Genomic DNA, 53227 nt, shown 5'->3' with positions numbered 1-53227 from the left:
TTTCCTAGATAGGGGTACTTTAATAACCTTTAAAACATATCCCGACTGCCATTTATAGTGGCTTACATGACGCTTACCATGTATTGAGTCAGAGACATCTGAAGAGGCTCCCTCCTTCTCTCCTCCTCATCCTTTTTCAGACTTTTGTCTAGACAAGCACTTGCCCACAACCCCAGGACAAAAGCAGATGTCTCTAGAGCCGGCTCAGGGCACAGCTCTTTCAGCAAGTCCCTATTATGCGCCATTTGCCCCATGCATTTTTACTCGCCTGTTTGCTAGATATACCTTCCTTCTTTAAGTGAAGCTAGTGACAGTCCTGTCTGTGTGAGACAGCCTTTTCATTTTACTTATTAATATAAATTAATGCCATTTAGATAGATAATGCATAGATAGACATCTGTAAATGAAAGCAAATTGAATCATTACATAAGTATGAAAAATAAAGGAACTCATATCAGCCTTTAAAATTAGCCTGAATGCAATGCAGGAAAAAGGTCAGAATCTGAGAGGGCACAATGTGTGGAGTAACTTAAATAAGAATGTCAACATAGAAACACCAAAAATAAACAAACATCGCCGGAGCACAAACTCCTTTAAAGGCAGTGAAATCGAGACTCATCCATAAAAGCTGGCGTGAATAGAGATACCTCATGTGATGTGTTTCTGTCCAGACAAAAACTTGAATTAGCCAGCCCTGTGATTAAAGAAAAAAATCAGTCCTTACAAGAGTAAACTTCAGCAGTGGGAGCAGAACAACCAACCACAATGTGGAGACAACACATCCAAGAATTTATCTGAGGACATGGCAACAAAAACCACTCGCCACAAAGCAAGCAGGAGCACATGAGGGATTTTCCCTGCACGCCTGTGCTCCTATCCCACATTAAATGCAGCATTGCCAGCTCACTTTCACTGAGAAGTTAGCTACCTCACTCCTACCTTAAACTCAGATCAGGAACCTGGGCCATGTCTACAGACTAGCAGACCTACTAGTAAATCCAAGGCTTAGGTAACCTCGCAGCAACTTTTTCAGTAGTTTTGCACTGAGATGGTCACACAAACCGATGGCCCATGGAAATTAAAGGTCCCTAGGGACAGGGGCTGGGGAAGTGGGAATGTGAACAGGGAGGGAGAAGAGGGATGGGGGGGGAAAAGGATGGGGTCACCTGTATTCAAGATCAAGCATCTCCTCTCCCTCACACCCCAGTATATCAGGAAATGTTGTGCACGGCTTATATCCAGGATCATCTTTTACTCTATAAAGACAGTACTTACAGACAGAGAACTAGCCCTGTGTGCTGGAAAAAAGGTGAAAATTAGCAAAACCTGAACTCCTGTGTGTCCATTTTCACTCAAAATGATTCAGCACTCCCTTGCTTCCTTCCTCTCACAGATCGGACAGCATGAAACCTTGTTAGGCTCATAAACTGCAGATATCCTTCATCAGAAGTGTAAAAGCAATTAAGCCCTTCTGAAAATAAAAGCAAAAACAGGAAAGAGACACAGTTCCTAAAGACAAGCAAAACTCAGGGCCAAGCTGTAAAACTGTAAAAAAAATCACTGGAGATGAAAGCGAATGCAGGGAGCATGTTTGAAGGAGCTGTAAGCTCATGGGAGAGACAAGCAGGCAGCAAGCCATGGAGGGAGCTGGATATAAGCAGTTCAGGGCAGTGCTAGTTATGAAAAAGCTTTACCTTAAAGGCAGACACTGTCCCCCGCTGTTTAATTCTTCCTGTGTTCAGAGGATTTTTAAACACATTTTGTAAATAAAACAGTCTGTACCTCATAAACTATTGATGCTAGCATAAATTCCTACTCCTAAAAAAGGGAGGAAAAAAACCAAACAGCAAAAGGAAACAAAACCTAAAACCTCTCCCAGCTCAACTCCCCCCTCCCAAGCTAACTGCTTGAGTTAAAGACAGTAATAGAAATATAACCTAGAGGCCATGTTCAGACTTAGCAGACACTATGAGAAGAGGCATTTCAGAAGTGTGCTGTGCTCATTCGGTAGAATTAAAGATAAGAAGAATTTCTTGCATCCTCTTACATTAGGACATAATTTGCCAACAGTATCATTTTAGAAAGCTTATCAAGCTCTTTATTTTTTTCCCCCCAGAAAAAAGTGTTAGTTTTAGTTAAGTGATGTTCTAAGTGGGCATCCCAGAGCATTTATGCTCATTGTTTCTGACATGCCTGAATACTACTGAGTAATCTTTCCATGATTATGAAATGTGTTACTTCATCAAACTCCATTAGACATACAGCTGCTCATGTAATAGTGAAAATTCTGCAGAAGCTACCCTTGGGTTAGGTCAGCACTGCAGTCTAAGGATAGCAATGACAGACCCAGGAAATCTAAATCAGGCTGCTTTTTTGAGAAATAAGTACTCACTTCAAAGTGTCAGTTCTACCGAGGCACACACTGAACTCTAGACAATACAAAAGTTGGCTCAGCAGGCTTTCAGCAATGATAAAGCACTTGTAGCTCATTAGCCTGGGGCTGAGCAATGCCTGAAAATCAAGACAATCCAAGAGGTTGAGAAAAATGCTTGTGGCAAACATTCAAACTGGAAAGTGTTGACCTCATTACTCAATAGGACTAGTCAATGTTAAAACAGCACTTTTGAAACATAAACCACCATATAATAGCATGGTTTCTTTGACTGCTTGAAATGGGAACCACAGGCCTGCTCCAGGCTTAGATGGACTATTCTACTACTGAGTACCCACCGGGCTGCAGCGACTCTCCCAGCATCCTCACCCCACAGCAAATGAGCGGTGGGGTAACCCTCCACCCTCCTCCACGCTCCCAAAGCTCACCCGAATAACCTGAATAACTCTGGACCCTGGGAACGGACATTATTAAGCTATAGTTGGGGCAGCTCAGGGCAGCCTGCCTCCTGAAGTACTAATGTCTCAGACAAATTTAGATACCTGACTGGTTTGAAACTATTCCCCTTTCCATTTGGGGAGAGCATTTTCTACAAACACATTGTGTTTTAAGAGCTGAAGAAAGAAGAGCATAGGAATTGGCAGCATGAAGTAATCACCCTGTGATTACTTTTCAAGTAAATGTACACCATATGTATACACATCTGTTTCTGTTCATGTTTTCATTTTCTATTAAAAAACCCACCCTTATTCCACAGAAGAACATATTAGTCAAATGCTCCAACATGTTCCAACTTTTGGATTGTCACTCTTCGTGTTCATGTTCTGAGTTCAAAAGATCCATATAAAACAACAGTTTTAATTAAATAGCGAGGTGGCATTGAAATTATTATTTACTCTTGGAAAAAAGGGCAAACAAAATAATCATAGGAAAGCCCAGGAAAAGAGCAGGCAAATCAATCCAAGTTCACTACGATAATTAAATTTTTGTCAAATACTGAAAAAAATATTTTCAACTAAGTAGGAAAACTGTGAAGAAAACTAAAAGGCATAAAGAATTAAAAGACAGTATTTTGCTTAGAGCCTCCCTCTTAAGTTATCAGACTGGGAAGCACAGCACATACACAAAAAGGGTATGGTTAGTATTTTGTAATAAATATGCCTAATAAACATTATGACTAAGAACAGTTTGTACTACAAAAAGGGTGCTTAATTTTTTCCTGTCGGTTCCATTTACAAATGTCATACTTTGTATACAGGGCAAAACAATTGCTTTAGCTATGCTCTGTTTTTTGAGCCAAGGGTAGCACATTTTCTGATAAATAGCCCTACTACAAACACACCGTAAGACCATATTTTACTGCTGTCTTGCCAGGAGGTGGAAGAGGTTGCTATTAACAATTACCTGAACTTGCAGTAAGTCCATAAACTCATGGGCTCAAGACTTGCCTATGCTGAGAATGCGCCTGCCTCCTGCTATCAGTATGGGGAACATTAACACAGAGCACCAAAACAAATCTTTCACTGTCTTTGCGGTAGATTTGAAACCAGAACAAAGCAACTCAGAACACTAGCTCAAATTAATACATGTTTCAGCTGTTCACAAGCAAGTTTTATACAGTCTCAAATCATTTATGGTATATAAGCTCTGTGTGTTATTTCCAAGTAACCTTTTGCAGAGTATCTTACCTGAATATTTCATAATAGCTGTTGGTAAAACATAAAGCTATTGAGCCAATATTCACAGATTACCTCTCATAATCCTGAAAGTGACATTTGTTATTAAAACCAGTTTTATGTGACCACTGAGATTTAGAATTGCATTGCTTGTTACATAAACAATTTGTCAAACGTGCTGTTGAATCTTCAATTTTTTGTATTTTGACATGTAGGTTAGCAAAGTGGGTTTCACCTTTCTCAAAGGGGGAAGAGGATCTTTGCCCAGGAGCTTGTGGGGCTCATTGACAGAGCTTTAAACTAGGCTCGAAGTGGGAGGGGGATAACATCAGGCGTGCCTGTGACAAGCTGTGGGATGGCATGCCAAGGAGGGACGGGGTGCTGGTGAGGGCCCTCAGCCTACTGCTCAGAGACGTGCCGGACAGACTGCAGCACGCTTAAAGTCTTACAGAGATGAGCCAGGGGCTCCCGAGGTAATAGGAGCCAACAGGGAAACACCAGTGAAGTACCTCAAAGGAATTCCAGCCACTCCAGCCACTAAGTCAGCTTCATCGGGGGCCCAGCTGAAATGCCTCTATGCAAACACACATAGCATGGGGAATAAACGAGGCGTTAGAAACATGCACATGCCTGCAGGGCTATGATCTCATTGGCATCCCGGAGACGTGGTGGGATGGCTCCTATGACTGGAGTGTTGGGATGGAAGGGTACAGGGTCTTTAGGAAGGACAGGCGGGGCAGACGAGGAGGGAGTGTTGCCCTCTATCACAATGACCAGCTGGAGTGCATGGAGCTCCACCTGGGGATGGATGAGAACTGACCAAGAGCCTATGGCTCAGGATTAAAGGGAGCACAGGGACAGGGGACATCATAGCAGAGATCTGCTACAGGCCACCTGACCAGGGAGACTGAGTGGATGAGGCCCTCTATAGGCAGATAGGAGCAGCCTCATGTTCACAAGCCCTGGTCCTCATGGGGAACTTCAACCACCCTGAAATCTGTTGGAGGGACAACACAGCAGGGCACAAGAAATCCAGGAGGTTCCTGGAATGTGTTGATGATAACTTCCTCCTCCAGGGGAGCCAGTGAGGAGAGGTGCCTTGCTGGACCTTGTTCTCACCAAGGAGGGGCTGGTAGGGGATGTCAAGCTCAAGGGCAGTCTTGGCTGCCATGACCATGAAATGGTGGAGTTCGAGATCCTCAGGACAGCAAGGAGGGTGCACAGCAAGCTCACTACCCTGGACTGCAGGAGAGCAGACTTTGGCCTCTTCAGGGACCTGCTTGGTAGAATGCCATGGGACAAAGCCCTGGAGGGAAGAGGGGCCCAAGACAGCTGGCTAGTATTCAAGGGTCACCTCCTCCAAGCTCAGGAGTGATGCATCCCAACAAAGAGGAAGTCAGGCAGAAACGCCAAGAGGCCTACATGGATGAACAAGGAGCTCCTGGGAAAACTCAAACACAAAAGGTAACCTACAGAGGGTGGAAGCAAGGGCAGGTAACCTGGGAAGAATACAGAGAAACTGTCTGAGCAGCCAGGGATCAGGTTAGGAAAGCCAAAGCCCTGATAGAAATCAGTCTGGCCAGGGATGTCAAGGACAACAAGAAAAGTTTCTATAGGTATGTCAGCAATAAAAGGAAGATGAGGGAAAATGTGGGCCCCCTCCAGAATGAAACAGGAGACCTGGTTATGCAGAATATGGAAAAGGCTGAGGTACTCAATGACTTCTTTGCCTTCGTCTTCACCAGCAAGGGCTCGAGCCACACCGCCCAGGTCATAGAAGGTAAAGGCAGGGACTGGGAGAATGCAGAACCACCCACTGTAGGAGAAGATCAGGTTCGAGAATATCTAAGGAACCTGAAGGTGCACAAGTCCATGGGACCTGATGAGATGCATCCACGGGTCTTGAGGGAACTGGTGGATGAAGTGGCCAGGCCACTCTCCATCATATTTGAGAAGTCCTGGCAGTCCAGGGAAGTTCTCACTGACTGGAAAAGGGGAAACATAACCCCCATTTTTAAGAAGGGAAAAAAGGAACACCCAGGGAACTACAGGCCGGTCAGTCTCACCTCTGTGCCTGGTAAGATCATGGAGCAGACCCTCCTGGGGACTATGCTCAGGCACATGGAAAATAAGGAGGTGATTGGTGACAGCCAACATGGCTTCACTAAGGGCAAATCATGCCTGACAAATTTGGTGGCCTTCTATGATGGGGTTACAGCATCAGTGGATAAGGGAAGGGCAACTGACATCATCTGCCTGGACTTGTGCAAAGCATTTGACACTGTCCTGCACGACATCCTTGTCTCTAAATTGGAGAGACATGGATTTGACAGATGGACCACTCGATGGAGAAGGAATTGACTGGACAGGCACACTCGACTAGTTGTGGTCAATGACTCAATGTGCAAGTGGAGATCAGTGACAAGTGGCGTTCCTCAGGGAACCGTACTGGGACCGGCACTGTTTAACATCTTTGTCGGTGACATGGACAATGGGATCGAGTGCACCCTCAGCAAGTTTGCTGATGATACCAAGCTGTGTGGTGTGGTCGACACACTGGAGGGATGCCATCCAGAGGGATCTTGAAGGGGTTGAGATTAGCATGAATTTCAACAAGGCCAAGTGCATGGTCCTGCACATCAGCCAGGCAATCCCAAGCACGACTACAGGCTGGGCGGAGAATGGATTGAGAACAGCCCTAAGGAGAAGGACTTGGGGGTGTTGGTGGATGAGAAGCTCAACATGAGCTGGCAGTGCGCACTTGCAGCCCAGAAAGCCAACCGTGTCCTGGGCTGCATCAAAAGAGGTGTGACCAGTAGGTCGAGGGAGGTGATCCTGCCCCTCTACTCTGCCCTCATTAGACCCCACCTGGAGTACTGCGTCCAGCTCTGGGTGCCCCGGTGCAAGACAGACATGGACCTGTTGGAGCGAGTCCAGAGGAGGGCCACGAAGCTGATGGGAGAGATGGAGCACCTCTCCTGTGAGGACAGGCTGAGAGAGTTGGGGTTGTTCAGCCTGGAGAAGAGAAGGCTCCAGGGAGACCTTACAGCAGCCCTCCAGTACCTGAAGAGCCCTACAGGAAATCTGGAGAGGGACTGTTTACAAGGACATGGAGTGACAGGACAAGGGGGAATGGCTTTAAGTTGAAAGAGTGTAGATTTAGATTAGATATTAGGAAGAAATTCTTTATTGGGAGGGTGGTGAGGCACTGGAACAGGTTGCCCAGAGAAGTTGTGGATGCCCCCTCCCTGGAAGTGTCCAAGGCCAGGTTGGATGGGCCTTTGGGCAAGGCGGGTTGGAACCAGATGATCTTTGAGGGTTCTTCCAACCCAAACCATTCCATGATTCTATCATTTCTAATAAATCAGTCTTTCGGGACTGGGACAATACAACACTATTTTTGTATTGAAATACATGTTGTGGCAAGATATACACTAAATAGCACCAGCTGGGTCAGATCCCTTGCCAGTCCATCTATATCAGCTGTTCAGCAGCAATCAAATCATCTCTGGAGGAGCATGCACTGACCAAGTGAGTGCTAACTGGAGGAAGAAAGGTTCCGTCTTTTCACTGTATTAACCACTTTTTCCCCCTATTCAGGCAATTGTAAAGGAGATGAGGAAAACATATCATAGGTTATGTAGTATGGAAAATTTGTTACAATAGGTTACTCTGTTATATCAACATTTGTGGGATTCCTGTTCAAAGAATTCAAAATTCTGGGGACTTAAAGGTAAACTCAGGTGACAAAAGACTGAACATTTAATTAAGCTAAAAATCTGGTAAGTGAAAAACATGACCTATTAATAACTTGCAGGGCATAAGCCTTGAAGTCAGAAATGAACTGTTTCTCTAAGATGATGGAACAACTTATTCTGGGGGTTATCAATAAGCATGTGGAGGAGAAGGTTAGTAGGAGTGGTCAACATGGATTCCCCAAGGGCAAATCATGCCTGACCAATCTGATAGCCTTCGATGATGGCATGACCAGCTGGGTGGATAAGGGAGAGCAGCAGATGTCACATACCTTGACTTCAGCAAGGCTTCTGACACCATCTGTCATCACATCCTCGTAGGCAAGCTTAGGAAGTGCGGGTTGGATGAGTGGACAGCGAGGTGGGTAGAGAACTGGCTGAAAGGCAGAGCCCAGAGGGTTGTGACAAGCAGCGCAGAGTCTGGTTGGAGGCCTGCAGCCAGCGGTGTGCCCCAAGGGTCAGTGCTTGGTCACATCCTATTCAATATATTCATCAATGACCTGGATGAAGGGACAGAATGTACCCTCAGCAAGTTTGCTGATGATAAAAAACTGGGAGGAGTGGCCGACACACCAGAAGGCTGCGCTGCCATTCAGCAACATCTGGACAGACTGGAGAGTTGGGCAGAGAGGAACCACGTGAAATTCAACAAGGGCAAGTGTAGGGTCCTGCACCTAGGGAAGAACAATCTCAGGCACCAGTACAGGTTAGGGGTTGACCTGCTGGGAAGCAGCTCTGTGGCGAAGGACCTGGGAGTCCTGCCGGACAAGCAGCTCTCCATGAGCCAGCAGTGTGCCCCTGTGGCCAAGAAGGCCAACGGTATCTTGGGGTGCATTCAGAAGAGCGTGGCCAGCAGGTCAAAGGAGGTTATCCTCCCCCTCTACTCTGCCCTAGTGAGGCCACATCTGGAATATTGTGTCCGGTTCTGGGCTCCCCAGTTCAAGAAAGACAGGGAACTACTGGAGAGAGTCCAGCGAAGGGCTACAGAGATGATGAGGGGACTGGAGCCTCTCTCATATGAGGCAAGGCTGAGAGAGCTGGGTCTGCTTAGCCTGGAGAAGAGAAGACTGTGAAGGAAAGACTGAGAAGGGATCTCATCAATGCTTATGAATATCTAAAGAGTGGCTGTCTAGAGGATGGGGCCAGACTCTTCTCAGTGGTGCCCGCTGACAGGACAAGTGGTGACAGGCACAAACTGGAACACAGGAAGTTCCATCTGAACATGAGGAAAAACTTCTTTACCCTGAGGGTGACCGAGCACTGGGACAGGCTGCCCAGAGAGATTGTGTGGAGTCTCCTTCTCTGGAGATATTCAAAACCCACCTGGACACGATCCTGTGCCACCTGCTCCAGGTGATCCTGCTTTAGCCAGGGGAGTTTGGACTATATGATCTCCAGAGGTGCCTTCCAACCCCTACCGTGCTCTGTGATTCTGTACGATACACCGAAAAATGACAATTATGAAGACGTATCAATATCTTCTTGAAATTATGCCACAAGCTGATTATTATCTTTGCAGAGACCCATACAGCTGAGAGATTAATTTTTTGCATTTTAAGAAAGGGCAGAAATAGGCATTTTACAGATCAATGATGGTGATATGAAATGAAATTTAGGAAAGCGCTCTCTAGGAATAACACCAGTTGTTCTATAAAAAAGTGTACCAAAAATGTTAAAGTATTGTAATGTCCAACCTGTCATTGTCACTCGACATTATGAAAGTGGAATAACTGCTCAAATACCCAATCTATTCGTGTATCCCTCTCAAAACAGGATCACATTTCTAAATGAATATGAAAATCTAAAATGTCTAAAGGTTGTATTTAGTATAAATTGATAAAAACTTTTCCAGGTGCTCTCAGTTTTATTTTTTTTTTGTGGTTCACAGCATTAGTTTGAAAGACAAATTGTAAAAGGTCAGAAAGAGTACAACTCAATGCAAAACAAATCAAGTCGAAGAAGCTGGTGTTCCAAAGCACATCAAAAGGCAGCCCTAATTTCTGAGATGTACTGAGCCCACTTCATGCATTACTCTTATTCAGATAAAATAATGGGCAAGGAAATCAGAAGTGAGGAGAGAAAAGCAGAATATCAATAGAGAAGGCAATATAATCGGATGGAAAAGCAGGTTATTACTTACCCTGCAGAAGCTAAGAGATGTTACAGGGAGACCCTACCCAAACCACCCAGCAAGAACCTCACCTTTCTAATGATCCCTTAAAGGCTGTTATTTTTATTTTTTTTTTACCTGTCACTCCCATGCAACTCAGAGTATGCAGCTTTCTTATGGCTGCTAAACAATTCCTAGACAGGCCTCAAAATATCTCTGTATCTGTTTATTTTTACATCTTGTGATACTAAAACAAATACTGAGATTTAAGGGAAAAAACCCCTGCTGTAATGAGTCAGTGACTTCTGAGCCCTAGGAAATGGCAATGTAGCTATAAGTGAGAAGTCCAGAAGCGAGTGAAGCAGCAGGAGCACTGACTCAACCAAAGCTGCGTCCCATGCTCATTTCAGAGCATGACTTATCTAAATAAGCAAGGGCTTTTAAGATTAAATCAGTATTGCTGTACAATACTGATATACAATACAAAACAATTGCAGAAATTGTTTTCTCATCCTTTCTTGGAAACTAAAAAAACATTGCTATAAGCAAAAGCAGCTTCCAAACTATAGATGAAAAGCCTAAATGCAAACTTTACCCTGTCTTCCCCAGCACAACGCAAGTAATAGCCAATCCATCCAGGGTAAGGCTCAGCCTCCTCATTCATGGTAGGCAATAGGTATTCCATTCTCTCACTCTTCTTGTGCAGGAAGGAAAGCAAGCCTTTCTATTCCTATTGACATTTGTCTCTCCTTTTTCTATCCCCATGACTCCTATATCTTTTTCACCCCTAAAGTCTGTAGTTATGCGCAAACAAGACTGATGATATCAAGCCTTTAAATACTGTGAAAATAAAGTCTTAAAATTACTACATGCCATGCGTGTCATACTGAACAATCCCCTTTTAACACATTTTACTTAGAGTTGACTCTCCATCTCACTTATTTAACCTGTCATTTAACAGAGTGAATATTTTGGTAAGAATTTTACAGTAACAGCTTCTTTCCTGGTAAAAAAAAATAAGTGTGATGGAGTTTCCTGCTTAACTGCTGCTGTATGAAATGGAAAATACAAGTAGTTTTATGACTTATCAAAATGATAAAACACATGACAAAAGTTATAGCGTTCATGTGGAAACTTCTAATCCTAAATCAGTTATCTGGGGATATTTTGTAGACCTAGTGTTTTTTCAGTAACTCCCTCAAAAATAATTTCCTAAATATAAACTCAGTGCTTATTCAAACACAAGATGCTGTATTTAGTTGAATTTTTTTCAAAACTTCAACTGGGAAACAGTTTTAAACTGGGAGGAATTAGAGGCAAAGGAACAAGAAGATAAGAAGATACCCTGCAGTAAATAGAGTTTTAAAAAGCAGCAAACAAACAGGAGAGACAAAAGCAGTACAAATTGCAGAGAATGATTAAAAACACAAGAGAAAGGGAAGGAAGCAAGAAAGCCAGCATAACCCTACCTTTTTCAAAATGCAGATAAGTCAATAGCATATACACAACAAATATCCTCTCATTAAATACAGAGAAACTATGAGCCAAACCACTGTTTCAAGAGTCATGATGCAAAAAGACAATTACTGAAATCTACCAAGTATTTGTGAAACAGGAGAAACACTACACAGAAAGCCAGATATAAAACAATCGAGGGAAATAAGAACAGGAAAGTAGTTCTACTCCAGGTAACTTAAGGAAGGATTCAGGAGATCCTGGCTCTGCTCAAGTCAGTCCACATTTCCCAGCAGAGCTCAGCCGTGGGAACTGGCTGCCCGGGGGGGAAATTGGTGAGCTGCTTGTACTGCTGGATGCTCCTGCAGTAAAGATCCATTTGTTTTAGAGACTGATATGGGAGAACTGAGAAGAAAAAGAAAAGCTACCTCCTTTGCCTCACTACTGGCACATCTATCTGGTAAAAAAAACAAAACCAAAAACCCCACCCCACACTGAAAGTGAGCCCTGACAGGTATAAACACAGTGCAAAAAATTACTTCACAGCTGTTCAAAAGAAGGGGGCATTTTCATCCAAATTAACTGAAATCAACCAGGTTAGAACAGACAAATATGCATGAGCAGCAGTGCCAATATATATCTCACAATGGGAATTTACAAAGGAACGTTTTCTCACACTAATGAGCTGAGGCCAGCCCGAACATGTCCAGTGTTACATAGGATTGTCCTGAGATATTTTGTTGGAAAGGAGGTAAGACAGTTGACTGGCTTTTGGGCTCAGTCTTACTGTGTTCTGGCAAGTTCTCAGAAATGAGAAATTCCCTTGTTTTAACAGAATTTTTAAGGTATGGATTGAACAGTGCTTTTTCACTGAAATCGTCCAGCTTTAAAACTTCATTATCATTTTCTTCATTTTTAATCGCAGACTGTTGGGATTCACATAAATCATCTTCCAGCATTTCCATGGGTTGGATTTCCTTCGCTGGTGTCAAAGCTGAAGGCATTTGACTTCTGATATCTTGATCAGTAATTATATAAGGCATGGATGGTGAAAAACATTTAGCAACTTCATTTTCTTTGTTATAGAGTATCTTTTTATCTCCATTAATTGTGCCTTTTGTATTAATATCAGTACATTCAGAAACATGGTTTTCACAATTCATTAGTAATGATCCTTCCTGACTTTCTTCAGGAAAACAATGTTCCAAAACACTTATGTCTTCAAAATCTATGGTTTTAGCCTCAGATGATGCTCCCTTCAAAAATGAATTATTCTGTCAGTACAAAGAGATAAATTGAAAAGTTATCTACATAATGTATTAGGTTATTTTTTCAATATATAAAATATTGCCATTTGAGCTCTAGTTTGACTTTTAATTTCAAAAGTGCATTAACAAAGAGTTCATGTGCATTTCAGCTGGGATGCAGTTATATGTGAATGAGTACTAAAAATGACAATGTTATTCTGTCCATTTGTTAAACACTTTTCTATTAGGTTTTCTGTACTTAATAAAATAAGGAGTTTCAATGAAGGCTTGGAATCAGGCTCTGACTGTTTCCATCTTTTCCACTCTAACCAGCCATTTTTCAGACAAGAGCTTAAATCCCCTTCTCCACAGATTACGCTTCCTATGTAAACCTGATGAACTCAACCTCCTTCAAGTAAACATCAAAACTTTAATAAGGAATAAATATCCAACAATAAAAAAATACAGGAATGTGAGTACGATAATGTACCAAATCTTACTATATGTTGCAGTACATTTTTTGTGGAGAAGGGAGGAGATATCTACATGTGGGAATCTGACTCAGTAGACTCAATAACCTGAGCAAATTTAATTGACTTGATTTAATAAACCATGCCCACCAATCACTTTATAACTTCAAAACGTTATTTCTCGTTATAAGAATTAAATTAATATACTTCATAAAAATACATCTTTTCTATTAGTTTGAAATGAAATTAAGAACATTTTATAGCACTTAAACAGAAGAATGAAACTCAGTTTTTATTTAGTCACAAAATGACTGCCAAAGAAGGACTTGTCTCCATTAGATCCTTTCTTTAACACATGAAATTGCAATTATTACCATAGATGCATCAAGAGGCCATTCCACTGCAATGCTTTCTGCAGGATTGGGTATATCAGGCCAGCAAACCTTTTTAAACCTATCATTGAGAAAGGAATTTTAGTCAAATGATGAAATAGATTATTAAAAATAAAACGCACAAATCTCCAGAAAACCCAAATACTGATAAAATATCAAACTTTCACAAAAGAAGTCTTTCCTATATAACACAATCTTTTTAATTAAAATTGTTTTCCCTCACAGAGTTTTTATTACAAAAGATCTCAGCAAGTAAAAATCTTGGGTTACAGAGACATTGCAGAAAACTTACTAATGCACAAAAGTATTTTTTTTAATTATTATATAGTAGATCAAATAATAGCATGCCAAAATAAGGCTGTATACAAAACCTGTTGTGATCATGTTTCAGGGTGGTTCAGAGAAAATCCACCTCAGGTAAACTTTGCTCTAGGGAAGCAACCCTAGCACTACACCAAACTAGAGCTACACTGAGTTCTTATGTTAACAGCAGATAAATGATGCTCACTGACACTGTAGCGTTTAACTGTCCAATGGAGTAGCGAACAGGAAACAAAATGAATCACTCATTGATGCTGGGTATATAAGTAAGTGCATGAAACCAGGCCATAGCTTGACTTTTCACACTGCAATTTGATCTACACAAGAATATTAATTAACACTCAGCTACATCTCAAAGTATTCTCCAGAATCAAAACATAGTTTGTTACTATTGTAAAAATTCAGAATACAGAACAGAGATGAAGATGTAAAAGAGTTGGAAATTTTACTTACTAATTCAGCTATACTTATTACCTGATGCTTTCCCTGACAACAATCTTGGGTCTAATAGCTTAGAACACCCCAAAACAGTTAAGATTTTTAACCTTCTTATTAAGCTTCAGTCAAACAACCCAGTCACTTTTCATGCTAAAGAGAAGCACATTTTATAAACTTAAAAAATCCTCACAGCCATCTTTGGCATGTTATAGCATCCCTATGATCTGAAGAAGCAATTTAAAATCTGCCAGGGGACATCTGTGACAGCAGATAAAAGGATTATGAATTGTGCATAGATATGGATCCATACTCATGGATCAAGCATCCAAATGCTTTCACATGATGTAATTTCTAGTTTCTTCATGACTTCTTTACAATTCAAAGGAACTGTCACAAATTAATGAAAGTAATATTAATGTAGCTAAGATAAGCAATAGGGGTTATGTGAAATGTGTTCTAGTGGTGTACTGGCAGATATATTAAGACTGCCTGAGAAACTTTATTTTTGGGTTATTAACTTGTCAGTAACTGATTTAAAGTATGCTCCCCTCACTTGATTGGCCATGGAACTGCAAATGGCATGTAGTGTTTCCATAAGCTGACGTAGGTGATATATAAATCTGTTTCTCCTACTTCTTTTGTTCTGATTTACTGCACTTTCTAAAATAAATGTTTATTTTTGGACTATAGCATGTTAACTGCAGTTACAGGATAACCTGTATACTTAGTTATTTGTTACTCCAATTGCTTATTTTCTTAATTTGACATTGGTTTGGAACCCAAAAAACCATAAGATATATAAAAATTTGCCTTTTACAAGTTCAAATTAACTGATTACATTCAGTTCTAGAAGGCAGAAAAATGTACTCACGTGTGTTTTTTCAAAATGCATGTTATCCAAAGGCCTAATAGAAACAACATGCTTAATCCAATGGGTAGAGCAATGAAAATAACATCTTCTTTATCTTTGGCAGGGGGGAACCAAAATAAAAAAACAGATGTTTAATTTCTTCATGTATTCCCTTAAGACAGCTAATTATCAACATCCAAGTCACCTAATTAGCACAATTCTAGAGAGCTCTGTCAAAACTGGCCAACATTACTCAGAATACTGTATGATACCCATTGTATGCTGTGTCAAAATATGAGTATTTTGAATCCAAGAAGTCACAGTTACTGAGCCAGAAAAGCAGCTCATGATGAGACTTCTCAGGATATCTCAGGAACAGAAGTATCGCATTTTAGAATTTCCTTTATTTAACAGAATCACACAAGAATTCAAACTGGAGGAGACATCTGTAGGTCACCTCATCCAGCTTTGAAATTAGTATTAGGTTGCTTAGGGTCATGCCAAGCCAACCTTTGAAAGTCACCTAGGATGAAGAGCCTACCACCTCTCTGGGCACCTGTTGTTTTATAGTTGCCTAAAGCTGTCACATAGTGCCACTTCTACCTGTTACTACTGAATAAATAGAAAAATCAATGCAGGTTTTAAACACATAAAAAAATACAGTTACTTTGACTGAAACAGTGCACAGATTTCTAAGCTAGCTTCCAAATGACAGCAATAGAGACCAGACCTCAGCATAGTCTAACTTAGTCTTGCATCTGAGTAGCAGATGAATTTACAGGCAAAAAAATTAGCTTTGAGTCCCATGACAAATTTAAGGATAGCTCATGCACATTTTTATATTTCAGTTTGGCCGCAACTATGACAATTTATGTACATATTGAAAGCATTCTTCCAGAAGCAGAAATGAGGAAGTGTCTGAACTTCTGACCTACAGCCATCATACCAACCTCCTTGCTAAAATCTGGCTAAAACAAATAGTAAGAAATAAGAAAAGATATTTACACACACACATTGGCCAGAACCTGTGCACTCATTTATTAGTTAAGTTTATATAGCAGAAGAGATAGTATTCCACAGCTTTATTGACAGCAAAATAAAGATTTTGGGGTTTCACTCCTAATCTTGAGGTTTTAGTCTATGAGATGAACAGTGAAATTGAGTTAAATTCAGCTAGTGTGGGTAATTATTCCTTGTTTTGTTTAACACTAATTAAAAAAATAATTAACAAATGCCTAAAAAAAAGTCCCATATTTCTTACTCCCAAACCTGTTTTTTAAAAAGTAATAACTAACCTGGAATATTACTTACTGAATTTCAAAGTCTTGAAGGTTTTGGGCTCTCCATTGGTTCCACCAGCTTCATTACTTGCCATGATATAGACAGTATATTGTGTATTAGCCTGTAAGGACTTCAGTCTGTATTGCAGAACATCAGAGTTCACTGTTTCATCTTTTTGGGAGAAGATTTATATCAATAAACACACAAAATAGTGTTATATCAGGGAACTGTACACTTATTTAGCATCTTTTACAATGATAGATCACAAAGTATTTTAAAGACAACTTGAAATACAAAGCGACCTTATCAGTCCTTTGAGAGAGTAAACTTAAATTACCAATGTTTATCAATGCTACTTAAAAGTTTAAGGCAAAAAAATAAACTATTGTATATTTACTTTTAAAAATACACACATATTTTTGGCTAATATTAAAGATAAGCAAATTATGATCTCCTGTAGTTTATTTTATCATTGAAAAATAGTGCTTTGAGAACTTTATTTCCTGAAACCTAGGGCTTAGAAATTTAGAACTTAAAATACTTTCTGCAGCTTGTGAAATTTAATTATATTTCTAGTAATGCAGTTAGACACCGATCTTCAAAAAGAATGCAGCCTATCAGCACTAGGATATCACTCCAATGAAGTCAGAGGAAAGCCAAAATCAACAGGAATTTTTTCCCCAACTTTCAAAATGCTTTTCTGAATAAAACACAATGTTTCAAATATCTTCTCCATTACTGGAATTAGCATGATGTGCTTACTTTTAAGGGTTTTTTTAAATGGGGCATGTATCATAACATTCTATGTCTACAAACAGTATTAAAAGCATGCTCATATTACGAAATTAAAGTCACTAAGACATTTTCTGGTGCATAAAGTCAAAGCCAACTCATGTCATCATTCAGTTCGGTCAAGAAACACTCAGGAAATAGATATGCTGCAGTATGCCCTGAGATTAAATAAACTAGTTTCTCTGAAATCAAGGAGGAGAAAGTGAAGTTCTAGAGTTAAAAGGCCAGTGAAGTCACTTTGGCACAAATTCCACGTTCTATTCTTACCAAAAAGATGTTACATCAAAGAAGCCTCAAAGAAACATCAGTACAATAGGGTTTTGCCATTTAAATTTAACTCCCTTGAGTTGCTATTTAAAACTAATTTACTAAATAAACTAATCTGAACCCCTAAAATGGGCACAGCCTGCTTTACGTTAGAAGTAATATGAAGACATATGGCTCTGTAACATGAGGCTGCATGAATTGAGGATGACCCCGCAACAAAGCAGTCAGCATTAAATTACTCAGAAACCAACATATCAGGAAAGATTGCATGTAGAATCTGACAGAAATAATCAGCTTCGTCTTTCTAATTTAAAAGTTGCCAAGAATACTCTCGCCCCGGCGTTGAAGCATTGAATGATCCAACAGCATTCTTCATAAACTATACAGGAAGAACAAATTTAGGTCACTGAAACACTTCTCATAAAAGATTCTGCTAAGGTTTAGGCTAGATAAGTTCTGAATAGATAGGATTATACTGGCACCTTGTATGGATACTACTCCTGAAGTAGGAGATTGAGAATACACTCAAAAAGTTATGCTATCAGTCTCCAGAGCAGAAAAGCAACACCAAGCACAGAAAATCAAGCATGCTTGAAGGAATTAATCTAAAAACTATATCCAAATAGTTTGGGCAGTTTATTTTAGCTTCTTGGCTATCATTTACTATTTTGCTTTTATTATAAAAATTGGCTATCGTTTGCTATTTTGCTTTTCTTATAAAACTGACTTCAAAAACATTTTTTACCAGAAAATTTCCACTATATTGTTCCAGAGGACTTGGGAGTGGCTTTCTTCCAAAGACATGCACGGAACTTATAAATTCACTGAGCCCTCACAAGGTTCAAATTCATTAATGTCCACAAGACTATGACTCTCCAATGTATTTTAGCTCCACTTTAGGCTCCTCTACTTCTTCATTACTTTTTCCATTGGTTTCAGAAGTGTGTCACAATGGAAGAGAGATTTGAAGATGGAGGAAGACTAGTACATATGTAAAAGGGGAAAACAGCAAGTATCTGACAAATAAGACTCTCTAATTTGGCATAATCCTGCAAATTTTATTTTTTTACTGTTAACAGAGAACAATCTGCAAAAGCCCTCTCATATGAGTTTCCATCCTGTTCTGGAAAGGGATAAGGAATGATAGTGCTGCTATATGCTGACTAAAATTTATCACCAGGAAATCCATCAGATTTGCATCTGAGAAGCAGAAAGGACGATGTGGTCAACAGTCATGGCTGTACTACCATGGGTAGTACGATACTAATAGTAAAAAAGATTGGGAGCAAGCAATGCTGTATGAAATTTCAGAACAAAGAAATTGAGCAAGAATACATGTGTAGTATTAAAGCAGGGACTATACCTCATCATTTCAATTAAACCTAAAAATTTTTTTAATCTTTATGTAACTCATATTTTAGTACCACTATTTTCAGACATATTTATAATATACAATAACAAAGCGTGCTAGTAACTATGAAAATAACTATATTCAGACAGTAGATTGTCATAACCCTGTTGAAAGCATGAATGTTTAATGTATACTTACTCAACTCTTTTCCATCTTCAGGTTTATAAAATATTGTATAGTTAGTGATAAATCCATTTCTTTTATCCTTTGAAATCTCCTTCCATTTTATTATAACTTCATTTTTCCCTGGAATGCCTGTGTCAGCCACAGGTCCTTCTGATGGCTCTACACAGAAAGTGTTATAAATTAGAAATAGTAGTAAAATAGTCTAAGTACCACAGTGTTATCCATCTGTGTTACTTCACACATACCAGTGCAACAAACAGATAAGTAAATATGTCATCTTAGTGCTCCAATATAGCCCTTAACTTTTCTCACATTTCTTAATGTGTGATTTCTTCTGATAATACTTCCCCTCATCTATTCTGGCGTTTGCATAGTTCTCAGTCTTACTGCATCCAAATAGCTCAAGATCATTAAAAGGCTCTATCCTCACAACATCAGAGAGAGATCAGGAGGTAAAACATCCTTATGCACTCACAGGGGAACTCAGGTGCAAGGTCACCATGTATGCAGGGTGTCTCTGGCTGAGCTGAGATTCATCCAGCACCCCCAGTCTTTGCCCATTACATCGGACAAAGTCTTTCTGCATAATACAATACAACCTCTCATGCATTGCTCGAAACTTTCAAGCAAGACTTCTCTGTGCTTCAGTTTTAAAACAAATACCTTCCTTCCCATTCCCTGACAGCCCTTAGTAGGGTCACAGTTTCCTATAAACAGGAAAGTACTCAAAGTTCTAATTGTGCTAGTAAGTATTACTTAAACATACAATATTCCATTACCTCCTCCTGGTGATTAATGCTGTTTAGTAGTGCATTGAAATATGTGTGCGTGCACACTTACATAGACCTATATACGTGCACACACACAAATTGACATTTTCACCTGAAATCTTAAAATTACCAGTAAACTACATTCTTACAGTTGACTGTATAAATCACTGAATTCACATTAAACTTCTACCAATACAGACACCTTCCTCCCCACCAAAAAACACTGTTTTATCCACAGTTTCTATCCAATAGCAAACATCATGGTTTCTTACCATTTTTTATGTGAGGGACTGCAAATATTTTGTTACATTAGAAAATATAACAGAAAGCAAGCTTTTCAACCCGTCCATTTTATTCTGTGAGTAGAATTTCCTCATATACTAGGACTGATAAATGCAGTCAAACATTAGTCTAATTATATATCTAAATGAGCTGTAACATTTGAGACAGAGCCAGTTTAAGAAAACCTGTTTCATGTTTGTAGCTATACTCTTCCCAAGTGCTTTGTATACAGTATGTAAACTTTACAACAAATGAGTGGATTCAAGCAACAATGTACCTGTATCACAAGATAGAAATTTTCTTTAATGAACAATTCAGTAACTGATCTATGGACAGAAATCAGGAAGCCCAAATCCTGTTTTTTTTCAGGATCTACATCTCTCCTTCAGGAATGCCAGTACCAAATTCCTCAAAGATAATACACCCTGACAGACAGACTACAAAACACCCTTCACATTATTAGTTTAAAATACGTACGTTTTTCTTGAATATAAGCTTGTATGGAATATGGAGCTGCTACTTTATTTCCATAGACAGGATACACTGAAATGTTATAGCATATAAATGGTTTAAAGTTTTCTGTAAAAGAAAAAAAGGAATATTTACATACAATTCTCTATGTGAGATTAATACAATGAAAGTAGAATAAATCACAGTGCAGTTCTAAATAAACCGTTACAGGCCTCTATTTTCTTCAACTTTTTAGCAAGCACAATATATATTTATTGGCTTGAATGCTCATTACTGCCTTTACCATAATGAATTTTATTCAGTAGTATTCATAAGAGCACCTGGTGACCGATTCATTTTTCACTAGAAATACTTTGAACAAGTAATTATACTTCAGCCTTATACAGCTTCTTCATACGAAGTCACTTATTCATCTCATAACAGTTTAAGGTTTTAGAGGAAGTTTTTGTTTTCTAATAATCAATATAAAATGACAGTTCCAGGTATATTTTTAATTTCACATATCTTTAGGTTTGCTGCTCTGCAGAAGAGAGTTTTGTCTCATGCATCAAAGAGCTTAAAAGGCACAATGGAGCCCCAGCTCTTAACTCTACGCTGATGATGCAGTTATGCCAACTGCAGATTTGCTTCTAACCAGCTTGACTCAAAAGTACAATTGTACAAGTGAAATCTCTGCAGTAGACTTTCATATGTTTCAAGACATAGTTCAAGTTTCTGGAAATGAAGTTTTCAACCCTGAACAAGCCAGCAGCCAAGTAACCAGCAGGGTGCATCCCCTACTTACGCACATCAACATCTGTGGCTTTACACCCCATGGGATGAAAACAGTGTAAGGTTTTCCTCCTCAAGCTCTGCAGCTTGTTCAGCAAGAACAATGGCTACCAACAGATCCCTGCATTATATCAGCTGCTTTTTCAGTCCCTTACACCTTTGCAACCCAGCAAAAGTTATGATGGCCCACAGGTCTTCCTTAAAATAATTGCACAAAGAATGCCAGAATCAGGCCTGAGTAACAATAAGTCTGAATCTGCCTTGGCATTTCTAATGTGACTGGTGCTTAGGGTAAAAAAAGATCTCCTAATAATGCTGAGGAGGAAAGTTGGTTGGTTTATATATTGAGAAGAGCTATAAACAGCATTTATTCCTCATAGTAAATTGCTGAAATAGTGCAATTTTCAGCATAAGCCTCGAGACTCACCCATCTCAGTTCAACGTGTAATAAACTGCTCTTGAATTTTACTTCACGTACATTATTGTTTAATTTGTTTTACTGTAGCACAGAAACAGTATTTAAATCACTATTACGTGAGACAGTAAGACAAATTTCATGGGCAAGCTAGCTTTATTCATCATTAATGAACCAAGTGTTCCTTTTCACTTTAGAAAATGCAGGGTACTTGTTTTCTGAAAACTTTGGAAATTCTTTTTCTTTGATGTAGGATTCAAAAAGATCCTTATATGAGCAAGAACTACTTCCAAATTTGATAAATTTAATTTCACTAATGGAGAATCAAAGCACTAATAATCCAAAATTCTCTTATTGCATATATTGCATTAAACATTTTCACCATTATTCCTGTGTTTGTAAAAAAAAATAAAAAATCCAAATGTATAAACCAAAGCAGATGCATTTATTAGCTAAAGGTAACGTGCATGGGATATTCACATCAACATCAACACTCACAGTTTTGCCTTTGCACATATCTCGAACTCTGCATATTGTTTGGTTTTTCATTGAAACTACATACACAGCCAAAACATTACTACTTTGAGAGATTATCTGCTAAAAAAAAGTGAGTTTCTAAAAAAAAAGAGCAAGCAGATCCTCACCTATTTGTCAGTACACCATAAGGCCACTGAAACCTCGTAGAAATGCCTTAGGTCAAAATACAAATGTGATTATGTGATTCTTAACATGCCAGATTGACCAATCACTCCACTTGCTTATTTTGAAGTAGAAGTCTCCCTCAAATCCTCTTTCAGGTTTCTTGCTCTCTAACAGACAGGAAGACACATGATCTTTTCCTATCTTCAAATTCATTCTTTTGGTTCTAGATTTCTGTGCTAAAATAGTGTGCATGTGTCATAGGCCTCCCTAATGGAAGATTCATGGCATAAGATCGAACCACAGAAGTGCTTAAACATGAAATCTGGAGCCTAATCTTATATGGCAGCAAACATCATCCTCCATGTTGCATGAAAATTTGAGAGAGTTAAAACTGCTATTAAATTACATGCAAAGATTTCAATGAAGCATGTAATACTACTGTTATATTTTTAAACGGTCTGAGGAAAGCTAGATGAGTTCATCTTGTTTGTTCTTTCCAGTCTACCTATAAATAGATATGCATAAATACAGATATATATATATATATGTACATTGTTACAGCTGTAAATGATAAATGAACATACTTCTGTTAGTTTTCCAGTGTGTAGAATTTGATACATATTGCCACGATCTACCAAAAGGATCCATCTCCATTTCCTCATACCACTCAACTACATATTTGGTTACTTCTGGTTCGGAGGCTGTCCATTCCACAACCACTTCTTCATTTGTTCTAAAGGTCCTCACTGTTTCAATAATCTGAGAAGCTAAAAATTTGACAGAAAATGTCAGCAATTCTATCTTCATAAAAACTGTAGCAAGAAAACAATCCAGTTGTAGAAAGCTGAGATTGCTTCTTCAGAAGAGTATGGGACTTAGTCAAGGTTAAAAAAAAAATTTAAAAGTTACTTTATACCTATGTTCACATGCATGTACTCAAAATACTTTAAAATGAAATATACAAGAATTCTTACAAAGAAAAGGGACAGGGGCATTGAGGACATGATACTCAAGGAGATTTACACATACAGAATCAAAGACCAGTCTGTCTTTTAGGATCTGAATTTTACAGTTTGTAAAATTTTACAAACCAATTTACTAACAATTTTACACGTAATACACCTAAGCAAGTTTTGATTGAGATGACAGAGGCAATAGGAAAACAGTAAATCAAATCAGCAAGGTCATCAATGACGGTGAAGCAAAAGTGAACCATCAACCTGCAGAACAGAGGTAATGAAAGTCTGAATGAAAACCCAACCTGGCAAAGCAGAGGGAAAAGATATGGGGGGGGAAAGCATGTCACAGCAAGGAAAAATCAAAAAAACATTTATCATCGGATACAGAAGTGAATCAAGAGGTAGTCAGCTACCTCCAGGACAAGAAGACAACATTACGTCTACATATACATTTTTATGAGTAGACTGGAATTGAGCAATTCCAAGGGGACACTTGCACTTATTTCATGAACAACTGATGTAGGAGAAGTGATTCGAGTCTGCCAAATGCCATTTCTATTGTGGATCATGGGTAGGCAGCAGGATGTTGCAATACAAGGCTGACAGAAATACCAGAATTAAATGCAAGAGCCAAAGAACACAACTGTTGTGCTAGAGCAGACCTACTTTGGGGTACTTTGGGAATGAATATGAAATGAGAGTCAACATAATGTTTCTCCCTGCTTCCATTGACGCATCTTAGGGCCTTCTATTAAACACATCTTTGAATCATGTTGTTAAATGCACTGCAATAATGCCCCGTGGTAACCGATTTTATGACCTAGTAGAGGGATGAGACAGAATCTGGTGGGACTCCAAATTTATTTGGGAGGTCAAAGCTTTAAAAACCAAAACAAAACCCACACCAAAAAGCCCTCAGAAAGTAATAAAATAGAAATTCCAGTAAGACATCAGAAAGTGCTGATATCTTAACAACCATATCTCAAAACAAAAACCCCATCAATAAACGTCTATAACACAAACATGATATGTGATAGTAAAATACAACAACCAGGTAACACTGTTCTAGTAAAAAGTAATGGACTACACAGCTTTGTAAATAATACAGTTCTATATATATAGATCGATGACAAAAGTCCTTAGCACAATTTTGCTTCCACTGTAACAGAACTTAAACAGATGTCAGGAAGATCATTTTTTTGTTAATGAGAAAAATATATCACAATATTAAGAAGTCTTACTTTTTTCATCAGTGGATGGAATCCTCAAAATAGCTTCAGGAGAATTTCCAGCAGAGTTATAGGCAGTGATAGATATTATATATGCCTCTTCATTTAAAAGTAAAATAATTTTCCTATCAGTAGAGATGTTTGCCATTTTAAATGCAGCATTGTTTTCTGGAAAATATTGTATTTTGTAGCCTAGAATTCTCCCAGAAGGTGGAAAGCTGTTTAATGGCTATTAAAAAAATATGCAGTAATAAGTGTTTCACAGTGTTATTTGTATAATCAAAAGTATATACTGTATTAAAGAGTCCAGATTAAATTACAAAACAATTATACTATATTTAAAAAAGCAAGGTACTTTCTTCAATCCCATCTTCAGGACAGTCAGCTGCAACAATTTCGTTGAAGGAAAGGTTCAAAAGTCAAATACTAAGATTTGAAACACGAAGAGCCTCTGGTCACTCTACTAGAAGATTAAAGTGAATTTAAACACAGCTTTGGTAAGCCATATTATTTAAGAGCAGTTGTTAGAACTTTCAATAAGATTTTCTAGTGATCTGAACACAATTAAACCCTTCCTTTCTGCACAGATTACAAAACTCTATTTATCTACCATTTAGTAAATAAAAGCCTTTTCAATTCTGCTTTTTTTTTTTCTGATGACAGCAAACCCCCCAGCAGTTATACATCCTACCACACTAAAATACTTCAATGCAACATCAGCTGCAGGATACCAATATGATTAATTCACAAAAAGAGTATATACCTTCCACATAAGATGTACAGATCTAATTCCAGCTGAGTGTGAAGACTCAATTACCCTCCACAAATCCACTTTTTCTGAAGGAGCTATTTAAAGACACAAAAATATCTTGAAATTTGTTATTTTAAAAAGATAGTGTAATATGGTAAAAACAATCAAAAGGTTACAAAAATACAGTCTGAGACCAACTCATTAAAAAGAACTTTTTCCTTGTGTAATGTTTTTTTCCCCTATTTAGTACAGTTTCTCTCTTTCCATAAGTTTCCTTCTGCTTTCTTTTATTTATTAAGTTCTAGAGGAGATTTTCTAGTCTGGTTTTATAACTGGCAATTTAATTTCTCTACTTATAATTCATTTTATTGGACATACTCGCTACACTACATTTCTGCTGCTATCCTACTTAGCAATGTTCAGTCTGTATCTGCACTCTTAAATTTTCCTCTCTTCACTGCCTATTCACCCATTTTCTTCCTTAGCCCTATGTTGCCTGTATCACCTTTCAATCTCCTCCACTCCTTGCTCGTCTTTCAGTTTTCCCTCTTCTATATTTAAACAAAATACACGTGTTCTGTTTAAACAACAGAATGCTAAATTCAATAGACTGATAATATCCTGAAAATACAGTTTTCTTTTATTAAATCCTAATGCCTGAAAGCATAACCAAAAAATAATTTACTAGACGGTTAGCCTACCTTTCTCTTCTGTGCTTGCTGTTTTCCCTCTACTCCATTCACTCCAGAGCACTGACTGATCACTGATACACCGAATGGCAACAAAATACTCTGTGGAATCCCACAGACCTGTGAGATTGCATGATCCTGTTTTCTCTTGAGAATTCAGTGACACATTGACAAATTCCTGAGAGTAGATACATGAACAAAAATTATTTACTCTATAATTGCATGCAGATATATGACTTAGTTTTAAAAAGCCACAAAGGTGCAGTTTTCATGTTTCCCACCTCACTCCTCAAACTCAAAATTACTTGTTTCATATTTCATTTTTCTATGTAGCATCTTCATTCTTCCTGTAAAACTCTAAGGTTTGAAAAATTTGAGCCAAAATTGGGTCTGTACTGACGGACCTGTGGCTTGAGCTGTGTGCAGCACGCATGCAATTCTAGAGTCGCTGTGCTGGCACAGGGGGTGCTGGATGGCCGCGCTTCCCACTGATGGGAAGCAACTGGGTATTGCTAAAATCAATATCACCATGATGTCCTGAATACAGCTCCACCTCACAGCAGAAGCATCCCTGGAGAAGCAGTGATCACCTACGGCTTTGTAAGCCATCTGGGTACTTGTCCTTTTCTTGTTTTTCTTTTCCGAGATACACGGTCTTCTAGCTCTTAGCCATATAACAGAGTGGCTGTAGGCCATCTCAAAGATTATCAGCATATGATTAAAATGAAAACACCAATGAAAACACAGAAGATTCTGGTACCAAGAGAAAAAAAGAAGATGGAGCCTTTGAGTGGTGAAGGAAGACAAGTGCATGAGAAATAACTGATGCAATATCTTCTTGAAAAACTAATGACAAGGTAATTTCCTCATCTTAAAAGGAGCCCACTCACATCTCACTGATGGCAGTCAGAAGCTAGATTGTTGTTCCAAAACAAAAGGTGAAAGAAAACATGAAAACCAGGAATTGGAGTTGATGTATCAACTCAACTGGACTGACAATGGGAAGTAGAAGAAAACAACAGGAACTATACAAAGATTAAAGTGTTTGTACTGAAGGACTGATTAATTACTACACCAACATTAATGTCTTCTCTTCCAAATTACAAAAATTAATTACTAACAACTCTCCTCCTCTCAAATTTCAGATGACTGCAAAGACACTAAAATAAATGTTCAAGCTAGCTAAATTCTAACAAGGTCAGCAAAGCTAAGTTTTAGAATAAGGAAGATTCCCTTGTGGGAGCCAAATTGAAGTAGTAACGTCATGTAGATTTACAACAGGGCCAAAAATCTGTGAAGAAATTCTGGTCTTCCACCAGTTGAACCTTCCAATGAAAAACAAACCAAACTGTAACAATAGAAAACGCAGGCACCCACTCCTTTGAACACCATAATGGCAAGTGTTCTGCCTAATGAAACTGAAAATTTTAGTCCTTTCTGATCTCAAGAAACTCATTGTCAAAAATAGGAAACTGTTTCTATCAGAATGAATTCAGGGATCTACAAACCACTGCTAGGTGACAGACTCTTTAGCCAATCTGCAATAAAAAGGGCTTCAAAACTATTATCAACCTCCTGCAGAACTTGACATAGAATTGCAGACATCCCAAACTAGCTTTTAGTTACTTGCCAAAATGCTGTTAGCAATATTTAACTATAATTAGAAACTTAGTACATGCAAGTAGAAAAATAGGTCATCTGCTTTTCACTCAGTAAAAACAGTTCACAGCAAACTATATAGATTGTTTTGGCAGGGAGGCTTAAAAGGTCAAGAAAATATCCATCATTTGCTCAAAGTTTTTTGGTTTTTTTTTTTGCATGTTTGTGCAGACAGAAAAACAGCTCCTATATCTAACTAACCTGGCCCATTCTTAAATTTGGAAGAGGGAATGGTAAGACTGCAAAGAGAATCACTTCCATACTGAGGAGCATTGGAACAGGCCCATCTGAAAGAAGCAAATGACTAAATACTCTTTTTTCTATAACAGTTCCATTTAAGTGTCAGAAAGACAAACTCAGAAAAATAACTTTCCTTATTTTCCATCTTGCAAAATTTATGCTTTAATTCACTTGAAAATTAATATATCACTAGTCCATCTTAATCCAATTTAACTATTGTGGTTGGGAGTAAATGCTGTTTTCATCACCAGAATGTGACAGGAAAAAAAATATTTTGCTGTGTGTTGAATCCCTCAGCCTAAGTCATCCCTTAACCTTTCACAGAAATATATTCAGAAGTATGGTAACTACCAGACATTGCCCAAAAGGAAGAGAACAATTAAACCTGGACAACAAAACAACGATCTTATGATCATGCATACCTAATTATGCTCTACTAAAATAACAAAGCTTTAATCATTATTTCCAACTACTGCTGCCTTTTTTCTATTTAGTCTTTTGTAACATTAAGAAATTAGTCACAAAGAAGCTAACGTTTGGAAGAAAATTTATGTAGCTTACCAAAGAGTTTGAATACAAGTTTCTGTATTGAATCTGGCAAGTCGAATCTTGTGAAGGGATAATCTTCTCAGGCATTTTCCAGGTTACTGTAAGCAACTGTTTTATACCAGTGATTTTTTTAACTGAAAGTATTTCAGGAGGTTCAAATTTCTCTAGAATGGAAAAACAAAAACATTAACAGGGGAAAATGCTTCTATAAAAGTTCTGAATTGCTCCATCTATGCATGTGCCAAGAGGTTTAATTACTATCCCAATAACATACATCCTATCAGAGTATTGATATGATGGTCTATTTTATAGACATAACGCTACATATGGGAAGTTACATATAAGAGAGATTGCACAAATAACTGATTGAACACTGACAAACCTGCTCTCAAACAGATGTGCAGATTTTTTTATGAGCACTGAAGAATACTACTCAGAGACAACAGCAGGGGGAAAAAAAACTAAGCAGAGCTGGGATGCCAAAGTCAAATCTGAACTGCAGATGAGGGAAGAATTCAGCTGAAAAGGATTTGAGGGGGGGAGAAGCACAAAGGAGATGATGGGAAAAGAATGGATTAGCACTGAGAAAAGAGATGGCTGGTACAGAGGATGCAGAAAGTAATGAGGAGCCACGGCAGGTCTGAACACAGGCAGTAAAGGAGCGTATGGCTGGAGACCTGATGGAGTGCTGCAGCAAAAACAGTCGGTTAAAAGAGTTGTTGATTAACTACACCAAAATGAACAGAGAAAAATGCAGCACTGCACAGAGGGAGAAGAGGTAGCAAAAATATTACTAATGCTCCTGAGAACTGCAGAACAGGTATTTTTTTTAACATTCCTAACCAGAAAGTAGAATAGCAGAATAAATATTCATTTACAGCCAGATATTGCACTGACATCTAGTATGAAAATAAAAAAAAATTACAAAAGTATAGTCCAAGTACCACTTAGTTTGACAAAAAGTTTTAGTATAAGGCCTTTACATGTTAGTAATTGAAAACTTAGTAATTTATAACGGACATGTCAGCTATTAGCTTAAAAATATTGTAGTAGTTAGACATTTCATAGTATGAATACAGCACACTATCATTTTTCACTACCTTTTGGTAAGACCCAAGAAATTCCTGCAGTACCACCAATCAGTTCAAAGAATTTTACATAGAAAGGCCATCAATTAAGACATAACAAGAGATGTGCTTCAACTGAACTGGAAGCATCCAAATTTTGATTTAAAAAAAATTGGGAAGGATGAAACATTTTATTAAACCCTAAATATAATTTCAGAGACTTCATAGCTTTAGCTAACAATTAGAATTAGATGGCACTTCAAAATGGAAACTAATTTAAAACCAAATGAAACCCAAATAACAGTTTCAAAACTATTATACTGAAAAATTATTTTTTCATTATTTTCTTCTATGTAGACCAACTTTGATTACACTGTTTCAGAATTCCCTAACCTCTATGCTACAAGGAGGGAAAAAGAATTGGGGAGGGTGCAGTCAGCTCAACACACACTGCTTTATCTTTAACTTTTTTTTTTTTTTAAATTACCTATTTTTTCCATAGGTATAGGAACACAATCTGATGAGGCTTCACCCAAAACATTTTCAGCTTTCACCTGAAAACAAAAAGCACTACTATATGGAGCATTTGGATAATAAAATGAACATGACTCTGTTTTGCTTTGGCAGGAGGCCACTACATTTGGAGAAGTCATCCTGAAAAACAAAAGAGAAAAATATAAGAAGATAGAAATTAGACGATTTTCTCAGAATAACTCGAACTGATTTTTGAGTTACTATTTAATTACTGTTTATATGTTTTTGAGGTTGCAGGACATTTTTACCAGTGAACATCTCCTTAGATGATATGTTTGTGCAAACGAATACTCTTTCCTAATTGCACTGCTCCTACAAATGCATATAAATAGCCTGCACAGACTCAATTAATTTTAATTGCAATTAGAAAGACAACTTTCCAGGAGCAGTAATGAAGAGTAAAAATGCCTTAATGGTGGATCCACATGCTATAATTATTTTAGATTAAAATCTCAAAGAGAAGTGAAACCGTGTAACTCCACACAAGAGCTCCTTCAAAACTACAGATAGATAGATATAGCCAGTAACACATGCCACATGGAACAGGCTTTTACTCATCTTTTAAATACAGAGAAAAGAAAAGCCAAATTGTACCACTGCCAAGCTATTACAAGGTAATTGAAATTTGGCTGATTTCCCTGAAAGAGCATACTGATAATATGCTGTCTTTACAGCATATACTTTCATAAATAGTGTGGGATGAAAAACTAACAAAGCTTGTTTCATTGTACATAAATAAAAATTCATATATGGGGCCTGTGTTAAATATTTCAGATTATGCAGTAAGCAAGCAGATCATTCGTGTAACTCAAAAAACAGTTTGAGGCCAGTATTTCATGAACATTTTTAAGCTAGTGTAAGCCTGCACTGCTGCGAAAGGAAGCAGTCCTACCTTCCCTAACACGCATAGCTGTTTGTTTCCATCCACAGCTCTCTGCCCCCTTGTACCAATGCTTTTGTAGTCATATGGTAAACTCAGCTGGGGAGTTATCTGGATTAAAATTAATGGTTAGATTTTACTGGAAATAGTTCTGCAATCCAATTCACTGTGTGGTTAAAGAAGAATTTGTGCGGGTACAGGAAGGAACAATATTGAAATATTTTCAATAGCTGTCCTAGTTTATAGTTTCACAAACTCAGCTAAGTTATAAAACGTAGAAACACTAGAAGGAGTAAGAGAGTTCCACCTAATGAAGGCAGAAGCCTAAAATGTCAAGCTTAAAATGGAGATAAAACTAAAAATGTTTCCTGCCCTATCATTTAAATAAAAAAGATACCATATGCTAGCATAACTTACAACAAGAAAATGTCTCCTTTAGAATCTGAATTCCTTCCAGTTCTCAGGAATAATTTTGGACATTTTAGAAAACTCTTCATGAAATCATATCACCGAGAGTCTTGATTAGGCAGAAAAAGAGCACTACTGATATGATATGAGCACTACTACTATGATATGAGCACTATGACGAAAAACAGATTGACAAGTATACTTTGGACAAAATCTGTGCTATCACGTTCAAAAATGTATCTGAGATCTGCCTTGGAACAACACTGATTTCACCATTTCCACTGTAACTTATGAAAAAGTCAGGTCCTAAACAATATTTAAAATTTAATGGCAATTGAAAGAATCAAGTAATTATGCTTCTATAATGGGGTCACTAAAACACTAAAAAGCATGAAACTACATAATTTGTATTTGTAAATACAAATCCTCAGATGCGAGCAATCCAAAAAATACAACTAACTCTCAATTCTTTCACTGAAACCTTATGACTCCAAAGTTCCCTAGGTTAAACCCTACTGGTCTCAAGCAGAATAACAGGGTATGTGAAAGTTTTAACTGGGAATTGTAATAGTAATGTTATTTCAAGGAAACAAGTGAACATCAATTCTGATGTAAAGATTTGTCTACTGAATATTGGGTTGAGAATGCTCATCTCCTTTATATAGAGTACTAAAAACGTATCAAATTATAACATTTTTAACCATTACCAACCATTAATTGAATTTACTGAGCAAATGCCATGACCCTGAACTCCATGATGTTTCCAGGTTTTCTTTGAAAGTAGTCAGGATATGAGGGGAAGGGAGCTGGTGGTCTCACCCAGCAAGACAGTTCCCAAAGCATCCTATACTTACATTTTCCGGTAAAGAGTATAGTTTGTCATAAGATTTGTTTCTCTTCCTGAAGTCCAGGTGCAGTTAAGTTCAGCTTCAAAGTAATAAGTGCAGGAAATATTTCCTGGTGTGTCTGGTGGAACTACAACAGCAAAGGTTAAAAAAAAAAAAATCCAGTAAAAATAACGTACAACTGATTTCATTGGTCAAAAAGCAGATTATGGCAAACTTCACTAAGTGTCTTGCATAGGACTTCAATTTATAATTTCTTACTGCCCTCAAAACTCCTCATAAAACCAAAACCACTGTTTCTTCCCCAGGGGAGCCAGGGAGATATTCTCCAACTACTTCTCAGAAGTACTGAACTATGTGGGCCTGAAGGTATTTTTGCAGTAACTCATTAACTATATTGAGCCAGTACATACATTGTCCTGAACCTCTAACTATACCTCCCGCAACATGTCTGTAGCTCAAGGCCAGTCCAGAGAGTAAAAGAAAAACAAAGAAACAGCACAAAAGTTCAGGAAAAGGCGTTCTCTGAAAGATAAAACTCCTCTTGGTTCCCTCCCAGAATGTCTAACGGCATACCCTGTGAAAACCCCTAATCTGAGAAGCCTGCACAGCCTCAGAGTGCAGAAGACAACTTCCCAGGAAACATATCTATATGACCTTGAAGAGATCACTAATTCTGGACTCTCTTTATCTTATAAGCAAGATAGCGCAAAGTAAACAGTCCTCTGCAATCTCTATAGTCTGAAGTTATCTATAAAAATGTACTGCCCTTACAGACTTCTTTGTTAAAGCCAGCCTTTTTCACTCGATAGAAGAAATTGGAATTGAAAGGAAAAGAACTGCAGCCAGTGAAATAGACCAGTTGAAAATGCCCTCTCTCCAAAATAGCACTTCTCCATCCCACATAATATAACACTCAAAAGATCTTTCTTTTATTGTCAAGTTTATGGCACACTAAACTTTGCAGACAGGCAATACAGCTTCTGCAGGTTTTTATTCCACAAATGTATTTTTCTGCATTTATCACTTCTTTACTAGAATGGGACCCCCAGGCATACAGTAGTATAATCTGAACTTCATCTGTTCAATAAACTAAGAGAATTTGTATACATCTTCATCCTGTAACCTTCTCCATAAAAGCTTGTAATTAAAATTTCTTTGGAACAGAGGATTAGAGCAGAATTACCCCCTTGAGAAAGCGAAAGCTGGCTAAGCTAGACAAAAGACATAACCAATGGGACAGACCCAGTACCCTGTGAACTCAATAGAAAACCTCCACTCACTTCCACTGGCCAAAAGTCAGGGTCAGAGAGGTTATGGACCAGTGTCAGTAAGGAATGCCTGCAATTTCATGCTTTATTTCAGAAAAAAAAAAAAGGAGATATTTGAATACAGTTGTCTTACAATGCCACAAACTAAAAAAAATAAATAATTGTTTTAAAAGTAAAATTTTTACAGTAAGTTATTAAAAATGTTCAACCTAAATTTTCCACATTTCTACTTACAGCCAGATTTAACTTCAGTGTGAACCAAAAGTTGTTCCTTGCCCAAGTACTTAGTGAAACATTTCACGTGAGCTTTGCTGTAAGTGAAATTGTGGATGGTTATACTAGATACAGTCTCATTCACGATGTTGTAGTTTTCCTGAGCAATCAATTCATGATTCAATTTCCAGATGATGTGGCTTGCATTTCTGTGAGGCGTGTAGTGTTTTCCAAGAACACAAAATAGTTTCAGGGTGGATCCTCTTTCAATTTCAGGAGATGAAGGAAAAATGTCAGCATCTCTGATGGAGTTTTCATCTAAAAACAAAATCAAAGATATCATATAACCTAATTCCTTTTAAAATATCAGTGGAAAAATGATAACATTTTGTTGACTATAGATCATTTAATTAGATTTTTTTGATATGGAGTTCAAATAAAATGCTCAGTTAGTCACTTGGACCAGATATTACTGTTTGGAAATTCAGTACACAGTAATTACTATATAACCATAGGTATTATACAAGAATGATGTTTCTATACCTTCCCAGAAATAATGGAGAAATTTCAACTTGTTTTTTAACAGCTGAAGATGAAGAACAGAGACTCATAGCTATGAAATCTATTTAAAAAAAGCATTCTTATATGTAAAAGGTATGCGTACCATTTAGATGTTACCATTACTAAATACTATATCAAAAAATACATCAAACTACTAAGTTTAAAATTTACAACTAAGATCAATATATTTCAATATCTCATTAGCACTTTTACACTCATAGAATTTATATACCCAGATAGAGTGCAGGATTTGTATACAAAATGCATTTAAAAGGAAAACACAGAAGGCAGCTGAATGAATGAATTCAGCAACAAAATTATCAAACAGTGCATGAATCACCCATTAGAGTTCTGCAAGGAGCTATCCATTTATTTTTTTGCTGCTACTTATTTTGTGAAGACAAATTTCATAAATAAATCTGTTAAATAAAACCAAAAAACCCCCCAACTTTAACAGACAGAATTTCTTTGCTAGAATGTAGGAATGAAAGGGAATCAAGCATTAAACTTTCTTCCTTGTTTTCTGGCAATTCTCTCCTTTTTGGGTGTATTAACTATAAAGTGCTTTCTATGTTTTTGTGTCCTTTTTGTTTCAAAGTAATTTCTTTATGTTTCAAAGTCATACTAATGGCTATTTTACACTCTACTGCACAAATTTTACTGTATAGCAGTTGTAAGCAATTACCTGAACCAAAAAGAAACTGATACAGATGAAAAATAAAAGCTTGGCAAAAAAATAACATTGTTCTCCATCCAGATCAGATTCCTCACAGCTTCACAACTAGCCACGCAAACATGCACTCCAGTGCAAGGAGAGGAAGATGAGAGGTGGAGGGACTGTGGAACTACCTGCTCTTCCAACTTCAGCAGTTACCTGTGCCGGCCTAAACTGACTGTGGAGCTAATGCATTTAAAAAAATAAAATAAAATCAACAGTCACATATTGTTAGGTGACTTTTAAAATGAGGAATGAGAACATTAGTAGTAATTGTATGAATCTCTGAATAGGTAATATTTGACTTAAAATAGTCCAAAAGCAGCAGACAATAACTGCATTTTAAGTATTCCTGTGTTCCATAATTTGTTCCATCAGCAGATCTCCAAAGTTACCAGCCTTTACAACCCAAAAAGAACTGAACTATGACATGACTTCCAGAAGCAGATTCCCTACTTTTTTAAAAATACTTTAAATACAATAGAAAACAAATCCAGGCTATCATGACCACAATTAACATTCCGCAAGAGGACATCAAGAGTGCCATAAATATATTTTTCTCTCTATACTGTACACTACTTAGTCAATCACTTACTACTATTTTTAAAATATCTTTTTTCGTTTTCAGAACTCTTCAAAATTTCATTTGGAGAAGGTCACCTTTTAGAAAACTTCTTGAGGCAAGACAGGTGCTAATAATCAAGAAACGTACCTGCTATAGAGCTGCAGAACAGGACGAACATCACAACCAAACAGCTGAACATTTCCTTTTCGGTAACTATGGGCAGGAAATGCTGTCATAAAATAAAAATGATATACTTTGAGTAAAGATGCCCTGTAATACTTTGTAAGCATTTGTATAAGAGTTAATAATGCTATTCAGCTTTTCTCACTTGCATTCAAATTAAGTATTGCTTTGTCTAAGTTGCTTTCCTGCATGATAGGAGAAATTTGATGCAGTTTTACTAAGATAAGTGTATACGTTTCCTATAAAGAGAGAGCTAAGTGCACCTGAAATCCTTCTGAGGGCAATCCAATCCACCTAAGTAATTTACCTTCCAAGGACTGTGTAAAGAATTGGTAAGAAATATATCTACATCCAATTGAAATCCAGCCTGCCTGGACATCTTCTGAGAAGATTCATTTAGCAGAGTGAATTATTTTGAAAAGTAAGGCTGTTGCAGGAGAAGGAATGATCCACATCTCTTGTACATTACCACCTAATAAAATAATTGTTCAGGAAGTGGGCAACAGTCCCAGGTCATCATCCACTCAAGAGAGGGTGAATTCACATTGGTTTTATCTCAGCTAAGTGTCCCAGGCAGCAGACTTGAGGACATTCTGCAAAGGCAAGGAAAGACACCTCTCTTTGTCTTGCTCTTTGAAGTTGAATTGCTGTACAGCCAAAAACCCCCAAAACTCTGAAGTAAGAAGGAGGAAGGCAAATAAATAGTATGATTTCTTCAAAAGCTACAGCTGAATCTAGGGTTCCAGGGGGAAAATTACAGAAATCAAACACTCCCTTTGCCTGAAGCACTGCTGGCACCATTCACGGAATCACAGAGTGGTTGAGATTGGAAGGGACCTCTGGAGGTCATCTGATCCAACCACTTTGCCCAAGCATGGCCACCCAGAGCCAGTTGCCCAGGAGCATGTCCAGACAGCTTTTGGAGATCTCCAAGGATGGAAAGTCCACAACCTCTCTGGTCAAACTGCTCCAGTTCTCAGTCACCCTCACAGTGAAAAAGTGTGTCCTGATGTTCGGAAGGAACCTCCTGTGTTTCAGTTTGTGCCCATTGCCTCTTGTTCTGCCACTGGGCACCACTGCAAAGAGCCTGGCTCTGTCTTCTTTGCTCCCTGTCTTCAGGTATTGATGAGATCCCCTCTGAGCCTTCTCTTCTCCAGCTCTCTCAGCCTTCTCCCATATAACAGATGCTCCAGTCCTTAATCATTGTTGCCATTCATTGGACTCTCTCCTGTATGTCCATGTCTCTCTTGTACTGGGGAGTCCAGAACTGGACACTACTCCAAATGTGGCCTCACCAGTGCTGAGCAGAGGGGAAGGATCAGCTCCCTTGACTGGCTGGTTACTCTCCTCCTAACGCAGCCCAGGATACCACTAGATTTCTTTGCCACAAGGGCACATTGCTGGCTCGTGTTCCACCAGGGCCTTTTCTGCAAAGCTGCTCCCCAGCTGGTCAGTCCCATCTGTACTGATGTCTGGAGTTGTTCCTCCCCAGGTGCAGGATTTAGCACTTCTCCTTGTTGAACTTCATGAGGTTCCTGACAACCCGCTTCTGCAGCTTGCTAAGATCCGTCTGGATGGCAGCACGACTCTCGGCATATCAGCCGCTCCTCCCAGTTTTGTGTCATCAGCAAACTCGCTGACAGCATGCACTGCCCCATCATCCAGATCATTAATGAAGATGTTAAACAGGACTGGATCTAGTATTGACCCCCAGGGTACAACACTAGTCACTGGCCTCCAAGCAGACTTTGTGCTACTGATCACTACCCTCTGGGCCCATTTGTTCAGCCAGTTTTCAATCCACCTCACAGTCTGCTCATCCAGCCCATGCTTCATCAGCTTGTGTGTAACAGCCCCTGTGTGTAAAGGGCCCAACTTCAACACAAAGGACAGAGTATGTTGCAACCCAGACTACTTCTTTGGCTAGTAAGTAGGAGATCTGCCTATAGAAAATAGAGCGTTTGGATCCCCTTCAGCAGATGAGGGCCTAGGGCTCAATTTTCCTACTTACTGGACAAGTAGCTCTAGCTACTATTTTCAGAAGCAAAAGGTGGGCATTACTATTGTTGCAGTTAGTTAGGGTCCCTGTTTTGCATTAGGTTTTCAGATTTATCTGAGGAGCTGCTAGAATTCCAGCTCTCCGTGCAAACCTGTATCTCAGGAGGGTTCCAGGTGGAAGGCAAGTGCTGTATCCCTAGAACAGGTACACCAGCAGCTTTCAGACCTAACAAGGCATCTCCTCCTCCCACAGGTTTGGACAATGCTAAGAAGTAGGTGTGCACCAGGTCACTGTTTGGGACAGAGATCCATAGGTGGGGATATAGGCAGAAGGGGTTCTACCCTGCGTTATGGTCCCTTCCACAGAAACTACTTGGTTTTGCTACAAAATAAAGTTTTACATAAATCTAAAAAAGAAAACCATAGTAAAAAAATGCTTTGTGCTCAGTTTCTGCCAGCACTCATCCTAAACATTATTTTCAGTCTGTCTCAGGAAGCATTTTTTATAAACTTTGAGGCTATGACAGTGCAAAACAGGAGAAAAAAAATGAAAAGGACACACAAGACAAAAAGAGAAATGAGGGAGGAGTTTGCTCGGTGCCACACTCCTAAAATACAGCAGTAGAAAGACATGTACCAATAAGAAATAAAGCAATTACATAAAGAGAATCTATTACTACTTTAATTACCTAGCATATAAGTTCTTGTTCTCAAAGCAGTAAAGATGAACTCCTACTACGAAGAACCTTAAGAAATTGTTCCAAGTATTCTGTACTAGTACATGCAGAATTAAAAATAGATGCAGATTTAAAAATATTTAGATGGTTATTTGTGAATTTTAGAATATAATCCGTAGCAACATTGATGAGATACTAGAAGTTCCACTCTGTTAAAGCTAGGAATGTATTTTGTAAGCACTAAAGTGTGTATTTATTCTTTTTATATTTTTTAAAGTTTAAGAAATATACCACAGTAAAAAAATCAGTCCCAAAATCATGACTACAAGAAAACTACATTCCATTCAAAAATAAAGAAAAATTATAATGATGACTCTAAAGAAGGCTTTTCCAACTTCATAGGAACACACTCCAATGATTGCTACACAGCTGTGCTAAACACTGATCTAGTCAGTACTTCACTGGCTAGGAGACTAGTAGTTGCAGAAAACCAACATGCTTCAAAGATGATTATCGACATCAACAAAACCAAGCAAAATAACCACTACAAGATGATATGCCTAATCAGAACTGTCTGACAGAGAAGGAATTGTAAGTCAAAGACAAATCAATAATGAATTACAGATGCTACACTGGCATAAGCATTTAAAAAACAAACAAACAAACAAAACAAAACAAAAAACTTTTAAAAGTAAATAGTTTTATTAGTCAAAAAGTTTTTGCAACAGCTCTATGAATATGGCTTTAATTTTGGAGTATATACTCATTCATGAGAATACCAAATCCTGTGTGGCATGTGAAGATAAGCATACATTAAATTGTTTACAGGAAAGAGCTTAAGGCACTTAAAAATAAAGCTCTATTCTTTCTTTTCTGTAGACTTAACCGCTAGCAACATGTAATAAAAGCTCACTGCTCATGAAGTGTAAAGACTTCATGAAATAAAATTAGTAGTTCAAAACACAGGCTTTCCACTTGTCTGCATCAAATGTAGAATACAAGTTTTACATATAACGGTATGACTAATTAAATAATATCCTCTAGTTATTGACTGGCTACTTAGATTCACCAAACATAACTACATAGTAACAAAAAAACAGTAAAAGTTGTGGTAAGCTTAGATAACAGTATGTCAAGAAACAACTGCTTCCAGATCATATAGGCAGCAGCATTTCAAACACGTGCAACTATAAAAGAACCAAGCAAAAAGGGAGAAAAGCAATGTCACCACAGAGCAGCTGTCAATACTGAATTTGATTACACTGCTCCAAGTAAAAACTGCTAATAGGTTTTCCTACTTTGTGGGCTACTCAAAAAAAAATTAAAAAAAAAAATCAGCTAATACCAAGATCAGAACAAAGATCATGGTTGTCCCCAGGTAGGATATGCAAAGTCCCTTCCAGCCTAGGAAAGAATCAATTTATGAAATGTTTTTAATAAAATTAAGAGTTCATTTCAACAGAAGATCCAGTGGCAGGGTGGGGAGGAGGGAGCAACCATGAGTTGATGTGAACACTGACTTTATGTGGGAGCAGCTACCCTTCTTCTGGGTATTAAATTATTTTCTAGATCTTTGCTAAGAGTTTGTAAGAAAAATGAAAAGATAGTATGAGTGGAAACACGGTCTTGGTTAAAGTACAGAACACTTCAAATGGTGCAAAAACTCTGGCAGGGAGATGAAGAACAATCTGCTATATAAAAAAGAAAAAGAAAAGAAAAAAGGAAAAAGCCTATTAAGTTTATCAAACACTTCCCATTGTCTTTACTTACAATTTGGCAAAGCTCTAACAGTGTCTGCTGATATTCTACATATGTTGGTTCACTATTTCTGGGGGGACACAAGACAGAAGAGGCTGCATTTCAGCCAAAATAGTTCAGATATTTCCAAGAACAAGGAAATTTTTTTATCATATTCATTTAACTAGGTCCAGCAATCCCACACTTTTTTAGCAAGGAATTGGAACTTAAAAGCATTGGGAAATCATAAAAACATTTTTGAATTATGCTTGTGCCTAAAATACCACATACCACCACATATTCCACCACAGTGGGATACAGTGCTAAAAGATCAGGCATAAGAAATCTGGACACAATGCCAAGTTACAAGCCTTTGAAAAATTCTAGTTCCACATGCTCACCAGAAAGCTTAAGCAGCCAAAGATCCTGTCCACACTCAGTAAGCAATCCTCACGCTGTACCCATACCTACCTTTCCCCCCCCCTTCTAGCATTCATCACACAGTAAGTCACACCTGCTAAAATAGCAGAAAACTAAGCAAAAAAAATGTATTTGTGCTACGTTAGCAAATGCAAGCAACTTACTATGTGATTTACAGGCATCTGAGTTGGTGAAATAGAGGAAAGGACTGGGAAGAGACCTCCATGACATTTCTTCCCAGCTGTGAGCTGTTAATTTCATTCCGTCCTGATGCTATGCTGCATCTCCTTCCACCTTCTCCAATAACAATTAGCAGCCGGTTATTTGACACGCCAGCTGCTAGTTACTACATGTCAGAGACCAGGGTGGTGACTCAGCAGGTTACAACCCTGTTCATGCCTTATGTGGTTGTCACTATACTTATATGTGACTAAATAGCTCTCTGGCCGTTTACTTAAGAGATCGCACATGTAATAGTGATGAACGAACATTCCCAAGTGAAAGTCACATCATAAATTCAGAAGTGCTTCACTTAAAGATACCTATAAAAGCTAAAATCCGATGACTAAAATAGCATGAACAGAACTGTTGTCTTCAACTATTTAAAAAACAGATTCACCAAAGCCAGATTTCTTGCAGGAAGGGGCAATCTCAATGAAGGTCTCATTAAATAAATAAAAAATTGTGTAACTCAGTTGATGAAACAAGGCTTTCTCAATACCAAAACCTCTGGTTTTCCATTTTCGTGTTGAAATTTAAGCTGTTTGGAAGAGCTATGGTTTAAAAATTCAAAGAAGTCAGAGGAAAAAAATTACCTAAAGTAACTTTTCCCCATACTCTACTTAGGACTATTTCTTCAACACTCTTCTTCCCCATTTTGGGACAGGAAAACTTTTTTCCATTCAGATCCAATTCTAAGATTGTTTTTAATTACACAAATACATACTTCTGCATGCAGTGTAGCTGTTACACTATGAATAAAGAACATGGTACATCTATAAAAGGAAAGGCAGTATGCCTTTAGCCTATATAAAACATAAGCCCAGTCATCTTCAAAATTTTCTAACATCTTTGCTGGAACATGACAGGGCATCCTTTCCTACTATGTCTGACACTCTTCTAACAACTATGAAAGAGGAAAAAGGCCAAATACCTATTGCTGTCTTATCTAGACTTTAGTAGCAATTGCTACAGCTCTGCCATGCCAGGTACCATATGGAGAGACAGACCTTGCCCTGTCCAAGATCAGCCAAGGCTGAATCCCAGTAGCCCGACCGAGCCTGTGCTCAGCTCCACTGGGCCACCTGCCTGCGATGTTATGGACAGATGCAATTGGAAAAGCCATAACCATCACTTTTCAGAACTCCAGGATTCAAACCCATCAGCTTTTACACAAATTCCACAGGGAAACTTCAGTCTCCTTCCCAGATAAGAGGGTGTAGAAGCATCAGCTTCCAGGATTGGTCAGGACTCCATCAAGGGCAAGTACCAGTGAGCATCAGAAGAGGAAAACGGAGGTTTCTCTACATAGGTCAGAAAAGAGAATGACATGTAAGGAGGAAGCAGTAAATGTGAGGGACAGCTAATGGTTTTTCCTAGCTCTCTAATGCCTATAAATCAGGCACTGACAAGCTCATCCATGGGAAAAATGACAGACACTGTAGTGAAAGGTCCTGAACACACTGGTTTCATAACCCACAGTCCTTAACTGAGCTAAAAATAGTCAGTTGAACCTCAGAGCAGGATGAATAAGATCTAAAATTTTAACATTTAAGTAGAATTTGATTTAAACAGGATTTAGGCACATTTTCTTTTGAAATATAAACCTATTTAAATTTGAAATTATGACAGCCTACCTTACAACATAATGCTATCATAATCTACTAAAATCACTTAAATAAATTCAAACAATATGTATTTATTGAGAAAACAGAAACCACTAAGCTTGCAAACACATCTGAAGGAGCAGCACGGAGCAGAGTCCCTTGAAATGCTGTGCCAACTTTTAACTGCAGAAACTTGTTCTTAAAATGCCATAGTGGGGAAAAGAGGAAGAAAAAGAAAAAAAAAACCCACAAAAGCTGTATTCATCAAGTTCAACAACTTGTTAATTTAAAAGCTGCAAATCAACTGGAAACTGAAAAAGCAGCAAAGTTGTTTTCCTCTTTCAGTCTCTAAATAACAAAAAAGAAAAAAGTCACAAAAGGATAAGATACACTTGTTCTAAAATTCTGAAGGACATAGTGACCAGGAAAAGTCAGTTCAGTTAATAACTGCTGATAACAGTTATTTTGTTTAGTATAGGCTAGAGTTACAGATGCAAAATGTGTTTTGATAACCGCTTTCTTTTGTTATAGAACAATATTTAACAGCATACTGAATATTAATACATTTTAATATAAAACATGGTACATTGTATTTTTACCTAAATGCAGCTTGAATCTAATACAGAAAAATAATTAATCCATATCTAGTAAATAGAATATAGTTCATTATTCTCTGAACAAGCATAACAAATAAGCCCCAAAATATACGTTAAGGTATACAATGCTCAGCTAGATAAAAAAAAGCTACAAAAATATTTGTTTGCTAATTAATATATTATACCTCATAATAAAAACTTAATTTTTAGGCAAAAAGCTTACAGCTACAAAAACAAAACAAGATTTCATTTATTTTTTCATATTGGTCCCTTTTTTCATTTTAACCGCATGATTATATCTGATTTGATAACGATCATGGAAAGAAAGGCCAGGCCATCGATATCTCTAGAACCGAACGTTGGTGATACTTCCAGAGACAACTGCAGCTCTCACAGTGGCACTGTCATTCCTTGTTCTTTTTTCACTGAGAAAGAAAAATCAGTCAAGCTAGGGCTTAAGCAGGCTTCACATACAGGTCTGGACTTGGAGCTTTCTTCTTAGGCTGTGTCTGAAGGACCACAAAGGGGCTACAAGAGTCTACTTTCAGAGAAGATTTTGTGTCAGACATTTTCAGTTAGTAAAACATTATTAGATAGGAAGGCTGCCTTTGTGCCCCTTCCTTGAGCACAGTCACTCAAAGATGGAGAACACAATGCCTCTGCCACAGTAAGCAACTAGGTGAAAAAAATGGAAGGGCGTGCAGCAGGATCCACTCATTGAGCTTTAAAGAAATGTAGAACTCTCATTGAGAGAGGGTGGCCAGATCCAAATCTCTTCGATTTGCCAGATTCGGGTGGTTTTAACCTGAAGTTTGTGCAGAATACACACCTGTCAAAAAATCAAAAGGAAGATTTCCTATACTACTTCAGAGCCCAAGTTCAGCCTTGCCTCTTAAATAAAATCAATTCCAGATGTTTCAGAGTAAAACACATGTCCACTTAAATAATGTTAGTAAACTGTGTTTCGCAAAAAAGCAAATAAAAACTTTCCTGGACTGTTCAAGGAATCAGCTACAGCCCCAAAACACCAGATATAATTATAATCCCTGTGCTACTGCAGTGCTGCCAGTGTTACGAGAACGCAGAGAACAATACAGGTAGTCCTGAGCTCCCACAGACACAAGACGGAAAGAGAACAAAGCGAGCATAAAAGCTCACTTTCGTACTTTCTTATCACTCAGAAAAGATGACTATGACCCTCCAGCTTACCTGTACACATAATACACCATTCTGAAAAAGAGATTTAATCATATATTCTAGAAAACATTATAAACTCAGACTCATTATGGACTCAGCTAATAGTGAGTTTTGCACTTAACACTACTATTGCATCACTTATTCTTGGTTTTAGGAGTTAATTTGGAATATAGACAATACCTACACACCATTTCATCTCATATTTTTTCCACAGTGATTAAGAAGTTTTCTTATACTGGCACTATCAAATATCCTTCTCCATATTGATCTCAACCTTATATAAATGTAAAGAGTATACATTAAGTCCTCTTTAAACAGTTTGTTTTCCATTTTCTTTGGTTATTTTTTTATATTTTCTTGTGAAGGTTCTCCAGTATTCCACACCTTTCCTGAAGTGCGGACACAACATCCAAATAGTCAGAGCTAGATTTACAGAAGTGAGCTACAGTCTCCATTGCATTAATGCAGTGAATGTATAACATGACAGAGAAACCTCTGCACAGCTAACCTTCAGCTATTCCTTACCACCTTTCACTGCTGGATGCTAAACACCTCATGTACCTTGTTACTGGAACATAAGATCACTACCAGATGCTTACTTGCTATTCCTACTACTGCACATCTAAGCTGAACATTAGCCCTTTTTCCCCCAACAGAGGACATGGTCATCTAAAATGGTCTTTACATTACTACCTCCCAAGAGTTTTTTGTCTTGTTGAGCATCCTCTGTATTCTTTGATCCCAAATATATTTATCTTGGTGTTGACCTGCATAGGACAATTGCCAATCACTCACACAATTCAGAGTGTCTTGTAAAGGTCATATATCCTGGTTTTCTTTTGTTTACTACCTATACTGCAAACCTTGCTAACAATATGTTTATATCTTAGTCAAAACTGCTAGCTGAAACATGGCACGGTAGTATGAAACCAGGCTTCATGGGACCTACAAAAACCAGCTACACTTTGTCATCTCCTAGTATGACATTTTTAAAATGAAAATGTTCCTTATAAGCACCAAATAATGCAAAAAAATTACCAGACTTACATGATTATTATAGAAAAAAATAAAGATCTTCAATGTGCAATACTGAGACCTCTGTGATATAAACCTAAAGCTTCTCCCCCTCCCCATTTTTATCCTTTTCGAAACCTGTTTTGTTACCGATTAGTCTCTGACAGAAAAATCGGAAATGACCATTCCGTTCTTTTGCCCAATACATGAAACTGTCCTCAAGCATGAAAACATTCTCTTGCCCACTATCTTAACTCACAGATAGAGGCTATAAGTTGGATTTCAACTATTTTAGATAATCATCTTCAAAAGACAACAGTCACATGGTCCATTATAGATGAGAAGTTCAGTGCAGCTTCCCCAGTTTAGGCCTGAGTGTGTGTAGGTGATACTCATGATGGATGTGCACACAAACATAATACAAAATTATTTTTTCCCAGGAGGCAGAAACTGTGCAAGCACAGGGCCAGCATATTTAAATCTGATATATCACTTTGAGAAAATTTGAGTGAATACAGACAATTTAAGCAGCCAGCAGTGAGGAAAAGAGCTCTTACTGCACTTGATGAGTGCATATATTGCAAAAATTGAGAACTCTTACCATTGCACACACAAAGAAAACCACTGCCAAGTATCTGTATCATATTCTTCCCAAAAAGACACAAACACAATCAGCTAAATCGTAAGTTTCAATTCTTATTGTCTCATAGACTTGAAAGAAAGAAACTGAAAGGAGTTGCTTGGCCTGGAGAGACACAGAAGCATGCACTGCCTCAAGTCTGGGATGAACAAGGCCAGGCTGGATAGGGCTTTGGGGCTTGCAACAGTGGAGGCTGTCCCTGCCCATGGCAGGGGAGATTGAACTAGATGATCTTTAATGTCCCTTCCAACCCAAACCATTCTGTGATTCTATAACATCTGGAGAGATGTGAATGCAAGTACACATCACCACTGGTAAAGATCCAGTTGAGTAATCCAGGGGAAGAATTTCAAACCTTCCCATGCTCTCTATTAACAAAAACGAGCAGAGGGACCTCTACTAAAACCAGAAACCAACCAACCAGCCAAGCAGACCCAACAACGTTTCACTTACCGCAGCTGCAGAACGGGAGTTGTGCTTAACAGGGACCTCTGCCTCCCCACGACAGCTAAGGGATGTCTCAAAATAGGAAGTTACCAGGCTCAGCACAAGTAACACTTTTTCCTGTAATTCTGAAAGACAGAAACCACCGCCCCCAGCACCAGGACTCGCGGGGAGCGGTATCAGCCTCCAGCTGCCTCGTCCCCCCACCGGCGCTGAGCCCCGCCGCCCGCAGGAAACGCTGCCCGGCGAACGGAGATGCCGCCGCGGGGTCTGCCCGGGGCGAATGCCCTGCTTTCCCCGGCTGCCGGCAGCGGGAACCCCCGGAAAGGGGCAGGGCGGGCTGAGGACAGCCCCGCTGAGCCACCGCCTCGGGGACCCGCGCGGGACGAGGGGCGAGGCCTCCAACGCGCTCTCCCCCTCACGCCCCTCCCGATCCCTTAGTGCTGCCCGGGGCCGCGGGGAGCTGAGGTACGGCTGCAGGGCCGCCTCCGCCCGCCCCTCGCACACCCCGCCTGCCGCCCGACCCCACCTGCCGGGCGGGCAGAGGGGCGCGGGGCGGGGGTGGGCTGTGACGGCCAGCTGGGGCGGCCGACGCGGATGCTGACCCAGCCTTGCTGTCCCCAGCAAAGGGACAGCCCGCAGCTCCCGCATGTGTAGATTGTTAGGGTGCATTAGCACAAATCTCACAGTACTTCGAAAAGAGATGAAATAGTCGGCTATATAATAAAGTATACGTCATGCAACATTTTGATGCAGGTGAGCCAATTCTACAACCTCTTTAAAGCGCATAAACATGCACAGCGAAACAAGTGTATTAGGTAACAGCCATCACCCAGGAGCTCTCGCACCAATGTACCTAATGCATTACTTAGGGCATCTGTGAGACAAAACAACTGAAATTATGGTCCCTTTTAAAGCTAACAAATGTATTCCAATTAATGGCTTAGAAGAAAACTGCAGCCACCAGCAACATAAAAGGAGTGAGAATTAGGAGTATTGCAATTAAGAGAGATACTGTGAAGTCAGTAAACAGAAATCCAAAGTCCCCAGTAACGTGTCTCTTGCTAAGCACTGACAGTCCTTTCTAAGCAGATGCTCTCCAAGAACAGATATTGATTAAGATACTAAAATGTAGTATGTCATGCAGGAAGAGATCCATAATAGACAATAAATGCATTTATCCTACACTGGTGTCACAGGCAAGACAAGCTGTAGATCTGGAAACAGAGATTTATTTTAAAACCAGCGATATTTGAGCAGTCAACCTAATCAGTTATCTCACCCACTCAAGCTCAGCAGCCCTTCCCAACAGGGAAGGGAAGGTTGTGCTGGCTCCCTGCTCCACAGCTGCTCACTGTTACCAGCCCCAAGCATTACCAGCCAAGGTCCCCAGGCTCCCACAGCATTTGTCTCCATCTATCTCTCCCATCTCCAGGATCTCTCCCGACTTCCAACATCTTTCTCCCTGCAGGATATTCACCTTCTTTCCGCTCCCAAGCCCCTGGCTCTCCCATGTGATAGTCTACATGCAAATCACAAAGCATGGTGAGCCTACTCACTGACTCATGCCTATTCATTAATGGGAGGATTGGAGAAATGCCCCTGTTGTTTTAGTTCAGGTGTTACAAGAAGTCACAAGCAGCCCACACAGCTGTAGGTAGCAAGCAGCAGGTTTGTAGTCAAGTTCAAAATTCAGTTTCAGACCATCACCATGCAAATGCATCACAATTACTTGTATTAATTACCTGCCAGCATTCACAATTTAAGCTTTTTTTTTTTTTTGGCCTATGTAACTACCCAGTCTGACATCTCCCTGCTGATCCCAGTAAATGAGCAGGCTGGCACAAGCCCTGTGGCTCAGGCCAAGCTGTTGGTGGGATCATGCCCACTTCATTGACTCGTTCCTGCTGCTGTGACTTGTCGGGTTCATGTTTTTGCATGCCTTTGTCCCTCACAGCAGCAATTTGAACACACAAGCTCACCACCCACTCCAACTTTCAGAGCACTTGTTAGCCTTCACCCTCTTTAGCTAATCATCAGAGTCAGCCAGGTAGCCTGTTGATTCCTTTAATATTTTGAATGATACTGCCATCTCCCCATCATCCATGACCTCAGTAGAAGGCTGCACTGTGAACTGCTTTTTGATGTTTCTAAACTCTCTCTGGTATTTAGAAGTACTGTAAATACATTAGCATGTATACCAGTATTTTGAAAACTTCATTTTACTACTAGGTAACACATAAAATAGAAATGGGACTCAACAGAAACAGACCCAAACGGTAACCTAAACTCTCCTTGACATACCAGATTTTTTTGTTCTTTACTAAGCATGAAGGAAAAGGCAGGACTAGACCCTTATTTTTTAAAAAATTTAGACATGTATTCTGGACTTGGTCTAATAGTTGCCTGTGCTGACAGATTAATACATTGTTTTTATTGACTTACTGAAAGATAGCTGCTCAATTTTTGAAAGTGATGAAAAGTTACACCACACCTAACAAAATAGTTAAGCAAGTGCTTAACTTTTAAAAAAACCTCCAGTTATCCTTCTGACTGCCTCAGGACTACTTTTATGCTTAAACTAAAGCTCCCATAGTCTTAAATGTTTTGGTGTGAACTGGACTGTAGCACTTAGGAGATTTCAGGATGCAGAGGGCACTTAATGAAAGCAGCCCTAACTGTTCCATCTACCACCATTTGTAATGACTTGAAAGTAAAGGGAAAAACATCTTACAAAAACATTTACCAAAAGTGATTTGCCACAGAAGACAGGAAACCTTTACAGTGTAACAGAAGTCATGCCAAAAAAAGTGTTTTCATATCCACACCTAACAGATGCTTTTATCCAATTTGCATATGAATGCTCTAAAAGGACAAACTCTTCTGTCCTGAGGGTGAGAGGAAAATGAAGCTGCTATTCCTGAAACATAGGGCAAGAAAGTGCCTTCAAAAGGAAGACTCACTGTTCTCATTGCCCACTCCTCTCTACCAGTGTTCTTTTGGCTGGTGATTCAGGGATGGCTGCTCCAGGGACTGGATGATGTCAGATGCTAGCCCTTTTTGAAGGGAGGTATTTGTGCTGTCCCTGTTGGCAGGATCAGACAGGATGCCGCAGAACTACTGCTAAAAATCTGACCCACATTAATTTGTTACCTTACAGTAGCTCAGTTTTGAAAAGTATTTCTCTTCTGTATTTTGTATAAACACACTCTATAAAGTTAATAATCACTGTATAATTACAGTGAGTCTGTATAAATTAACACTTTGGCGCAGAGAACTGTGTAGGTAAGTGGAAATACGAGGTGCATTTTCACTGCTCAGTCTGCAAACTGACCTGCCAGCATTTAATCATGCAATCTTCATGAAAGCAGGTTTGATGGAAAACAAATATACAGAACTTTACTTCAAGAAGTTGGTTTTAACTGTGAAATACTTGAAGACTCAGTGACATCTTAAGAAAAGTAGGGACACACACACTCCAACAACTATGAAAACATGACACTAAAGCATTTTCTAACCCTCAAGCATTTGGAACTGTAATTTCAGAAAGCACTTAAAAACTCTGCACATTTTGAGCTGCATGTACATCTTCTTTTAATCCATCCAATTGGGATGTAAAACTTGTAAAATCAAAGATAGCTGAGTGCCAGAGTTGCACGAGAAAAGAACCAAAACATTTCAAAATTTCAGGGACAAATTGGTTAGACTCTCATTTAAGAAAGGAAAAAAAAAAAGGTAAGGCACTTCTATTTACATCTCACTTGCTCAGCCATTGCCAATAATTTTAAACAATTTGAAAGTTATGTACTGAAAGCAGTTCTAGGCTAAACATCCCAGCACCCAGGAAACTACAAGCCAGTCAGCCTCACCTCCATCCCTAGAAAGAAAATGGAACAACTTATTCTGGGGGTTATCAATAAGCATGTGGAGGAGAAGGTTAGTAGGAGTGGTCAACATGGATTCCCCAAGGGCAAATCATGCCTGACCAATCTGATAGCCTTCGATGATGGCATGACCAGCTGGGTGGATAAGGGAGAGCAGCAGATGTCACATACCTTGACTTCAGCAAGGCTTCTGACACCATCTGTCATCACATCCTCGTAGGCAAGCTTAGGAAGTGCGGGTTGGATGAGTGGACAGCGAGGTGGGTAGACAACTGGCTGAAAGGCAGAGCCCAGAGGGTTGTGACAAGCAGCGCACAGTCTGGTTGGAGACCTGCAGCCAGTGGTGTGCCCCAAGGGTCAGTGCTTGGTCACATCCTATTCAATATATTCATCAATGACCTGGATGAAGGGACAGAGTGTACCCTCAGCAAGTTTGCTGATGATAAAAAACTGGGAGGAGTGGCCGACACACCAGAAGGCTGCGCTGCCATTCAGCAACATCTGGACAGACTGGAGAGTTGGGCAGAGAGGAACCACGTGAAATTCAACAAGGGAAAGTGTAGGGTCCTGCACCTAGGGAAGAACAATCTCAGGCACCAGTACAGGTTAGGGGTTGACCTGCTGGGAAGCAGCTCTGTGGCGAAGGACCTGGGAGTCCTGCCGGACAAGCAGCTCTCCATGAGCCAGCAGTGTGCCCCTGTGGCCAAGAAGGCCAACGGTATCTTGGGGTGCATTCAGAGGAGCGTGGCCAGCAGGTCAAAGGAGGTTATCCTCCCCCTCTACTCTGCCCTAATGAGGCCACATCTGGAATATTGTGTCCGGTTCTGGGCTCCTCAGTTCAAGAAAGACAGGGAACTACTGGAGAGAGTCCAGCGAAGGGCTACAGAGATGATGAGGGGACTGGAGCCTCTCTCATATGAGGCAAGGCTGAGAGAGCTGGGTCTGCTTAGCCTGGAGAAGAGAAGACTGTGAAGGAAAGACTGAGAAGGGATCTCATCAATGCTTATAAATATCTGAAGGGTGGACGTCTAGAGGATGGGGCCAGACTCTTCTCAGTGGTGCCCGCTGACAGGACAAGTGGTGACAGGCACAAACTGGAACACAGGAAGTTCCATCTGAACATGAGAAAAAACTTTTTTGCTTCAAGGGTGAGAGAGCACTGGGACAGGCTGCCCAGAGAGATTGTGTGGAGTCTCCTTCTCTGGAGATATTCAAAACCCACCTGGACATGATTGTGTGCAACCTGCTCCAGGTGATCCTGGTCTAGCAGGGGGGTTGGAGGAGACGATCTCCAGAGGTCCCTTCCAACCCTTACCAATCTGTGAATCCTACCAGACCAGTCACCAGTTAAATGAAGGCAGAAATGAGTGAATCAGGGATATCTATATGAATGGGCAAAATAGTAATGACCAGGAGAAGCAAAGTGGCCATGTCCACATTAATAATTTCACCAGCATCCTGAAAAGCCATTGCTCAATGCTGTTGGCAAGGAAGAAGTCAAGATGCATGTGGCAGTCATAGAATCATAGAATGGTTTGGGTTGGAAGGGACCTTAAAGATCATCTAGTTCCAACCCCCCTGCTGCGGGCAGGGACACCCTCCACTAGACCACATTGCCCAAAGCCTCATCCAGCCTGGTCTTAAACACTTCCAGGGATGGGGCACCCACAACTTCTCTGGGCAACCTGTGCCAGTGCCTCACCACCCTCACAGGGAAGAATTTCTTCCTAACATCCAATCTAAATCGACCCTCCTTCAGGTTAAACCCATTACCCCTTGTCCTGTCACTACACTCCCTGATAAACAGTCCCTCACCATCTTTCTTGTAGGGCCCCTTCAGGTACTGGTAAGCCGCAATTAGATCTCCCCGGAGCCACCTTTTCTCCAGGCTGAACAATCCCAACTGTCTCAGCCTGACCTCACAGGAGAGGTGCTCCAGCCTGCCCATCAGCTTCGTGGCCCTCCTCTGGACTCGCTCCAACAGCTCCATGTCTCTCCTGTACTGGGGCCCCCAGAGCTGGACGCAGTACTCCAGGTGGGGTCTCACCAGAGCAGAGTAGAGGGGCAGAATCACCTCCCTCGACCTGCTGGTCACGCTGCTTTTGATGCAGCCCAGGACACGGTTGGCTTTCGGGGCTGCAAGCGCACACTGCCAGCTCATGTTGAGCTTCTCATCAATCAACACCCCCAAGTCCTTCTCCTCAGGGCTGCTTTCAATCCATTCCTCGCCCAGCCTATAGTAGCGCTTGGGATTGCGCCGACCCATGTGCAGGACCTTGCACTTGGCCTTGTTGAACTTCATGCAGTTCGCACGGGCCCACCTCTCCAGCCTGTCAAGGTCCCTCTGGATGGCATCCCTTCCCTCCAGCGTGTTGACCACACCACACAGCTTGGTGTCGCCGGCAAACTTGCTGAGGGTGCACTCAATCTCACTGTCCATGTCGCTGACGAAGATGTTAAACAGTGCCGGTCCCAGTACTGACCCCTGAGGAGCACCACTCGTCACCGTTCTCCACTTGGACACTGAGCTGTTGACCGCAACCCTTTGAGTGCCACCATCCAGCCAATTCCTTATCCACTGAGTGGTCCATCCATTGAATCCATGTCCCTCCAATTTAGAGACAAGGATGTCATGCAGGACAGCGTCAAATGCCTTGCACAAGTCCAGGCAGATGATGTCAGCTGCCCTTCCCTTGTCCACCGATGCTGTAACCCCATCATAGAAGGCCACCAAGTTTGTCAGCCACGATTTGCCCTTAGTGAAGCCGTGTTGGCTGTCACCTATCACCTCCTTGTTTTCCATGTGCCTGAGCATAGTCTCCAGGAGGGTCTGCTCCATAATCTTGCCAGGCACAGAGGTGAGACTGACCAGCCTGTAGTTCCCTGGGTCTTCCTTTTTTCCCTTCTTAAAAGTGGGGGTTATGTTCCCCCTCTTCCAGTTGGCGGGAACTTCGCCAGACTGCCAGGACTTTTCAAATATGATGGCGAGTGGCCTGGCCACTTCATCCGCCAGCTCCCTCAAGACCTGTGGATGCAACTCATCAGGTCCCATGGACTTGTGCACCTTCAGGTTCCTTAGATATTCTCAAATCTGATCTTCTCCTACAGTGGGCGGTTCTGCACATATGTTGAGAAGCACTGC

The 53227-nt window shown here is 39.5% G+C and overlaps 1 protein-coding gene across 3 annotated transcripts; it reads right to left on the bottom strand.

Moving 5' to 3' along the window:
• Nucleotides 1-9678: 9678 nt before the first annotated feature.
• Nucleotides 9679-46631, bottom strand: IL31RA (interleukin 31 receptor A). Of its 3 annotated transcripts, none has more exons than XM_054810571.1 (16): nucleotides 46211-46631; nucleotides 35617-35698; nucleotides 33650-33946; nucleotides 32154-32274; nucleotides 29965-30131; nucleotides 28423-28574; nucleotides 25975-26140; nucleotides 25286-25368; nucleotides 24535-24751; nucleotides 22919-23101; nucleotides 20513-20614; nucleotides 18996-19142; nucleotides 16418-16558; nucleotides 15128-15221; nucleotides 13480-13558; nucleotides 9679-12662 (listed from the first exon to the last, which is right to left on the bottom strand). In XM_054810571.1, exons 2-16 carry the CDS (start codon nucleotides 35666-35668, stop codon nucleotides 12066-12068), a joined length of 2598 nt encoding a protein of 865 aa, XP_054666546.1. In that variant the 5' UTR covers nucleotides 35669-35698; nucleotides 46211-46631; the 3' UTR covers nucleotides 9679-12065. The 3 variants fall into 3 exon arrangements, with proteins under 3 accessions (XP_054666546.1, XP_054666544.1, XP_054666545.1); XM_054810569.1 differs by lacking the exon at nucleotides 46211-46631 and adding an exon at nucleotides 40649-40766; XM_054810570.1 differs by lacking the exon at nucleotides 46211-46631 and adding an exon at nucleotides 40649-40766 and having other exon boundaries at nucleotides 9679-12644.
• Nucleotides 46632-53227: the final 6596 nt, after the last annotated feature.

This window comes from Grus americana, chromosome Z (genome assembly GCF_028858705.1).
Source record: "Grus americana isolate bGruAme1 chromosome Z, bGruAme1.mat, whole genome shotgun sequence".
Taxonomy (NCBI): Eukaryota; Metazoa; Chordata; class Aves; order Gruiformes; family Gruidae; genus Grus; species Grus americana.
Note: the sequence above shows the minus strand (reverse complement) of the source record. Positions and strands in the feature narration are given on the sequence as shown.

Coding starts and splice junctions, on each gene's coding strand:
- IL31RA (XM_054810569.1), bottom strand. Junction 32,275..33,649: donor CACTGAAGTTAAATCTGGCT/GTAAGTAGAAAT, acceptor TTGCTGTTGTAG/TTCCACCAGACACACCAGGA. Junction 15,222..16,417: donor CTTCAAGACTTTGAAATTCA/GTAAGTAATATT, acceptor CCCCTGCCAAAG/ATAAAGAAGATGTTATTTTC.